The sequence below is a fragment of the Triticum aestivum genome, chromosome 4D, assembly GCF_018294505.1.
Source record: "Triticum aestivum cultivar Chinese Spring chromosome 4D, IWGSC CS RefSeq v2.1, whole genome shotgun sequence".
NCBI lineage: Eukaryota > Viridiplantae > Streptophyta > Magnoliopsida > Poales > Poaceae > Triticum > Triticum aestivum.
Window position 1 is genome coordinate 502197277 of NC_057805.1, and position 72089 is coordinate 502269365.

Genomic DNA, 72089 nt, shown 5'->3' on the forward strand with positions numbered 1-72089 from the left:
CGGGTCGGCTGTTCGGGGACAAGGGGTGCCTCGTCCGGCTGGTCTCCTGGAGGCGAGGACGGCTGGATCCGGCGGCGACTGGGCTAGGAGGAGGTGGCGCGGTGCGGCGGCGCTGGTGGCGGGGTTTCGGTCGGGGTCGTCTTCGATCTCGATCCGGATCTCCATCGGGGGCGTCGCAGTCGCCAATGACGGCGGTGGCGTGACCGGATCGGCGGCGGCATCACCGGTTTGGCGGCGGCGTGGCCCGATCTGGGCCCAAGCATGGGCTTGGTCTCCGGGTCGCGGTCGGCAGTGGTGGGTGTGACACGTCGGCAGCTTGGCGGATCTGCGGATTCCATCCTGATCTGCTACCTTCGGGAAAAACCCTAGATCGGATGATCGGATGACGGCGCGCTCTGGTGTCGTTTCCTCCTTGGGGGCGTCATTCTTGGAGGTACACACGTGATCAGGGGACCAGAGGACGGATTTTTTGGTGGAGCGGTGCGTCATCTCACTCATTGATGGCGGCGGGTCTCGGCGGCATGGCGCTGTGGTGACTCGGCGTCCGATGCACGAAGATGGACTTGCGCAGGAGGGTGGCGCGGTCTGGCTCGTGGTGGCGTCGACGGCAGCTAGACCGGGCAAGGTAGATGCAGCAGAACAGCTCTGAAGATGGATTGATGGCAGGTGGCTGCGGCGGCCTCATACCCGGCAGGCGTCCTGGTTGAATAGTGCGCCGGACTGGTGAGTGACCCATATCCGACAGGCGTCCTGGATGAGACCTCAGGTCTTAGATGTTATGTTTGGCTGCAAGGTCTGTTTGGTATTAGACCCAGACTATCGGCATCCCTTCATCAATTGGATAGGAGTAGCGACAGATGTTGCATAGACGTTGGCTAGTCTTACTGTTGTATTATTTTGTAAGGTCTTGTGTGAATAATTAATAAAGTGGCTGCATGCATCATCCAGATGCAGAGGCCGGGGTCTTCCTCCTTTTCTAAAAAAAAAATATATGCAACATTAAAGTATAGTTATTCAAAAGAACTGTGTGTATTATCATTGTTTCTCCTTCACAGCAAATAATTCATAAATCTTTTATTGCAACACTTGAGCAAGATAGCTAGTTAATTCCACATGGCTGGTGGCACGATCAGAGGCGGGACAACGCCGAGATCTAATTTTTACCAGCTTCGGCGTCAACCTCCTCCTCCGCAGCACCAGCCTCATCTCCGGCGTTCGCATCATCCTGGCATTCTTCTCCCTCTCCCGCTGATAGCGCGACAACGGGCACCCTGACGTCTCTGTAGCTGCAGACGTAGGGCGCGTCGCGGCCGTGGTACGTGCCGGTCCACTTCCCCTCGTCGACGTCGCTCGCGTCCCACAAGGAGGCGTACAGGTACATGGGCTTCTCCGGCCAGGGCTCCCCGTCGCGCCGCTCCTCCCGCCGGATCACCTCCCCGTCGACGCGCCACTCCACGGCCTCGGCGCTCCAGGCGACGGCGTAGTGGTGGAACCCGTCGGAGGTGTCAAAGGGGAGTTGGTGGACCATCTCCCTGCCGCCGCTCCCGGCGACGAACAAGTTGGTCTGCACGGCGCGCTTGTCGTTGCCGAGGAACTCGAAGTCGATCTCGTCCATGTCGCTGGAGCCCTCCAGCGACGACAGGTAGAGGTTGTAGTTGAGCCCCGCGGTGTCGCCGGCGGGGGCGCGGACCGCGGCGGCCACGGCGCAGCCCGGCAGGAAGCGGCCGCGGGACCGCCACCGCGCCCCGCCGCGGTGGTCGTAGGTGACGTGGATCTCGCCGGACGCCGGCGCGTGGCGGCAGGCGTCCGGTGTGTAGTCCACGGCTATGCGCGCCAGCAGCTCCGTGCCCTCGGGGCGCAGGTGCTCGTGCTGGTCGCACTCCGACGCCATGGGGTATAGGAGAGCGCAGGAGCGGGATCGAGGTGGTGGGGTTTTAAGAATCAGGCTCAAGTTTACATGGCTGGGTGTTTACAAAAGGAGGCCACAAATCTTCAGACAGAGAAGATAAGATGCTACAAATATCCCTCGAGCAGCAAAGTTCCATTCACCTCCTTGTGCTCCACATTCTTGAGTGCAAACGACTGGCTGCCACCAAACGCCAGGTCGCTCGGCCCAGGGCTCACCACCCAGACAGGTGAGAGCTCCACAACAACCTTCTGCACCAGCTTGTCCTCTTGAAACTTGCTCAGCAGCGGCACCAGGACGCCTCCGGCATCTCGGAAATCAACCAGCACACTGCACAACCCTCGATCCGCGAGAAGTCGAAGGATGGACTCTAGGTTCATCTGGTCGAGGACCGAGACGCTGACTCCCGATGGCTCCACGGTAACGGGACTATCGGCCAGGACTATTGCGTTAGATGCAGACTCCTCGTCGAGAAACGGGATGTGTAATTCAGAACCTTCTCCCTGCACTATGATGATGTAAAGAGGCTGCTTTGCGCCAGCCTCTTGTGATACTGGTAAGGTAGTCGCCTTGGCCATGTCGCTTGAAATTATAACTCCATCGTATTCTTTCGCTAATTGCGAGTAGTATCCTCCTGGTTGATCAGCTCCGCTCCCGATTTGATTTATGACAATTCCGTTCATCGAGAGTGTAGTTCTGGTTCAGTGTGAACAGATAAACATCAGCAGCAGCGTCACACACTGTATTCGGACAAAAAGGACTAAGGAAAATGGCATGCAATGGTACAAAATACAAATATCACTACACCAAAGTAACTAAGCAATGAGTGTGACACAAAGTTTGAACATATTGTGCAACTTATATTTCAAAATTAACCTATTCCTATATTTAAGAACTGGCGAAAATGTGTGTACTGATATTGCCAGTCTAGAATCGTAGCAAGATACTTGTAGTTGGATATTTACCTCAAAGTTGCAAAGGCTTTCCCAGTAAGCATGCGATGAATGTAAGCCTCATTTAATCTGAGGCATAATGCTTCCTCCACACCAACCCTCACATCTATGCCGGCGTTTCTGAGTTTTTCAATCCCTTTAGATGCTACAATAGGATTTGGGTCAGTCATCCCCACCACAACCTCCTTAACTTTGGCTTTGATGAGTGCTTCGGTGCAGGGAGGGGTTCTCCCGTAGTGGTTGCAGGGCTCCAAACTCACATAAGCCGTTGCATTCTCTGCTAAATCCCCTGCGTCTCTCAAAGCGAATACCTGCACACATAGCCACATATTAGCAACACCATACTTGGCTAGGAGCCTATGAAATTATCAGCACCATTGTACTTTAGCAGCCCAAGTTCTTATGCAAGCAAAAAAAACATATGTTCTGTTACCTGTACGTAATAGGGTAATAGCCGAATACTACAACGGTGCTGGTTATTATTTCTTCATAATAGCATTAGCTGAGACCATATTGTTGTGTATGACTGAAAACCACTGCATACTGTTGACATACTGGCTACAAGTGATAGTTATTTGCTAAATATTTGTTTGGTGTTAGATGTATCTATCATCTGCTGGACAGTTACAGTAGAAGTGAACAATTTATGACATAATGCAGTATTGGAACAGTACTGATTAATGTAGCGCTGGTTTTTCCTAAATGGAGTAAAATATGGTATGTGAAATTAGGGATCATATGAAGATTGTCAACTGCTAACAGGCCAGGCTACTGGTAAAGATTAGGGGAAATTCTGTTAACGATGAGTACATCAAGAAGATTTGACAGATGAGATAGTTGTTGAATTCCCAGGCTTGCAATAAACATCATCCAACAAATCCTTCGTAGTCCCAAAAGAGTGAGCATCAATTTGAGAAGAAGGGTGAGAGGGGTGACCTCGGCGTGGGGCTGGCCGGCTTTGGGGTGGAATCCCTCGCCGACGACTTGGCCTTCGCGGACGATGACGCAGCCCACCATGGGGTTGGGGCTGGTGTGCCCGGCCGCCGTCCGCGCCAGCTCGACGCACCGCCGCATGTAGTGCGCGTCCATCTCCCCCGCCTGCGCCCGGCACCGCACGCCGGCCGCGAGCCCGCGCGCGCCGCCGCCGCCAACCGCGAGGCGGGCGCGGCAGGGGGAGGCCGCGGCGGGGACGGGGCGCGGGGCGAGGCGGGGGAGCGAGAGGAGCGAGGAGGAGATCATGTCAGAAGAGAGGGGGCCAGCCAATCCAGCCAGATGTGGGGGCGCCGAGCCTGGCTTTTGGATTGCCTGTGTGCGGTGCCCCTGTAATCTGCCTCGACTGCCTGCGTGCAGCTGTCGCGGTTGGCGTGGCCGGCTTGCGAGGCAACACCGGCGAGGTCTCGCCGCCGCGCGGAGCTGCTCAGGCCGCGGCGGCCGGAGACGGGGAGGGGAGGCGGCGCCGCGCGGTCCGGGGGGAGATGAGGAGGCGGCGCGTCCTGGGAGAATGAGGAATCCCGGCGCGGCCGCGATGCCGATGGGGAGGGGCGCGGCGCAGCTTGGCAGGAGGAGTCGCGCGGCAGCGAGCTCGACGGTGAGGAAGGAGACTCTGTTCCGTTCCTCACCCGAGCGCACCCGACCGGCTGAACCGCAGCATAAGAGAAAAAATGATTCAGGGGTATTTTGACAGGTGGGCCCAAAGACGCAAAACGAGAGAAAAACAAAGAGGAAACAAGATATTTTTGCTAATAATAACGGGCAATAAAAGGTGCATTATTTTGGCGAAGAAATAAATATGCTCATGGGGTAAAGCAAAGAAAACAAGTGTTCTTTTTTTTCATTTTTTGTGTTTTGTGTGCTTCCAACATATATCTTTTAAATTTTGCTAAAAGGCAATGCATTTTTTTTTAAAAAGTCAACTGCTCTCTCAGAAGATATTTCACTTCCCCGCAAAAAAGGAGAAGACTTCTTACTTTCACCATTTGTTGTGTGTTGGGGTGTGTGTGTGTGTCACAAGCGACATGGAGACTACTCGCAAAAGAGAAAACAACTAGATCTGTGTAAGTGAATATCCGTCAAGGCTTGGTTAGCTACTTCTCGGTAGGTCATCCTCTTGTCGGTGAATAGACGACTGTTCCTCTCCTTCCAAATGTTCCAGAGCAAGTATGTCATGATCTCACTACGCTCCGCTCAGAGGCACTCGCGAGGAACCCAACGCACCACGGGTTTATGGAAGAATCAGCATTAGATGGGCTTGGCATGGTCATCTCCTTGGCAGCATTGACAATCCTCCATACCTCCTGGGAGAAGGGGCAATCTCGACATAGGTGAGCGAAAGTCTCAACGAATGCAAGAAAGATGACAGATCAGATTGTGTTGCCATCTACGGATTGACAAATTCTCCGCCGTGAGGATTCTATTGTGTTGTACCAGCTAGGCGAAGAGCTGCATTTGGGGGTGACCTGGCCCTTCCGAACCTTAGTAGAGCGAAAAGGCGTCAATCTTCCGGGCTCCTGGCCCAATGGCCAAAGCGCAGTGGTGTCTCTTCACTGACGTTGGTTCGAGCCTTGACTCGGACGTTGTGTCTTACATTCTCCTTTTGATTAAAAAACATAGGGGCTGCTCCCCTACTGGTCTTGTTTCCCATTTGCAAGATCTGAGCTTCAAATTCGACACTATATTGGTTGGTTAACTTTTACTTATCTACGATCCATCGAACCGCTATCTCCTCTCTAAACCATAGAAAGGAGATTTTTCGGGTGCACCATGCAGTCGCCCTTCCTCCGCCGGTAGGCCGTTGTCCCACTACTCTTCCACCATGAAGTTTTGGGGGTGGGGATACTAGATGGAGCTCTTTTTTCCTTGGGGGGGGGGGGGGTTGTTATTATGCGGTGGTGGTTTCGTGAGCCTCCCTACGCAAATGGTGACTATTGTGGTACATCAATAGCTTGGTGTGCCGTACTCATGTCAACTTATTTTGGGTGAACTAGTGATCTAATTTGAGGGTTACTCATGTTAGACTTCTTTAAAAAAATCCGGGAGTTAAATTTTAGGGGATGGGTTAGATCCATGTTTTTTTAACTCTTCAAATTGGAGGAGTTAAGGTTTAAGAAGACATTTAAGAAGTTCAAATTTAAGAGTTCTATTATAGATACCATGTATCCTAAGAGCATCTACAGCCGAACATAGCAAATATGACCCCTTAAACTCCCGCGGACGCACCCGATTAGTGATCGGGCGTGTCCGTTTTGAGCCCATATTTATCCGTTCGCGCAACCACACTCCTTATTTTTCTTCTCATATGCCCGGTCACTTTGCATGTGATTGGTGGAGATGAAGAGAGAAATAGAAGAATGAATAAAGAAAGAGAAAAGGTGGTCCAGGGTGGGGCCACGTCCTATCTGGCGGAATGCCCGGACGCGTCCGCGAGCCCTCATATGCTCCCCATATTTGAGATGGATATGAGGGTTCGCGGGCAGCCCAGCCGTATAGGGATGATATGAGGGGTTTGGTTGGGTCACGTTTTTCCTTCTCTGTCCTGTCCGGTCACTGACCGGGCGTGTCCGCGGGCGTATGAGGGATGGTTTGAGGCATCCGGCAAATGCCTTTTGTATGAACTAGTGATCTAAAAGAAAAAAACAATTAGAGAGCTAAGTTTAGCGGGAGTCTTTGGCTTTTTAACTTCTCAAATTCGAGGTGGTAAGAGCATCTACAGCCGGACTTAGCAAATTCGATCCCTCAAACGCCCGCGGACGTGCTCGGACGCGTTCGCGGACAGTGACCGATCACCCCTCAAAAAAGCAGTTCACATCCAGATACCTCAAATTAGAAACGTCAAATCCATATTATTACATGCAACACAACGATCTCTGGTAGGAGCTTCGTCCGGTTCCGCTCCCGCCCGCCCGGCTCCGCCCTGGCCATGTCCGGCGGCTGGCCGCGCCCCTTAGAGTATTGGTCCGGTCGGCGGCAAGGTAGGTTAGGGCATGGGACACGAGCCGGCTCACGGGGCTCAAGGCACCGCCGTCTCCCAAGCCCTACTCTCCCGGAACCCGAACGGTGCCGGTGGACGTCAGATCGACGACGAATCCCTCCGGGGACGAGCCGCCGATGTCCACCACGATGCGGTTGCGGCACCTAGACTGATGCGCCATACGGGGCGCCAGAGAATGCGACTCTGCCTCGCCGACGTCCACCGCCGCCTCCCGCGCCCGGTGCCTTGCACGGCGGGCACGCTGTGCCATGGCCTCGTGGGACGATGGTGCGTCCCCAATATCGGCGCGCCAGCAGAGGGGTTGCGCGTCCGCCAGCACGTTCGGACGCCAGAAGTACCGCACGGCCTCCGGCGAGGCAGCTACGATTGGCCTAGCGCCGGATCCATGTGCCATTTGGGCGGACGCAATGGATTCCCGACTGATGGAGTCCGAGCGTAGCCATCCACGGGTCTCCTCCCGGGCGCGGCGGAGGGCTGGGCGGCCATCTCCTTCTCGGGGGCTGAGTGGGATGAGCTCGGGGTCGACGGATCTGGAGGTGAAGGACTCGGATCCGCTGCCCGCCATGTCGGAGACGACCGGAAGGAGCCGAAGACGATCTTGGGTGGCGGAGGGGAGTGGAGGGGAGGAGAGTGAACTGGTTAGGGTTGGTCCGGCGAGCGGATAAGGAGGATTTTATGTTGGGTCGAGGGGGCCAGCATGGGCCAGGTCCGACATGGCGGGCGCTCCATATCCGCCTCATATTTGGGCAGCATATGGAGGGTGCCGGTCAGGCCGGGCGTTTGAGGGCCGTTTGTGGGTCTCGTCTGGGTCAAAAAATCGTGATAAGAGCGGACAGTGACCAGGCGGTCCGCCCGACCATATGAGGCGGGTTTGAGGCGTCCGTCTGTAGATGCTCTAAGGTTTGAGAAGACCAAAATTTAAGAGGGTCGATTAGAGATGCCTTGAGCGCTTGCATATAAATCCAGCCCACACACGAATTATCTAGCGCTAAATCCATTCACGGCCTGGTGTCGTGTGGGCACAGCCACACGCATGGCAGGGCTAAAATCCAAACCCGTCCGTCTCTCATCAGCCGGAGGAGAGGGAGGCAGCCCCGTCCGTCCCTCCACGGCTCATCTCCTCTCAGTCCACACAAAATCGGATGGTGAAGCAGCAGTAGCAGCCGGAGAAGCAGTTCCCCTCCCCTCCCCAGCAGCTAAGCACCAGCCGGCCGGACCCGCCCCTTCTCCACCCTCCTCCCCTCTCCCCGCTCCGTCATTACCAAGGTAATTGCACTGCCCAGCATGCATCTTCGTCTTAATCCACTCTATCGGTGCTTCGTCTTGCGTCCCGTGGCAGCCTGTGCCGCCATGCCTGTTGCCTAATTTCCTACTGATGCAGTATCGCAATGCACTCCTGAGCTGACAGTTTTAGATTTTAGCAAGTGCCTGTGCATCTCCCGGCCTGCTCACTCGCCTCTGTTTTGAGTTCCTAGCTTTCTTTTCGAGAAATTACACCCTGCTTTGCCGACAGAGATTCTCGCTGCTAGTACGAGATTATTTATTTATAAACTGATGTCTGCTTCGGCCTCTGCTTTTCTGAATTTTGTTGCCACGCGTAGTACAGTAGTACTGGAAGATTGCAAGCTCTGGTTTTCTGAATATTCGAGCTGCTTCAGATCGAGTTCAGAAGTTTTTCTGAATTCCGTGCCATTATTAATTTGGAAGTTGAGAGCGCAGGAAGGAAGATGGGCTCGTTGGAGGCGACGCGGGCGGAGCTGGGGCTGGCGGTGCTGTACCTGAACAAGGCGGAGGCTCGGGACAAGATCTGCAGGGCCATCCAGTACGGCTCCAAGTTCATCAGCAACGGCCAGCCCGGCACCGCGCAGAACGTCGACAAGTCCACCACCTTGGCTCGCAAGGTCTTCCGCCTCCTCAAGGTCAGCTCGCTCACGCACATACAGTACCATTATAATCTGCTCCATGTAGGCTGCAGCTGTGTTAATTTCGTTTTGGCCTTGCATCGATGGATCTGCAGTGGGTGAACGATCTGCACGCCCTCATCAGCCCGGCCGCCAAAGGGACCCCTCTCACGCTGGTCTTGCTTGGGAAGGTACTCTATACTTTATACCGCGTTAATTTCTTACCGTTTGAGTGAGGCTGTAAGAATGATGTGCTGACTGTTAATTGTTTCTGAAACTGCTGCAGTCCAAGAATGCGCTGCTGTCGACTTTCCTGTTCCTGGACCAGTTCGTGTGGCTAGGAAGATCGGGGATTTACCAGGTTTTGTTTGCCGAGATTTAAGCGTCTCACCCTCTTCCAATGGTCCACTCCATTCCATCGTGCATAGTACGTATTGATTAGCAATATGTGAACCTGGTTTTTCTTCTTCTGTTGTTGCTGGTGTAGAACAAGGAGCGCACGGACCGCATCGCCAGGATGTCCCTCTACTGCTGGATGGCCTCCTCCGTCTGTGCAAGTCTAGTCGAGGTACATATATATGCACAATTTCATCTCATGGAGACTCCTTGTAACATGCTACATGAGTATATGACTGATCGTTTGAGTGGGATTGCAGCTTGGTGAGCTCAAGAGACTATCAAAGGCGATGAGGAAGCGCGCCAAGGAGCTTAGGGGCGCCGACAAATACGAGGTACAGTATCATTTTAGATCTGCCGCCCACGGACGATGTATGTGAAATTTTAACATAATTTGGTGGTCTTGTAGGACGAGCAGTACCTGGGGAAGATGAAGCAGTCGGACGACCGGCTGCTGGCGCTGGTGAAGGCGGGCATGGACGTGGTGGTGGCCGTGGGGCTGCTGCAGCTGGCGCCCAAGAAGATCACCCCCAGGGTCACCGGGGCCTTCGGCTTCGTCACCTCCCTCATCTCCTGCTACCAGGTATGCCAAACTTCACTGACCAATAAACCTCGCCTTCGCTCTCTTCTGTTCTTCTGACGGCTCTGAATTTTATGCTCTGTTTCTCTTCAGCAACTCCCGTCCCGCGCTCCCCTGGCCAAACTCAAGGCGTGAGGAACGGACGCTACACCATGCATGCTAGTCCAGATGCTGCCTCCGCTTAACTCAAGCCGATGCTGTGCTCCAGCATGGAATCCGAGATGTTTTATTCCTGTGTACGTAGCAGTATAGAATGATGATGTCGATTGTCTGTACGTACGGTTTTTATACATATACATGTACACGGTATATGCTATGAATAGTAGTAATGGACATGGTATGTCTGGTCGATCATGTGTTGGTGCATGCTGCTTATATATGCCAACAGTGTTGCCACTTGCGAACCAAAGGTAATAAGGACAGAGAGAGAGAGTACGCAGAGGTAATTCATTCGTGGCTCCCATATCATCACGGCCCCCGCGTCGCTCCCGCAGGGGCAACTCGGGCGGCGTAACCCTAGCCCGCTGCCGGCCCTCTCCCCCACCTCTCCTCTCCCTCGTTGCCATCGGAGGTGGCCGCCGGCTCGCCGCTCGGCCGTCGGTGAAGGTGGCGGCGAGGATCTGGCCGCCCCATTCTTCCTCGGGGGGCTTTGGATCCGTGGTGGCGGTCTCGGCTGGTGAATCGACGGCGGGTCTGCGGTGACCGGTGCTCGTTGGTGCTGGCCGTTCTTCCTCGGTCGCGGGGGCGGCGAGGCGGCGGCAGGTGGCGGCTGTGGTGCGGGCGTCTCGGCGGCGCCCGATCCAGATCTGAAGGCCTCCGTTTACTTCAACCAGGGCTGCCTCTGATGGTCCTACTTTGGGTGGCCTTTATCGTCGGAGTTGTACCTATTTGGCGGCTGGAGGTGGGAGGTGGCTCCGGAGAAATCCGAGGCCAACAGTGCTGGCCATGACGGCGGCGACGCCCGAGGGCGCCGTACCCTTCTTGTAGGCGCCGTCCAGGTTGCCTCCTTCCCCTCTTCCTTCCACCCAGCTCGTATGCCGGGCGAAAGCCCGAATCCTTGCCGGATCGAGCGACAGCGGCGCTCCGGGCGTCGTCACCCTCTTGCGGGTGTCGTTCGTGGTGAGCTTGGGGTGGATGTGATGCTTTGGTTGCTTGGTGGCGGTTGGTGGCGTGGTCGGAGTTCGTCTGGTGGCGGTGCGTTGGCGCTCTGCCGCCTATGTGCTCAGCCTCGGAGTCCTTCTTCCACGGTGCTTGGTCTTCAGCAGCCCTGCCGGACTCGGCGGAGCGGTGCTTCATCCTACTCATTGATGGCGGCGTATCTCGGCGGCGTGGCGCAGTGGAGATTCGGCGTCCGATGTGTGGCGATGGACTCACGCAGGAGGACGATGTTGTCTGGTGTCGTGGTGACGTTGATGGCTGAGTGGCCAGACAAGGTAGAAGCCTCAATATTTGCTCTGAAGACGGACCTGTGAAAGATGGCGGCGACGACACACATGTGCGTCGGACCGGTTTGTACCCCAGACCCGGTATGTGGCTCGGCTGGGGCTTCCGGCTTTTGATGTTAGGCTTAGGTGAGTGGTCTGGGTAGTAGCCCAGCTAGCACCCCTTCATCATTTTGATGTTAGGCTTAGATGAGTGGTCTGGGTAGTGGCCCAGCTAGCACAGCTTCATCATTTGGATAGGAGTAGCGGCAAATGTTGCCAAGATGGCGGATTCACGCATATTGTTGTAATACTTTGTAAGGTTCCAGATGCAGAGGCCGGGGGTCATCCTCCTTTTAAAAAAAAAGAGAGAGAGTACGTACGTAGTATTAAACAGAAGAACCTTTCTGTGCGCGCCGCGCACCGGGGATATATGGTTCGTGATGCACTTTGGATGTACCCTTCAGCACGGCACGCCGCCAAAGGGAACTTTTGGGGTAGGAGCACTATATATGCTTGACGTACAGTCGCCGGCGGCCGGCCGGGCTAAAGGCGACGCACGGCCAACCGCTGATGCACTTGGCCGCCAAACTGAGTGAGTGAGTGGCTAATCATGGCGATCCCCTGAGTCGGACGGGCGCACGCGTGCAGCCGGGATTTTCTTTGGTTCCCCATTGCGCGTGCTCCACTATCGCACTAATCTAGTCGTAACGCTCTCATCATTCGTGTCATCCGCATATTATCACAGCATCACGAACACGCACGCGCGGGATCATATCGAAGCGTGGTCGCGATCACGGCAACAAACGCAATCATCCAGCTCTGTTTCGAAAAGGGAAGGTCGGGAACCAAATGAGAGCGCGGGAAAGTAGTAGCAGTCTAGCAGACTACTACCAGCACCAGCACTCAAGTTTGTTTGTGTTAGGGCATTTCTAACAGATCTGTAACCGGTTAGAGGACTAAAAAATCGGTTTTACTCCTCTAACCGGCACCTAGCCGATCGCCAATTGGCGTTAGTGGAGTAAAAATTATACTCGGCCGCAGCAAATCTCCCTATATTTACTTCATCGCTCGGCGGCTGAGTAAAAGCCGCGTCTCTCCTCCGCTGCCTCTCCCGCTCTACTCCCACGCCACATCGGCACCACCGCCGGATTTGGCGCTTTCGGCCGCCGGCGATTGTGCCCTGCCATGGATTGGCCGGGAACCTGACCGCATAGCCCCGACAACGCCTCCATGCTGCATGCAGGTATCGGCTCCGCCTCTAGCCACTCGAATCTCTCCCGTGGATGGTTGGCCGGCAAAGACAAGCCCGGGCTCGGCGCTGGCCCAACGGCTCGCCAGCTCACTGTTGCCGTCATAAACTGTGACGACTGCCCACGGCAGTGGCTCGACGAGTTTCTACCACGCCGGAACATCCTGGATGGATGTTCTTCTAGTGTAAAAAAGATGGGGTATATATGTGCTTCTTTTGCTTCGGTTATTTACCGGACTCGGCGCAATTTTGGTAGCTCATTTTTTGCTCAAATTTGTGTGTAGGATAGATGCAAGTTTTGATATTGGAAAGAAGATTACATCGATCTATTGATAGCATGAAAATTGATAGATGCTCGTACACTCGTTGCTAGAATAGAGCATATAGATGAGATTAGATGTGAAGCAACGTCTACTTATTTAGAATCGAAGAAGAAAGAAGTGTGCAAGCTCGAGAAACTACGGATCAACAATTAAGACATAGAGACGATATTAATCCAACTAGTGGGAGCAGTTATGGAAGTTGAATATCTTTTAAAATGTCTAATTCTGGTTATTATTTTCTTTGATCTTGCTCTCATAACAAAGAATTGGTTAATTATGTACTCCAATGTATCAAAATGTCATTGAATGAAATAAAGAAGCAAAGAAATGTGTTTCGGTGCTGAAAATCAAATGCAAATGAATTTATTTTACTCCGTTATATATAGGGGATCGCCTATGTCCGGCCAAAACTTAGTGGAGTAAATTTACTCCACTGCATACTCCACTATTTATTGGGGATCGGTTAGAACTTAGCAGCACGGTCTAACCAACTATCTAGCCCTCAAATTCGTGGTTACCCTTCTCATTTCATGGTGGAATGTGGTTCACAGGCTTCCTCCCTCACCTCTATTCGGATACGATTACAACCCGGCCTTTTGGCCGTTTCTTCCATGCCAAGTTGGTCGATACGGCTAGCAGTTGTTGCATCAGTGCCACTCCTATTGGACCAAGACTTGAGGAATGGTAGGATGGCCGCAATGACGAACACATCTGCTCAAAATACTAACATGAACTTGTAAAAGAGAGCCAGTGGCATGGAGATGTGGCTATACCGCATGGAATGGTTTGACACATTGTTTCAGTCGAGAAACATGGAAAACCGAATGGATACGATTGGATACTTGTAAATCCAGATGATAAGCAAGGTCAGCAATTTTCTTTGTAATAACATAAGGACCAAAGAACATGATGAGAGCTCGTGATTAGAACGGTGCACCGTTGATGACTGTACATAAGGCTGCAACTTTAAAAAGACTGAATCACCCACAACAAAAGAATGTTCATTTCTTTTTTTGTCAGCTTGAGATTTTATGCGTCGTTGAGATCTCACAAGATGCTGACGCACTTAATCCATAACAAGTGCTCTCGGTTGCAACAAGTCGTCAATATTAGTAGGTACAATAGTATCAGAAGTTGTGACACCATAATAGCGAGGAACATAACTACACTTCAAATGGAGATTTCCCAATAGCTAAATGCCAATTTGTATTATACCAAAACTCACAAAGTGATAACCACTTAGACCAGTGGTGGGGACGGGTACTAATGAAACAAAGCAGATAACATTCAACTTGCCGGTTAATCGTTCTGTTTGGGCATCTGTTTCAGAATGATTAGTTGTACTCATCTTAAGTTCAGTGTCTAACCACTGTTTGCTACAATGTGCTAGTGAAAAGAGGGTCTCTGTCTGAAACTATGTTCCTGCCTGCCTAGGCATACAATGGAGTTTATACACATTGTCAGTGAAGATTTCAACAACTTTCTGGGCATTGGAGGGATATTGTAAGGGAATAAAAAGGCAATATTTAGTGAAGTTGTCAATGACCACAAGAATGCAGTTATTTCTACCAGATACAGGCAGGTCACTAATAAAATTCATACTAATGATTTCTCAAGAACCTTGAGGAACATGCATAGGTCAAAGCAAACATGGGTAATTGACTATTTCAGGTTTGGACTTCTGACATATCAGACAACGGCTGGTCATGTGCCTAAGAAACTTTCTCATGCCAACCCAAAAAAGAGCATGAATTCTTTTGTATGTAACGGGAAAGCCAACGTGACCACCAAAGGGACTGTCATGAAAAAACTTTGAAAATTGACAAGGGCAAAGCAGGAGAATTACCAATCCATGGGCTTGCCTTATACTAAAGGAAATGTGCCCTAGAGGCAATAATAAAATTGTTATTTTATATTTCCTTATATCATGATAAATGTTTATTATTCATGCTAGAATTGTATTAACCGGAAACTTGATACATGTGTGGATACATAGACAAAACACCGTGTCCCTAGTAAGCCTATACTAGATTAGCTTGTTAATCAAAGATGGTTAAGTTTCCTAACCATAGACATGTGTTGTCATTTAATGAACGGGGTCACATCATTAGGAGAATGATGTGATGGACAAGACCCATCCATTAGCGTAGCATATTGATCGTTCAATTTTATTGCTACTGCTTTCTTCATATCAAATACATATTCCTTCGACTATGAGATTATGCAACTCCCGGATACCGGAGGAATACCTTGTGTGCTATCAAATGTCACAACATAACTGGGTGATTATAAAGGTGATCTACAGGTATCTCCGAAGGTATTTGTTGGGTTGGCATAGATCGAGATTAGGATTTGTCACTCCGAATATCAGAGAGGTATCTCTGGGCCCTCTCGGTAATACACATCATAAGAAGCCTTCCAAGCAATGTGACTAATGAGTCAGTTACGGGATGATGTATTATGGAACGAGTAAAGAGACTTGCCGATAATGATATTGAACTAGGTATGAAGATACCAACGATCGAATCTTGGGCAAGTAACATACCGATGACAAAGGGAATAACGTATGTTGTCATTACGGTACGACCGATAAAGATCTTCGTAGAATATGTGGGAACCAACATGAGCATCCAGGTTCCGCTGTTGGTTATTGACCGGAGAGATGTCTCGGTCATGTCTACATACTTCTCGAACCCGTAGGGTCCGCATGCTTAACGTTCGATGACGATTTTGTATTATATGAGTTATGTGATTTGGTGACCGAATGTTGTTTGGAGTCCCGGATGAGATCACGGACACGACGAGGAGTCTCGAAATGGTCGAGAGGTAAAGATTGATATATAGGACGATAGTATTCGGACACCGGAAGTTTTCCGGAGGTACCGGGTACGTACGGGTAACCGAAAAGGGGTTCTGGGCACCCCCGGCAAAGATATGGGCCTAATGGGCCAAGAGGGGAAACGGAGCAGCCAGCATGGGCTGCTGCGCCCCCCATATAGGCCGAACCTGGAGGGGAAGGAAAGAGGGGAAGAGAGAAAAGAAGGGGAGGGATTCGGGTTCCTCCCCCTCCGGAAATTATGGTAAGGGGTGGGGCGAATAGGACTAGGGCCCCAAGTAGGATTCCTCCTACTTGGGCGCCCCCTTGGCTGCTCCCTCTCCCTCCCACCTATATATATGAGGGGGGAGGCGCCTAGAACACACAACAACATCTGTTAGCCGTGTGCAGCGCCTCCCTCCACAGATTATACCTCCGGTCATATCTTCGTAGTGCTTAGGCGAAGCCCTGCGCGGATCACTTCACCGTCACCGTCACCTCGCCGTCGTGGTAACGAAACTCTCCCTCGACACTTTGCTGGATCAAGAGTTCGAGGGACGTCATCGATCTGAACGTGTGTAGAACTCGGAGGTGCCATACGTTCGGTGCTTGATCGGTCGGAACGAGAAGAAGTTCGACTACATCAACCGCGTTGTCAAATGCTTCCGCTTTCGGTCTACGAGGGTACGTGGACACACTCTCCCCTCTCGTTCCTATGCATCTCCTAGATATATTCCAAAACGTGCTCCCGTGAAGTTTCAGGACTTTTGGAGTTGTGCAGAATAGGTCTCTAATATTTGCTCCTTTTCCATCCCAGAATTCCAGCTGCCGGCATTCTCCCTCTTCATGTAAACCTTGTAAAATAAGAGAGAATAAGCATAAGTATTGTGACATAATGTGTAATAACAGCCTCTAATGCAATAAATATCGATATAAAAGCATGATGAAAAATGGACGTATCAACTCCCCAAGCTTAGACCTCGCTTGTCCTCAAGCGGAAGCGGATATCGAAAAATATGTCCACATGTTTAGAGATAGAGGTGTCGATAAAATAAAATACAGACATGAGGGCATCATGACCATTCTTATAACAACAATATATATATATATATATATTGTCATATGATTTCTTATGCTCAAGTAACAATCTATTCACAATGTCAAGTATGAATCAGAAACTTCATTGAGAACCAACAAACTATAATCTCAGTCATTGAAGCAATTGCAATTTATCATAACATCGGAAAGAGTCAATATAAGAGCTTTTCAGCAAGTCCACATACTCAACTATCATTTAGTCTTTCACAATTGCTAACACTCATGCAATACTTATGGTTATGGAGTTTTAATCGGACACAAAGAAAGATAGGGGCTTATAGTGTTGCCTCCCAACCTTTTACCTCAAGGGTAATGTCAACAATAATAGTTTATGATAACTTACATCCAATTAGGTATATATATCAGGATCTTTCCAACACAATGTGCTTGCCAAAGGATAAAATGTAAAAAGGAAAGGTGAAGATCACCATGACTCTTGTATAATGTATAAGGCAAGAATAAAAGATAGGCCCTTCGCAGAGGGAAGCAGAGGTTGTCATGTGCTTTTAAGGTTGGATGCACAAAATCTTAATACAAAAGAACGTCACTTTATATTGCCACTTGTGATATGGACCTTTATTATGCAGTCCGTCGCTTTTATTGCTTCCATATCACAAGATTGTATAAAGCTTATTTTCTCCACACTAATAAATCATACATATTTAGAGAGCAAGTTTTATTGCATGCAACAATGACAACTTACTTGAAGGATCTTACTCAATCCATAGGTAGATATGGTGGACTCTCATGGCAAAACTGGGTTTAAGGATATTTAGGAAGCACAAGTAGTATCTCTACTTGGTGCAAAGAATTTCGCTAGCATGAGGGAGAAAGGCAAGCTCAACATCTTGGGTGATCCATGACATTATATTTTATTTCGGATATAAGAAAACATAACCCATTACGTTGTCTTCCGTGTCCAACATCAACTTTTTAGCATGCCATATTTTAATGAGTGCTCACAATCATAAAAGACGTCCAAGATAGTGTATTTATATGTGAAAACCTCTCTTTCTTTATTACTTCCTCTTAATTGCAAGGATGACCAAAACTATGTTTGTCAACTCTCAACAACTTTTATTCATCCTACTCTTTATATGTGAAGTCATTACTCTCCATAAGATCAATATGATCTCTTTATTCTTTTTATTCTTTCTTTTATTCCCTCAAGATCATGGTAAGATAATCAAGCCCTTGACTCAACACTAATCTTTATTATATATAGCTTACGGACTCGATTACATAGAAGGATCATAAAGCAAAACTCAAAACTAGATCATACTAAAACTTTATTCTACTAGATCAAGATATTACCAAAAGGATCGAACTAAGAAAAACGGTAAAGATAGGAGTGTGATGGTGATACGATACCGGGGCACTTCCCCCAAGCTTGGCAGTTGCCAAGGGGAGTGCCCATAACCATGTGTCTATGTCTCTTTCTTTGGAGGTGGTGATGTGATATTCTTGGCGATAATGCCCCTCAGGATACGATTCTCCTCCTCGAGCTTATTGACTTGCTGCTTGAGGTCCATTATTTCCTTACGGAGCTTACCCATGACGGCTAGAGCTCCTTTCACCCAAGGATGTTGCATAGCTGCGGGAGAACACGTAACACTCTTTTTCATATTTTCATAAGAAAGAAATCTAACATTGGAAGGGATGACCGAGTTTGGAATAGCTGAGCTTTGTAGTTCCCCCGTCGTGAATCCGGCTCGGAAACGAGAAGTAACTTCTTGATCCTCCTCCATGGCATCTATCCTTTTGAAGTCGGCCTCCATCTCTTCCTCAGTTGATGGCCCAAAGTGGTCAGCATCGCTGTTTGCTCTTGGCCCCGGTATCGGATGAGACACCCGATTCTCCCCGACTGACTCTTGAGAAGACATCTTGCTCTAATCTGCGGCAGAAACAACTCGAAGCAAAAATAGAGGATATTTGCGTGGTACGGTGGTCAAAACCTTCGGGAGATTATATAATGAATTTTTACCGACTGAAGGAAGTATCGTGCAAGAAAACGGAGTCCGGAGAGCACACGAGGTGCCCACGAGGCAGGGGGCGCGCCCAGAGGGGTAGGGCGCGCCCTCCACCCTCGTGGACGCCTCGTGTCCTTCCCGGACTATTTCTTATTTTCCTATTTTCTTAAATATTCCAAAACGGAGAAAAATTGCTGTTAGAACTGTTTTGGAGTCGGTTTACTTACCGTAAGACATACCTATTCCTTTTCGGAGTCTGGACCGTTCTGGAAAGTGTCCCTTATATATTCCTCTGGGGTTACGGTTTCAATAACATTAGTTTCAACATTTATTGGATTACCTGAGATATAATGTTTGATTCTTTGACCGTTCACCACCCTTGGACTTGTGCCTTCGAAGTTGTTGATTTTTATGGCACCGGATCGGTAGACCTCCTCGATAACATAAGGCACTTCCCATTTAGAGAGAAGTTTTCCTGCAAAAAACCTTAAACGGGAGTTGAATAGCAACACATAATCACCTACATTAAACTCACACTTTTGTATCCTTTTGTCATGCCATCTTTTAACCTTTTCTTTAAACAGTTTGGCATTCTCATAGGCCTGGGTTCTCCATTCATCAAGTGAGCTAATATAAAATAGCCTCTTCTCACCGGCAAGTTTGAAATCATAATTGAGCTCTTTAATGGCCCAATATGCCTTATGTTCTAGTTCGAGAGGTAAGTGACATGCTTTTCCATAAACCATTTTATAAGGAGAGATACCCATAGGATTTTTATATGCAGTTCTATAGGCCCATAAAGCATCATCAAGTTTCTTGGACTAATTCTTTCTAGATCTATTAACAGTCTTTTGCAAAATCAATTTAAGCTCTCTATTACTCAGTTCTACTTGACCACTAGACTGTAGGTGGTATGTGATGGGGAACGTAGTAATTTCAAAAAAATTCCTACGCACACACATGATCATGGTGATGCATAGCAACGAGAGGGGAGAGTGTTGTCCATGTACCCTCGTAGACCGAAAGCGGAAGCATTAGCACAACGCGGTTGATGTAGTCATACGCCTTCACAATCCGATCGATCAAGTACCGAATGCACGGCACCTCCGAGTTCAGCACACGTTCAGCTCGAAGACGTCCCTCGAACTCCGATCCAGCTGAGTGTTGAGGGAGAGTTTCGTCAGCACGACGGCGCGGTGACGATGATGATGTTCTACCGACGCAGGGCTTCGCCTAAGCACCGCTACGATATTATCGAGGTGGACTATGGTGGAGGGGGGCACCGCACACGGCTAAAAGATCAATGATCAATTGTTGTGTCTCCAAGGGGTGCCCCCCTCCCCGTATATAAAGGAGTGGAGGAGGGGGAGGGCCGGCCCTCTCTATGGCGCGCCCTAGGAGGAGTCCTACTCCCATCGGGAGTAGGATTCCCCCCTTCCAAGTAGTAGGAGTAGGAGTCAAGGAAAGGGGAGAGAGAAGAGAAGGAAGGAGGGGGCGCAGCCCCTCCCCCTAGTCCAATTCGGACTAGGCCTTGGGGGGCGCCCAGCCTCTCCTCTCTCTTTCCCTTAAAGCCCAATAAGGCCCATATACTCCCCGGCGAATTCCCGTAACTCTCCGGTACTCCGAAAAATACCCGAATCACTCGGAACCTTTCCGATGTCCGAATATAGTCGTCCAATATATTGATCTTTACGTCCCGACCATTTCGAGACTCCTCGTCATATCTCCGATCTCATCCGGGACTCCGAACTACCTTTGGTACATCAAAACACATAAACTCATAATATAATCGTCATCGAACTTTAAGCGTGCGGACCCTACGGGTTCGAGAACTATGTAGACATGACCGAGACACGTCTCCGGTCAATAACCAATAGCGGAACCTGGATGCTCATATTGGCTCCCACATATTCTACGAAGATCTTTATCGGTCAAACCGCATAACAACATACGTTGTTCCCTTTGTCATCGGTATGTTACTTGCCCGAGATTCGATCGTCGGTATCTCAATACCTAGTTCAATCTCGTTACCGGCAAATCTCTTTACTCGTTCCGTAATACATCATCCCGTAACTAAGTCATTAGTTACAATGCTTGCAAGGCTTATAGTGATGTGCATTACCGAGTGGGCCCAGAGATACCTCTCCGACAATCGGAGTGACAAATCCTAATCTCGAAATACGCCAACCCAACAAGTACGTTCGGAGACACCTGTAGAGCACCTTTATAATCACCCAGTTACGTTGTGACGTTTGGTAGCACACAAAGTGTTCCTCCGGTAAACGGGAGTTGCATAATCTCATAGTCATAGGAACATGTATAAGTCATGAAGAAAGCAATAGCAGAATACTAAACGATCAAGTGCTAAGCTAACGGAATGGGTCAAGTCAATCACATCATTCTCCTAATGATGTGATCCCGTTAATCAAATGACAACTCATGTCTATGGCTAGGAAACATAACCATCTTTGATCAATGAGCTAGTCAAGTAGAGGCATACTAGTGACACTCTGTTTTTCTATGTATTCACACAAGTATTATGTTTCCAGTTAATACAATTCTAGCATGAATAATAAAAATTTATCATGAAATAAGGAAATAAATAATAACTTTATTATTGCCTCTAGGGCATATTTCCTTCAGTCTCCCACTTGCACTAGATTCAATAATCTAGATCACATCGCCATGTGATTTAACATCAATAGTTCACATCACCATGTGATTAAGACCCATAGTTCACATCGTCATGTGACCAACACCCAAAAGGTTTACTAGAGTCCATAATCTAGTTCACATCGCTATGTGATTAACACCCAAAGAGTACTAAGGTGTGATCATGTTTTGCTTGTGAAAGAAGTTTAGTCAACGGGTCTGCCATATTCAGATCCGTATGTATTTTGCAAATTTCTATGTCTACAATGCTCTGCACGGAGCTACTTTAGCTAATTGCTCCCACTTTCAATATGTATCTAGATGAAGACTTAGAGTCATCTGGATCAGTGCCAAAACTTGTATCGACATAACCCTTTACGACGAACCTTTTGTCACCTCCATAATCGAGAAACATATCCTTATTCCACTAAGGATAATTTTGACCGCTGTCCAGTGATCTACTCCTAGATCACTATTGTACTCCCTTGCCAAAATCAGTGTAGGGTATACAATAGATCTGGTACATAGCATGGCATACTTTATAGAACCTAAGGCCGAGGCATAGAGAATGACTTTCATTCTCTTTCTATCTTCTGCCATGGTCGGGCTTTGAGTCTTACTCAATTTCACACATTGTAACACATGCAAGAACTCTTTCTTTGACTGTTCCATTTGAACTACTTCAAAATCTTGTCAAGGTATGTACTCATTGAAAAAACTTATCAAGCGTTTTGATCTATCTTTATAGATCTTGATGCTCAATATGTAAGCAGCTTCACGGAGGTCTTTCTTTGAAAAACTCCTTTCAAACACTCCTTTATGCTTTGCAGAATAATTCTACATTATTTCCGATCAACAATATGTCATTCACATATACTTATCAGAAATGTTGTAGTGCTCCCACTCACTTTCTTGTAAATACAGGCTTCACCGCAAGTCTGTATAAAACTATATGCTTTGATCAACTCATCAAAGTGTATATTCCAACTCCCAGATGCTTGCACCAGTCCATAGATGGATCGCTGGAGCTTGCACATTTTGTTAACACCTTTAGGATCGACAAAACCTTCTGGTTGCATCATATACAACTCTTCTTTAATAAATCTATTAAGGAATGCAGTTTTGTTTATCCATTTGCCAAATTTCATAAAATGCGGCAATTGCTAACATGATTCGGACAGACTTAAGCATAGATACGAGTGAGAAACTCTCATCGTAGTCAACACCTTGAACTTGTCGAAAACCTTTTGCGACAATTCTAGCTTTGTAGATAGTAACACTACTACCAACATCCGTCTTCCTCTTGAAGATCCATTTAATCTCAATGGCTTGCCGATCATTGGGCGAGTCAATCAAAGTCCATACTTTGTTCTCATACATGGATCCCATCTCAGATTTCATGGCCTCAAACCATTTTGCAGAATCTGGGCTCATCATCGCTTCCTCATAGTTCGTAGGTTCGTCATGGTCAAGTAACATGACCTCCAGAATAGGATTACCGTACCACTCTGGTGCGGATCTCACTCTGGTTTACCTACGAGGTTCGATAGTAACTTGATCTGAAGTTACATGATCATCATCATTAGCTTCCTCACTAATTGGTGTAGTAGTCACGGGAACAGATTTCTGTGATGAACTACTTTCCAATAAGGGAGCAGGTATAGTTACCTCATCAAGTTCTACTTTCCTCCCACTCACTTCTTTCGAGAGAAACTCCTTCTCTAGAAAGGATCCATTCTTAGCAACGAATGTCTTGCCTTCGGATCTGTGATAGAAGGTGTACCCAACTGTCTTCTTTGGGTATCCTATGAAGACACATTTCTCCGATTTGGGTTTGTGCTTATCAGGATGAAACTTTTTCACATAAGCATCGCAACCCCAAACTTTAAGAAACGACAACTTTGGTTTCTTGCCAAACCACAGTTCATACGGTGTCATCTCAACGGATTTAGATTGTGCCCTTTTTAACGTGAATGCAGCTGTCACTAATGCATAACCCAACTATAGTGGTAAATCGGTAAGAAACATCATAGATTGCACTATATCCAATAAAGCACGGTTATGACGTTCGGACACATCATTATGCTGTGGTGTTCCAGGTGGCACGAATTTTTGAAACTATTCCACATTGTTTTAATTGAAGACCAAAATCGTAACTCAAATATTCGTCTCCGCGATCAGATCGTAGAAACTTTATTTTTTTGTCACGATGATTTTCCACTTCACTCTGAAATTGTTTGAACTTTTCAAATGTTTCAGACTTATGTTTCATCAAGTAGATATACCCATATCTGCTCAAATCATCTGTGAAGGTCAAAAAATAACGATACGCGCCGCGAGCCTCAACACTCATCGGATCGCATACATCAGTATGTATTATTTCCAATAAGTCAGTTGCTCGCTCCATTGTTCCGGAGAACGGAGTGTTAGTCATCTTGCCCATAAGGCATGGTTCGCAAGCATCAAGTGATTCATAATCAAGTGATTCCAAAAGCCCATCAGCATGGAGTTTCTTCACGCGCTTTACACCAATATGACCTAAACGGCAGTGCCACAAATAAGTTGCACTATCATAATTAACTTTGCATCTTTTGGTTTCAATATTATGAATATGTGTATCACTACGATCGAGATCCAACGAACTATTTTCATTGGGTGTGTAACCATATAAGGTTTTATTCATGTAAATAGAACAACAATTATTCTCTAACTTAAATGAATAACCGTATTGCAATAAACATGATCAAATCATATTCATGCTCAACGCAAACACCAAATAACACTTATTTAGGTTTAACACTAATCCCGAAAGTATAGGGAGTGTGCGATGATGATCATATCAATCTTGGAACCACTTCCAATACACATCGTCACTTCACCCTTAACTAGTCTCTGTTCATTCTGCAACTCCCGTTTCGAGTTACTACTCTTAGCAACTGAACCAGTATCAAATACCGAGGGGTTGCTATAAACACTAGTAAAGTACACATCAATAACATGTATATCAAATATAGCTTTGTTCACTTTGCCATCCTTCTTATCCACCAAATATTTGGGGCAGTACCGCTTCCAGTGATCAGTCCCTTTGCAGTAGAAGCACTCAATTTCAGGCTTAGGTATAGACTTGGGCTTTTTCACTTGAGCAGCAACTTGCTTGCCGTTCTTCTTGAAGTTCCCCTTTCTTCCCTTTGTCCCTTTACTTGAAATTAGTGGTCTTGTTAACCATCAACACTTGATGCTCTTTCTTGATTTCTACCTTCGTCGATTTCAGCATCGCGAAGAGCTCGGGAATTACTTTCGGCATCCCTTGCATACTATAGTTCATCACGAAGTTCTACTAACTTGGTGATGGTGACTAGAGAATTCTGTCAATTACTATCTTATCTAGAAGATTAACTCCCACTTGATTCAAGCAATTGTAGTACCCAGACAATCTGAGCACATGCTCACTGGTTGAGCTATTCTCCTCCATCTTGTAGGCAAAGTACTGTCAGAGGTCTCATACCTCTCGACACGGGCATGAGTATGAAATACCAATTTCAACTCTTGCAACATCTTATATGCTCCGTGGCGTTCAAAACATTTTTGATGTCCCGGTTCTAAGCCGTAAAGCATGGTGCACTTAACTATCAAGTAGTCATCATATTGAGCTTTTGTCAAAACGTTCATAACGTCTGCATCTCCTCCTGCAGTAGGTCTGTCGCCTAGCGGTGCATCAAGGACATAATTCTTCTGTGCGGCAATAAGGATAATCCTCAGATCACGGATCCAATCCGCATCATTGCTACTAACATCTTTCAACTTAGTTTTCTCTAGGAACATATGAAAAATAAAATAGGGGAGCTAAACGCGAGCTATTGATCTACAACATAGATATGCTAATACTATCAGGACCAAGTTCATGATAAATTTAAGTTCAATTAATCATATTACTTAAGAACTCCCACTTAGATAGACATCCCTCTAATCTTCTAAGTGATCACGTGATCCATATCAACTAAACCATGCCCGATCATCACGTGAGATGGAGCAGTTTCAATGGTGAACATCACTATGTTGATCATATCTACTATATGATTCACGCTCGACCTTTCGGTCTCAGTGTTCTGAGGCCATATCTGTTATATGCTAGGCTCGTCAAGTTTAACTTGAGTATTCCGCGTGTGCAACTGTTTTGCACCTGTTGTATTTGAACGTAGAGCCTATCACACCCGATCATCACGTGGTGTCTCAACACGAAGAACTTTCGCAACGGTGCATACTCAGGGAGAACACTTATACCTTGATAATTTAGTGAGAGATCATCTTATAATGCTACCGTCAATCAAAGCAAGATAAGATGCATAAAAGATAAACATCACATGCAATCAATATAAGTGATATGATATGGCCATCATCATCTTGTGCTTGTGATCTCCATCTCCTAAGCACCGTCATGATCACCATCGTCACCGGCGGGACACCTTGATCTCCATCGTAGCATCGTTGTTGTCTTGCCAACTTATGCTTCTACGACTATCGCTACCGCTTAGTGATAAAGTAAAGCATTACAGGGCGATTGCATTGCATACAGTAAACCATATGGCTCCTGCCAGTTGCCGATAACTCGGTTACAAAACATGATCATCTCATACAATAAAATATAGCATCATGCCTTGACCATATCATATCACAACATGCCCTGCAAAAACAAGTTAGACGTCCTCTACTTTGTTGTTGCAAGTTTTACGTGGCTGCTACGGGCTGAGCAAGAACCGTTCTTACCTACGCATCAAAACCACAACGATAGTTCGTCAAGTTAGTGCTGTTTTAACCTTCTCAAGGACCGGGCGTAGCCACACTCGGTTCAACTAAAGTTGGAGAAACTGACACCCGCCAGCCACCTGTGTGCAAAGCACGTCGGTAGAACCAGTCTCGCATAAGCGTACGCGTAATGTCGGTCCGGGCCGCTTCATCCAACAATACCGTCGAACCAAAGTGTGACATGCTGGTAAGCAGTATGACTTGTATCGCCCACAACTCACTTGTGTTCTACTCGTGCAAATAACATCAACGCATAAAACCAGGCTCGGATGCCACTGATGGGGAACGTAGTAATTTCAAAAAAATTCCTACGCACACACAGGATCATGGTGATGCATAGCAACGAGAGGGGAGAGTGTTTTCCACGTACTCTCGTAGACCGAAAGCGGAAGCGTTAGCACAACGCGGTTGATGTAGTCGTACGTCTTCACGATCCGACCGATCAAGTACCGAACGCACGGCACCTCCGAGTTCAGCACATGTTCAGCTCGATGACGTCCCTCGAACACCGATCCAGCCGAGTGTTGAGGGAGAGTTTCTTCAGCACGACGGCGTGGTGACGATGATGATGTTCTACGGACGCAGGGCTTCGCCTAAGCACCGCTACGATATTATCGAGGTGGACTATGGTGGAGGGGGGCACCGCACACGGCTAAAAGATCAATGATCAATTGTTGTGTCTCCAAGGGGTGCCCCCTCCCCGTATATAAAGGAGTGGAGGAGGGGGAGGGCCGGCCCTCTCTATGGCGCGCCCTAGGAGGATTCCTACTCCCACCAGGAGTAGGATTCCCCCCTTCCAAGTAGTAGGAGTAGGAGTCAAGGAAAGGGGAGAGAGAAGAGAAGGAAGGAGGGGGCGCAGCCCCTCCCCCTAGTCCAATTCGGACTAGGCCTTGGGGGCGCCCAGCCTCTCCTCTCTCTTTCCCTTAAAGCCCAATAAGGCCCATATACTCCCCGGCGAATTCCCGTAACTCTCCGGTACTCCGAAAAATACCCGAATCACTCGGAACCTTTCCGATGTCCGAATATAGTCGTCCAATATATCGATCTTTACGTCTCGACCATTTCGAGACTCCTCGTCATGTCTCCGATCTCATCCGGGACTCCGAACTACTTTCGGTACATCAAAACGCATAAACTCATAATATAATCGTCATCGAACTTTAAGCGTGCGGACCCTACGGGTTCGAGAACTATGTAGACGACCAAGTCACATCTCCGGTCAATAACCAATAGCGGAACCTGGATGCTCATATTGGCTCCCACATATTCTACGAAGATCTTTATCGGTCAAACCGCATAACAACATACGTTGTTCGCTTTGTCATCGGTATGTTACTTGCCCGATATTCGATCGTCGGTATCTCAATACCTAGTTCAATCTCGTTACCGGCAAGTCTCTTTACTTGTTCCGTAATACATCATCCCGTAACTAAGTCATTAGTTACAATGCTTGCAAGGCTTATAGTGATGTGCATTACCGAGGGGGCCTAGAGATACCTCTCCGACAATCGGAGTGACAAATCCTAATCTCGAAATACGCCAACCCAAAAAGTACCTTCGGAGACACCTGTAGAGCACCTTTATAATCACCCAGTTACGTTGTGACGTTTGGTAGCACACAAAGTGTTCCTCCGGTAAATGGGAGTTGCATAATCTCATAGTCATAGGAACATGTATAAGTCATGAAGAAAGCAATAGCATAATACTAAACGATCAAGTGCTAAGTTAACGGAATGGGTCAAGTCAATCACATCATTCTCCTAATGATGTGATCCCGTTAATCAAATGACAACTCATGTCTATGGCTAGGAAACATAACCATCTTTGATCAACGAGCTAGTCAAGTAGAGGCATACTAGTGGCACTCTGTTTGTCTATGTATTCACACAAGTATTATGTTTCCGGTTAATACAACTCTAGAATGAATAATAAACATTTATCATGAAATAAGGAAATAAATAATAAGTTTATTATTGCCTCTAGGGCATATTTCCTTCAGTATGTAGATGCAATTCTATGATTAACGTCATACTTAGCAAGCATTTTACGAAAAGCACCATGAATAAAATGTGAACCACCATCAGTCATTAAGTATCCAGGGACTCCAAACCTCGGAAAAATAACTTCGTTAAGCATCTTAATAGAGGTGTTATGATCAGCACTACTAGTTGGAATAGCTTCTACCCACATAGTAACGTAATCAACAGCAACTAAAATATGTGTATAGCCATTAGAGGAAGGAAACGGTCCCATATAGTCAAAGCCCCAAACATCAAATGGTTCAATGGCAAGTAAATAGTTCATAGGCATTTCTTGACGTCTACTAATATTTCCAATTCTTTGACATTCATCGCAAGACAAGACAAACTTACGGGCATCCTTGAAGAGAGTAGGCCAATAAAACCGGATTGCAATACCTTATGTGTAGTTCTATCTCCAGCGTGGTGTCCTCGATATGCCTCGGAGTGACACTTGCGTAGTCTGTTCCTGTTCATGCTCAGGTACACAACGTCTAATAACACCATCCACTCCTTCTTTATAAAGGTGTGGGTCATCCCAGAAGTAATGTCTTAAATCATATAAAAACTTTTTCTTTTGCTGGTATGTGAAACTAGGTGGTATAAATTTAGCAACAATGTAATTAGCATAATCAGCATACCATGGAGCAGTACGAGAAGCATTTATGACATCTAATTGTTCATTAGGGAAGCTATCATCAATAGGTAGTGGGTCATCAAGAACATTCTCTAACCTAGACAAGTTGTCTGCAACGGGGTTCTCAGCTCCCTTTCTATCAATAATATGCAAATCAAATTCTTTTAGTAGGAGAACCCATCTAATAAGTCTAGGTTTAGCATCTTTATTTTCCATGAGATATTTAATAGCAGCATGATTAGTGTGAATAGTTACTTTAGAATCAACAATATAAGGCCTGAACTTATCACAAGCAAATACAACTGCTAAAAATTCTTTTTCAGTAGTAGCATAATTTCTCAGGGCACTGTCTAGAGTTTTACTAGCATATTGGATAACATTTAATTTCTTATCAACTCTTTGTCCAAGAACAGCACCTACAGCATAATCACTAGCATCACACATAATTTCAAAGGGTAAATTCCAATCAGGTGGCTGAACAATAGGTGCAGAAATCAAGGCTTTCTTAAGTATTTCAAATGCTTCTACACAATCATCATCAAAGACAAAAGGAACATCTTTTTGTAAGACATTACTCAGAGGCCTAGAAATTTTAGAGAAGTCCTTAATGAACCTCCTATAAAACCGGCATGACCGAGGAAACTTCTTATACCTTTAATGTCCTTAGGACACGACATCTTTTCAATAGCGTCAACTTGAGCTTTATCAAGTTCAATACCTCTTTCAGAAATTTTATGCCCCAAGACAATACCTTCATTAACCATAAAGTGGCACTTCTCCCAATTCAAAACAAGATTAGTTTCTTCACATCTCTGCAAAACTCGCTCAAGGTTGCTTAAGCAATCATCAAAAGAAGTTCCATACACGGAGAAATCATCCATGAAAACCTCAACAATCTTTTCACAGAAGTCAGAGAATATAGCCATCATACATCTTTGAAAGGTAGCAGGTGCATTACATAAACCAAAAGGCATACATCTATAAGCAAAGGTACCGAAAGGGCAAGTAAAAGTTGTCTTTTCTTGATCCTCTTTTGACACAGGTATTTGAGAAAAACCAGAATAACCATCTAGAAAGCAAAAAATGTGTATGTTTGGATAATCTTTCTAGATTTGATCAATAAAAGGTAAAGGGTAATGATCATTTTTAGTAGCTTTATTTAATTTGCGGAAATCAATTACCATTCTATAACCTGTAATAATTCTTTGTGGGATCAATTCATCTTTATCATTAGGAACAACAGTAATACCTCCCTTCTTAGGGACACAATGGACAGGACTTACCCACTCACTATCAGCAACAGGATAAATTATACCTGCCTCCAGAAGCTTTAGTATTTCTTTTCTTACAACTTCTTTCATCTTAGGATTTAACCGTCGTTGGTGATCAACTACCGGTTTAGCGTCTTTCTCCAATTTTATTTTGTGCTGGCATAGAGTGGGACTAATGCCCTCAAGATCATCAAGAGTATATCCAATAGCAGCACGATGCTTCTTCAGAGTTTTCAATAATTTCTTTTCTTCATGCTCTGAAAGGTTAGCACTACTAATAACAGGATATATCTTTTTCTCATCAAGATAAGCATATTTAAGAGTATCAGGTAATGGTTTAAGCTCAAACACGGGATCACCCTTGTGTGGAGGAGGATCCCCTAGGATTTCAACAGGCAGGTTGTGTTTCAAAATAGGTCCCTGTTTAAAGAATACTTCATCTATTTCCCTTCTTTCATTCATAAACATATCATTTTCATGGTCGAGCAAATATTGTTCTAAAGGATCATTAGGAGGCACGGCAATAGAAGCAAGACCAATAATTTCATCTTTACTAGGCAATTCCTTATCATGGGGTTGTCTACGAAATTTAGCAAAATTAAACTCATGAGACATATCTCCCAAACCAATAGTAATAACATCCTTTTTGCAGTCTATCCTAGCATTAACAGTATTCAAGAAGGGTCTACCAAATATAATGGGACAAAAGTTATCTTCTGGGGAACCAAGAACAAGAAAATCAGCAGGATATTTAGCTTTCCCACACAAGACTTCAACATCTCTAACAATCCCAACTGGTGAAATAGTGTCTCTATTTGCAAGCTTAATTGTAACATCAATTTCCTCTATCTCAGCAGGTGCAATATCATGCATAATTTCTTTGTATAAGGAATGAGGTATTGCGCTTGCACTAGCACCCATACCACATAAGCCATGATAGCAATGATCTCCTATTTTAACAGAAATAACAGGCATGCCTACAACAGTTCTATGTTTATTTTTAGTGTCAGGTCTAGCAATTCTAGCAGCTTCATCACAGAAGTAAATAACATGCCCATCGATATTATCGGCCAAGAGATCTTTAACCATAGCAATACTAGGGTCAACTTTAATTTGCTCAGGGGGTGTAGATGTTCTAGTATTACTCTTACGAACCACAGTTGAAGCTTTAGCATGATCCTTTATTCTAACAGGGAAAGGTGGTTTCTCAATATAAGCAGTAGGAACATTAGGATCAACATTATAAGTGATAGCCTTTTCTTCAACTTTAATAGGTGCAACTAATTTTACTTCAATGGGAGGATTATATTTAAACCACTTCTCCTTAGGGAGATCAACATGAGTAGCAAAGGATTCATAAAGAAGCTACTATCTTAGAGTCAAGTCCATATTTAGTGCTAAATTCACGGAAAACATCGGTGTCCATAAAAGATTTAACACAATCAAACTTAGGTGTTATACCTGACTCCTTACCTTCGTCAAGATCCCAATCTTCAGAGTTGCGTTTAATTCTTTCCAATAAATCCCATTTTAATTCAACAGTCTTCATCATAAAAGAGCCAGTACAAGAAGTATCGAGCATGGAGCGATTGTTGAGAGAAAGTCGAGCATAAATTTTTTGAATAATAATTTCTCTTGAGAGCTCATGATTGGGGCATGAATATAACATTGACTTAAGCCTCCCCCAAGCTTGAGCGATGCTTTCTCCTTCGCGAGGCCAAAAATTATATATATAATTCCGATCATGATGAACAAGATGCATAGGATAAAACTTCTGATGAAATTCCAATTTCAATCGGTTGTAGTTCCATGATCCCATATCATCACATAGCCTAAACCATGTAAATGCTTTTACCTTCAAAGATAAAGGGAAGACCTTCTTCTTGATAACATCCTCGGGCATACCTGCAAGCTTAAATAATCCACAAACTTCATCCACATAGATTAGGTGCAAATCGGGATGTAATGTTCCATCTCCTGTGAAAGGATTAGCTAGCAATTTCTCTATCATACCCGAAGGAATTTCAAAGTAAACATTTTCAATAGGTTCAGTAGGTTGAGGAGCAACTCTTTGCTCTACTGGGGGTGAAGATACCCCGAACAATCCCCTCAAAGGATTGTGTTCCATAGTAACAAGTGATAGTAAATTTCAGCACACTATATACATTTTCCTTACCAAATTCCACCTACCAAAGGCGCTTCACTCCCCGGCAACGGCGCCAGAAAAGAGTCTTGATGACCCAAAAGTGTAGGGGATCTATCGTAGTCCTTTAGATAAGTAAGAGTGTCGAACCCAACGAGGAGAAGAAGGAAATGATAGGCAGTTTTCAATAAGGTATTCTCTACAAGCACTGAAATTATCGGTAACACATAGTTTTGTGATAAGGTAATTTGTAACGAGCAACGAGTAATAAAAGTAAATAAGGTGCAGCAAGATGGCCCAATCCTTTTTGTAGCAAAGACAAGCCTGGACAAACTCTTATATGAAGGAAAACGCTCCCGAGGACACATGGGAATTATCGTCAAGCTAGTTTTCATCATGCTCATATGATTCGCGTTCGTTATTTTGATAATTTGATATGTGGGTGGACCGGTGCTTGGGTACTGCCCTTCCTTGGACAAGCATCCCACTTATGATTAACCCCTATTGCAAGCATCCACAACTACAAAAGAAGTATTAAGGTAAACCTAACCATAGCATGAAACATATGGATCCAAGTCAGCCCCTTACGAAGCAACGCATAAACTAGGGTTTAAGCTTCTGTCACTCTAGCAACCCATCATCTACTTATTACTTCCCAATGCCTTCCTCTAGGCCCAAACAATGGTGAAGTGTCATGTAGTCGACGTTCACATAACACCACTAGAGGAAAGACAACATACATCTCATCAAAATATCAAACGAATACCAAATTTACATGACTACTTATAGTAAGACTTCTCCCATGTCCTCAGGAACAAACGTAACTACTCACAAATCATATTCATGTTCATAATCAGAGGGGTATTAATATGCATAAAGGATCTGAACATATGATCTTCCACCAAAATAACCAACTACCATCAACTACAAGGAGTATCAACACTACTAGCAACCACAGGTACCAATCTGAGACTTTGGGACAAAGATTGGATACAAGAGATGAACTAGGGTTTGAGAGGAGATGGTGCTGGTGAAGATGTTGATGGAGATTGAACCCCTCCCGCTGAGAGGATCGATGGTGATGACGATGGCGATGATTTCGCCCTCCCGGAGGGATGTTTCCCCGGCAGAACAGCTCCGCCGGAGCCCTAGATTGGTTCCGCCACGTGGCGGTGGTGTTTCTTCCTGAAAGCTTGCTTATGATTTTTTCTCGGACGAAAGACTTCATATAGCAGAAGATGGGCATCGGAGGCCTGCCAGGGGGCCCACGAGACAGGGGGGCGTGCCCAGGGGGTAGGGCGCGCCCCCCACCCTCGTGGCCAGGGTGTGCGCCCCCTCTGGTTGATTCTTTCACCAGTATTTTTTATATATTCCAAAACATGCTCCCGTGAAGTTTCAGGACTTTTGGAGTTGTGCAGAATAGGTCTCTAATATTTGCTCCTTTTCCAGCCCAGAATTCCAGCTGCCGGCATTCTCCCTCTTCATGTAAACCTTGTAAAATAAGAGAGAATAGGCATAAGTATTGTGACATAATGTGTAATAACAACCCCTAATGCAATAAATATCGATATAAAAGCATGATGCAAAATGGACGTATCAGTCACTGCAAGCGGAACTGCCCCAAGTATTTGGCGGATAAGAAGGATGGCAAAGTGAACAAAGGTATCTTTGATATACATGTTATTGATGTGTACCTTACTAATACTCGTAGTAGCGCCTGGGTATTTGATACTGGTTTGGTTGCTCATATTTGTAACTCGAAATATGGGCTAAGGATTAAACGAAGATTGGCTAAGGACGAGGTGATGATGCGCGTCGAGAATGGTTCCAAGGTCGATATGATCGCCGTCGGCACGCTACCTCTACATCTACCTTCGGGGTTAGTTTTAGACCTGAATAATTGTTATTTGGTGCCAGCGTTGAGCATGAACATTATATCTGGATCTTCTTTAATGCGAGACAGTTATTCATTTAAATCAAAGAATAATGGGTGTTCTATTTATATGAGTAATATCTTTTATGGTCATGCACCCTTGAAGAGTGGTCTATTTTTGTTGAATCTTGATTGTGGTGATACACATATTCATAATATTGATGCCAAAAGATGCAAAGTTGATAATGATAGTGCAACATATTTGTGGCACTGCCGTTTAGGTCATATTGGTGTAAAGCGCATGAAGAAACTCCATGCGGATGGACTTTTGGAATCATTTGATGCTTGCGAACCATGCCTCATGGGCAAGATGACTAAAACTCCGTTCTCCGGAACAATGGAGCGAGCCACTGACTTATAAGAAATAATACATATCAATGTATGCGGTCCAATGAGTATTGAGGCTCGCGGCGGGTATCGTTATTTTCTGACCTTCACAGATGATTTGAGCAGATATGGGTATATGTACTTGATGAAACACAAGTCTGAAACATTTGAAAAGTTCAAAGAATTTCAGAGTGAAGTGGAGAATCATCGTAACAAGAAAATAAAGTTTCTACAATCTGATCGCGGAGGCGAATATTTAAGTTACGAGTTTGGCCTTCATTTAAAACAATGTGGAATAGTTTCACAGCTCACGCCACCTGGAACACCACAATGTAATGGTGTGTCCGAACGTCGTAACCGTATTTTCTTAGATATGGTGCGATCTATGATGTCTCTTACCGATTTACCACTATCGTTTTGGGGTTATGCATTAGAGACAGTCGTATTCACGTTAAATAGGGCACCGTCTAAATCCGTTGAGACGACACCGTATGAACTGTGGTTTGGCAAGAAACCTAAGCTGTCATTTCTTAAAGTTTGGGGTTGCGATGCTTATGTGAAAAAGCTTCAGCCTGATAAGCTCGAACCCAAATTGGAGAAGTGCGTCTTCATTGGATACCCAAAAGAAACTGTTGGGTACACCTTCTATCACAGATCCGAAGGCAAGATCTTTGTTGCTAAGAATGGATTCTTTCTAGAGAAGGAGTTTCTCTCGAATGAAGTGAGTGAGAGGAAAGTAGAACTTGATGAGGTAATTGTACCTTCTCTCGAAATGGAAAGTAGCTCATCACAGAAAATTGTTCCCGTGATGCCTACACCAACTAGAGAGGAAGCTAATGATAACGATCATGAAACTTCAGATCAAGTTACTACCGAACCTCGTAGGTCGAACAGAGCAAGTTCTGCACCAGAGTGGTACGGTAATCCTGTTTTGGAAGTCATGTTACTAGACCATGACGAACCTACGAACTATGAAGAAGCGATGATGAGCCCAGATTCCGATAAATGGCTTGAGGCCATGAAATCTGAGATAGGATCCATGTATGAGAACAAAGTATGGACTTTGCTTGACTTTCCTGATGATCGGCAAGCCATAGAGAATAAATGGATCTTCAAGAAGCAGACTGACACTGATGGTAATGTTACTGTCTACAAAGCTCGACTTGTTGCGAAAGGTTTTTGACAAGTTCAAGGAGTTGACTACGATGAGACTTTCTCACCCGTAGCGATACTTAAGTTTGTCCGAATCATGTTAGCAATTGTCGCATTTTATGATTATGTAATCTGACAAATGGACATCAAAACTGCATTCCTTAATGGATTTATTAAAAAAGAGTTGTATATGATGCAACCAGAAGGTTTTGTCAATCCTAAAGGTGCTAACAAAGTGTGCAAGCTCCAGCCATCCATTTATGGACTGGTGCAAGCATCTCGGAGTTGGAATATACGCTTTGATGAGGTGATCAAAGCATATGGTTTTATACAGACTTTTGGAGAAGCATGTATTTACAAGAAAGTGAGTGGGAACTCGGTAGCATTTCTAATATTATATGTGGATGACATATTGTTGATTGGAAATGATATAGAATTTCTGGATAGCATAAACGAATACTTGAATAAGAGTTTTTCAATGAAAGACCGCGGTGAAGCTGCTTATATATTGGGCATCTAGATCTATAGAGATAGATCAAGACGCTTAATTGGACATTCACAAAGCACATACCTTGATAAAGTTTTTAAAGAAGTTCAAAATGGATCAGTCAAAGAAAGGGTTCTTGCCTGTGTTACAAGGTGTGAAATTGTATCAGACTGAATGCCCAACCACTGCAGAAGATAGAGAGAAAATGAAAGTCATTCCCTATGCCTCAGCCATAGGTTCTATCATGTATGCTATGCTCAGACCTGATGTGTGCCTTGCTATAAGTCTAGCAGGGAGGTACCAAAGTAATCTAGGAGTGGATCACTGGACAGCGGTCAAGAACATCCTGAAATACCTGAAAAGGACTAAGGATATGTTTCTCGTTTATGGAGGTGACAAAGAGCTCGTTGTAAATGGTTACGTCAATGCTAGCTTTGACACTGATCCGGATGACTCTAAGTCACAAACCGGATACATATTTGTATTGAATGGTGGAGCTGTCAGTTGCTGTAGTTCCAAGCAAAGCGTCGGCTGGATCTACGTGTGAAGCGGGGTACATAGCTGCTTCAGAAGCAGCAAATGAAGGAGTCTGGATGAAAGAGTTCATATCCGATCTAGGTGTAATACCTAGTACATCGGGTCCAATGAAAATCTTTTGTGACAATACTGGAGCAATTGTCTTAGCGAAGGAATCCAGATTTCACAAAAGAACCAAACACATCAAGAGACACTTCAACTCCATCCGTGATCAAGTCAAGGAGGGAGACATAGAGATTTGCAAAATACATACGGATCTGAATGTGGCAGACCTGTTGACTAAGCCTCTTCCACGAGCAAAACATGATCAGCACCAAGACTCCATGGGTGTTAGAATCATTACGATGTAATCTAGATTATTGACTCTAGTGCAAGTGGGAGACTGAAGGAAGTGTGCCCTAGAGGCAATAATAAAGTTGTTATTTTATATTTCCTTATATCATGATAAATGTTTATTATTCATGCTAGAATTGTATTAACCGGAAACTTGATACATGTGTGGATACATAGGCAAAACACCGTGTCCTTACTAAGCCTCTACTAGACTAGCTCGTTAATCAAAGATGGTTAAGTTTCCTAACCATAGACATGTGTTATCATTTAATGAACGGGGTCGCATCATTAGGAGAATGATGTGCTGGACAAGACCCATCCGTTAGCGTAGCATATTGATCGTTCAGTTTTATTGCTACTGCTTTCTTCATGTCAAATACATATTCCTTCGACTATGAGATTATGCAACTCCCGGATACCGGAGGAATACCTTGTGTGCTATCAAATGTCACAACATAACTGGGTGATTATAAAGGTGCTCTACAGGTATCTCCGAAGGTATTTGTTGGGTTGGCATAGATCGAGATTAGGATTTGTCACTCCGAATATCGGAGAGGTATCTCTGGGGCCTCTCGGTAATACACATCATAAGAAGCCTTCCAAGCAATGTGACTAATGAGTTAGTTACGGGATGATGTATTACGGAACGAGTAAAGAGACTTGCTGGTAACGATATTGAACTAGGTATGAAGATACCAACGATCGAATCTTGGGCAAGTAACATACCGATGACAAAGGGAATAACGTATGTTGTCATTACGGTACGACCGATAAAGGTCTTCGTAGAATATGTGGGAACCAACATGAGCATCGAGGTTCCGCTGTTGGTTATTGACCGGAGAGATGTCTCGGTCATGTCTACATACTTCTCGAACCCGTAGGGTCCGCACGCTTAACGTTCGATGACGATTTTGTATTCTATGAGTTATGTGATTTGGTGACCGAATGTTGTTTGGAGTCCCGGATGAGATCACGGACATGACGAGGAGTCTCGAAATGGTCGAGAGGTGAAGATTGATATATAGGACGATAGTATTCGGACACCGGAAGTGTTCCGTGGGTACCGGGTACGTACGGGTAACCGAAAAGGGGTTCCGGGCACCCCCGGCAAAGACATGGGCCTAATGGGCCAAGAGGGGAAACGGAGTAGCCAGCATGGGCTGCTGCGCCCCCCATATAGGGCGAACCTGGAGGGGAAGGAAAGAGGGGAAGAGAGAAAAGAAGGGGAGGGATACGGCCTCCCCCTTCCTTCCCTCCTCCCTCGTCCTTCCTCCCCCCTCCGAAAATTATGGTAAGGGGTGGGGCGAATAGGACTAGGGCCCCAAGTAGGATTCCTCCTACTTGGGCGCCCCCTTGGCTGCTCCCTCTCCCTCCCACCTATATATATGAGGGGGGAGGCGCCTAGAACACACAACAACATCTGTTAGCCGTGTGCAGCGCCTCCCTCCACAGATTATAGCTCCGGTCATATCTTCGTAGTGCTTAGGCGAAGCCCTGCGCGGATCACTTCACCGTCACCGTCACCACGCCGTCGTGCTAACGAAACTCTCCCTCGACACTTTGCTGGATCAAGAGTTCGAGGGACGTCATCGAGCTGAACGTGTGCAGAACTCGGAGGTGTCGTACGTTCGGTGCTTGATCGGTCGGAACGAGAAGAAGTTCGACTACATCAACCGCGTTGTCAAACACTTCCGCTTTCGGTCTACGAGGGTACGTGGACACACTCTCCCCTCTCGTTGCTATGCATCTCCTAGATAGATCTTGCGTGAGCGTAGGCAATTTTTTGAAATTGCATGCTACGTTTCCCAACATATACTCCTCCGTCCCAAAATAACTGTCATGGCTTTAGTCCATGTCACTTATTTTGGGATGGAGGGAGCTTGATAATGCCATTCTGCAAGGAATAATTAGGATGTGAAGAAACTGGATTAAAACCAACTTGTTGTAGCAACTCTTGTGCTTTAGGATTAAGCTCATAAATGTGAAGTATATCCTAAAACCAAGGAAGAGTAGCACCAGGAACCAAGGGAATAACATGATCATATGATCTTCTAGGTGGTAATCCTGTAGGTTCACTGAAACAGAAGGGAAAATATCCAATAACCGTTGTATTTCAAGATGAACATGCAATTCTTCAGTTGTGAGAAGTGATGATGCAAATACAGTAGTGACAACACATTCACGGTGACCAATGCCTTGCAGTGTAATTAACTTGTTTCTACTATAAAAGAATAACCACTTGTCTTCCTAATGTATGTGCATAGGACTATGAATAGCTAACTAGTCCAAACCCAGTAGAGCATCATAAGCTGATAACTGAAGGAACTAAAGTTAGACTGAAATTCATGCCCATCACACTGCCAAGAGCAATCAGACAGCTAGAACTGACTAGGTAACATGGTTCCACCAGCCACCTTAACCATCACAGGAGCCACTCCTTGTACCACGATGAAAACAGATAAAAAGGAGTTACCAATGAAAGTGTGGGTGCTGCCAGAATCAACTAAACAAGTCAAAGGTTTGTCCTGAACATAGATAACGATTGAAATGTAGACTTAAATTTGGATATACTCACAGTGGTAGCTGAAACAGATATAGCATTCATTTCAGAAGCAACCCCACTAGCTCAAGAATAAGAAGAAACTACCTTCGAACTGACTGATCATTTTCTACGCAAAATGTAGTTGAATAGTGGAGTTGCATTGATGGTCCCGTGACTAAGGGTCTCAGGTACGTAGGGGTCCCCGAACTAAGGGTCTTGAGACGATGGTAACAAGGACACAAGTTTTTATCCATGTCTGGACTCTTTGGAGAGATAAAACCCTACGTCATGCTTGTGCTTTATTGCTTTTGGGTGGAGTACTGATGGCTTCATATTTACGCATATTTAGAGCTCATTGTTTTGCACTCAGTATATCAAGTCATATCATGTTCCATTGAGCCAATTATATGTACATATGCATGAATTCTAGTTTTTATCCTTTTCATCGCGAGCATTGCATAATCTTTATTCTTAGTTGGGTTTTATTATTTTTCCTTGTCTTTGTGTGTCTTGTAGGTGATGAGGACTTCCCAAGTACTTAGCACGATGAAGGAGTACAAAGTGGAAACCCAGGAACCAGCCTTAGCCATTTCGAGGTGGAAAAAGTCATTTTTTTCAAAGTGCTCCAAATCGATATCTAAAACTAGAAATGGATCGGCGTCGTTCATACGAATCCAACGAGCTCAAAAACGTCAAATTCCGAGTTCGTATGAAGAAATGATGACCGTTTTACCAGAGAGGGGTAGAATGAAAGATGGCGTTTCAAACGACCGCTGCTGGTCGTTTGGGCGCCCGTATGATGTCTAGACAGCACCGAAAGTTGCCACTCATGACAGGATTCTTCATGGATTTCGTCCTCGTTTGTTCTCATGACTTCCTTTGTCTTCAAGGGATGATTTGGGGAAGGATTGAGCTCATCTAGAGCCCTTGGATCAAAGGAGAGAAGCCACATCAAGGGAGGAGGCTATGGGAGAGCTCCTATATATTCACCTTCAACCCTAGCTGCCTCCACACACACTTCTCATCTCAGAAAATTCATCTCCACGTCCAGCCGCCGCCACATCGTGTCCCTATTCTTCCTGTTACCATCTTGCTTAGATCATCAGCTTGGGACCCCCTACTCGAGATCCGCCATTTTTAGCACTGACACTATGGTGGCAGTGTCATGATCTGTAGTGGCAATGACCTCGGGTACTGGTGGTGCTACGGGGACTTTGGTGGTCAGTCAGTCTTGTGGCTCCGGCGGGCAATGTGCCAGGCAACGCCAAGGTGAAAACCCTACTTTTGGCTGTTGCGTATGGCAGGCGATGGCAACACCCTCAGATGCCACTTTCTTGATATCGAGGCGTGGTGCTCTCTCGTCCTCCTGAACAACTCCGAGGAAGGGGGAAGTAGGGGGATATCATATCTCCTCAGGGTCGAACGGTGGTGGTGCTTCCACGTCATGCTCCCCCTTTGGGGCGTCATGCTTCAAGTTGTCATCAGTTGGAGGAATAAGTGGATGCGTGATGTTGCTGGAGCTCATCGCGGTTGCGACATGTGGAAGACGAGGTTATGGTGTCAGGACTTTTGTGGCAACGACAGCGGGGGCGAGGATGGTCTAAGTCGCGGCAAAGGTTGTTGTAGTCGGCTCGTCGGTGTGTTATGGGGTTGTCTCGGGTTGTTTCTCGTTCTGAAGTCCGAACTGTGGTGACAGAGTCTGGTTAGTGTTGATGATAGGCGGCAAGTGCTTTGTTCAGTGTCTTCCGCGGTGCCAACCTTTCATAGTCCTCATGCATAGCTCGTCGTTAAAATCGAAGATGTGTAGCGCCCACACGTGCCGTTGATTGGTTTTGCACAGCTTGTGTGGTGTGGGTTGGTAGGCAGTCATTTACTGTGAAGTTTGAGTCGCTTTTGCCTGAAAAAGATGATGGTAAATGTGGAGCCTTGATGAGTTTTTCTCTGCAATGATTTTTTGTGATGTATCTTGTGTGTGACTGTTCGACTGGTTGTGGCGGATTCTGCCTGAGTTTCCATCATCTTACTGGCAAATCTTCTTCTCGGTTAACAATGGATTGAGCCCCTTTTTCAATTAAAAAACAATGGATTGAGCCATCAGGCCTCCGGTTCCGAAAAAATCAAATGCTTTGGGTTCAATGGGGGCGTGTTTGGTTACATTGCCAATTCAGCCTGGCCAAGCGAGCCTGGCTCTATTGAGCCGGTTTGAGGGGATGCAGGCCAAAAAAAACCAGATGCACAGAGTTTGGTTGCCTGCATGCCCCTAGTTGCATGAGACAACCATTTTCGACCCAGCGTTTGGTTGCCCGCATTGCATTAGGCGCACATATGACATGGTGTTTGGTTGCAACCTGCATAAGATGTTGTCACCACTTCTAACTAGTGGTGAGCTTACCACACACAATCTGAACATGTAGCGCCATTGACTTAAACAAATGACAGTTCATCCTAACTACTATCAAATGACAGTTCAAATTATTAAGAGCCATTGGCTAAATAGGTATAGTTCATCGGTGCTACCAGATCTTCCTCTTCCTCTCCTCTTCTTCTACTTCTGCTTCTGCTTCTGCTGCTGCTTCTGCTACTTCTTGTTCTTCTTCCATCTTCTTCAAATCCTGCACTGACCTTTGTTAAGCCACATCGCCTCTGCCCACTCCAACCTTTTGTTCTTCCAAGCGTCATTGTCAAATGCCTCCACACCATGGCCGGAGCTAACAACATCGTCAGGCTCGACATCTTCCTCCTCAGGCACGTGTTCATCAAAGCCCCACTGGAGGATCCAGTTATGCAGAATGCAACAAGCAAGAACTAGCTTAACCTGAGTGGAGTATGGGTGGAATGGCTTCTGATCCAGGATCTTAAACCTATTCTTCAGAGCTCCAAATGCCCTCTCAACAGTTACTCTAAGGCTGGAGTGTCTGAGATTAAACAGCTCCTGTGCAGTCCTAGGATAGTTCCTACCAGAGAACTCGTTGAGATGGTACCTTGTTTTCCTGAAGGGTGGAAGAATACCCGGCCGACATGCATAGCCAGCATCTCCAAGGTAGAACTTGCCGTCGGGGATGTTGATCCCATCAGGTCGACTCATGCTGTCAGTGAGAATGTTAGCATCATGCGTTGACCCCTCCTAGCCAGCCAGCACATATGTGAACTTCAGATCGAAGTCAACAGCAGCAAGCACATTCTGGCTTGTGTAGTGCTTCCTCCCCCTGTATGCTGCAGACTGTGACCTAGGAACTCTGGCAGTGACATGAGTACCATCTATTGCCCCAATGCAATCCTAAAAATGGCATCACAAGCCTGTGTTAGTGCTCAACTTGAACAATACAAGCATATCAAGCCATGAAAAGTGTATATTGTCAATGCTCACCTTGAAGTATGGATACCATCTTGGGCTTCCGCGAATCTTGGGTGGAGTCTGGCCAGATGGTCTCCTGATCATCTCTCCTCTAAGCTCCCCAACATCATAAAGCACCTGCTTGAAGTACCTAGAGATGGTCTCCATTGATCTCCTGAACGTGTTGTGAATGACCCTGAACCTCTGGTTATGGCCAACAACATGGAGGAACATGGCAACTTGCTCTTCGACACCGGTGTTGATGCTATCTTGTAACAGCCCCCTGCTCCTGAAGATCTCGACAAGCCTGGCAAATGATGCTCTTTTCATTCTAAGCATCCACAGAGTCTCGACGTCATTGCAGTTGTAGATGTAGTTCAGATTTTGGATCCTCTCCTGTTCCCGGGGAAACAATGGACCATAGCGGATCAAAGGTCTCCCAGCACGACACACAGCTCTCTGGTGCATGAACATGACCCATGCCTGAATCACACTAATCAGTGCTGCTGCCTGGATTGTCAGCCTCATCCGTGCGTCCATAACCTAGTCGACATCGACGGTTCGTTTAGTGGGAAATCGATCCTACACCTAGCTTAACGGCCTAACCAATGAGCTAACAAAGGGGGGAGGGGGTGCTGCTTACCGGCATCGGAGACGAGGACGGCGTAGGGGAACCATGGCACAGACTAGGTCGACCAGACGATGGCCAACAGCAAGGGCAGCACCAGATCCGCTGCAAATGCCGCCGCCTCTTCCGCCGCCGCCGCCTATAGCACAGATCTGAAATCGCAGCCGCCGCCGGTGGTGAGGCAGTAGGGAAGAAAGGTGGGCAGTGGCTATGGGTGAGCGAGTGAAAGGGGGGTGAGGCTAATTTGGCGCCGGGACGGCGCGCCAGATTTCCATCTCCCGCCATCCCCCCCTCGCCCTCACCTCGCTCCCGCCCGTGCGACCTCGCGCCGCACTCAGCCTGGCTCGCGAGAAACTGCCGATCCGAGCGTTTCCAGCGAGTCAGGCTCTAGGCTGCTTTAAGGAGCGTGCGATACAGGCCCAACAGAAAAATCAGGCAACCAAACAGGCCTCTCCCCTCCTGCGCGGGCCTGATTGGACTCCATGCGGGCAACGAAACACGCCCTGGGCAACGGCACGCACGACAGAACATGTTACGGAGCTCATGTGAAAGCAGGCCAAGATCGGTCGTACCACGTTTCCATGTGGATTTTTTATGGATAGTACAGGCTTCGGAGCCATACAACAGCACAAGTGTACAGAGAACCGCCCAATGTCCGTGTCATCTTCTCCCCGAAGTGTTGTTTGGTTGGCAAAGATACGTACAGCAAAATCGAACTCACAAATGGACAACCGAGTGACAACGAAAGTACAAACAAAGTAGTGTGTGGCACACAGAACAAATACTCTAGATAGCCGGGTCCTCTTTTTTTGCGAATATTTTTTCCTTTCCTGAATTACCAAAATAGCACTGTAAAGTGTAGACGAATTACTTGCAGGAATATATACCATCTTTATTTATTTAACTTAATAACTTGCTGCACTGTAAAGTGTACGAGGTTATTAGAAGCTCCTGAACTGCCCAACATACCCAGCATCAGGCCATCACAAAACATATAGTATTACAACGAATATATTCACCTAACATCGCGATTTCTATACAGCAAAACGAGACAACTTAATTACTTTTCACTGGTTCTTGCTGCCGAAGATGCTCCGGAGCTTGCCGCGCTCCTGCAGCCGCTCCAGCAGGTCCCGGGCGCCGGCGACCTCCATGTCCGACAGCTTCTTCAGGTACCCGATGGCGCCGTGCGAGACCATCAGCTTCTTGCACCGCTTCGCCGGCGACAGCGTCGCCAGGCACGCGATGGCGTACTTCTTCGCCGTGTTCGCCGGGCTCGGCTCCAGCAGCTGCACCAGGCTCGGCACGCTCCTCTCGTCCCTCCGCACCTCCCGCGCGTTGCCCGGGTGCCCCGCCGCCAGGCTCGCCACCGCCTGCGCCGCCGCCTCGCGCGCGCCGGCCGACTTGGCGTCCAGCATCCGCACCAGCAGCGGGATGCAGCCGTGCTCGCCCACCAGCCGCTTCATGTCCCTGCTGCCGCTGGCGGAGATCCTGCATATGGCCGTTGCTGCAGCCTGCTGCGCGCCGGGTGACCCGGCTCTGAGCGCGTGCGCCAGCCGCGGGAGCACGCCAAGGGACACGATGGTGTCGGGCGAGATGGCGTCCACCATGTTCCCGAGCGCGCGCACCGCGGACTCCTGCGGCGACGGCGCGTCCAGGTAGAGGAGCAGGCTGCGCAGCCCGCCGTCGTGCGCGACGGCGCGCCGGAAGCTGTCGCCGCCCGATGTGAGGTTCTGCAGGCAGTCGGCGGCGTGCTCCTTGGAGCCCAGCACGGTGCCGTAGTCCAGCAGGTTGACCATGACGCGGACAATGCCTTCGTCGGCCAGCGCTTGCCGCGCCTCGGGCGCCGCGGAGAGGTTCTTGAGCGCGCCGGCCGCCGCGGACTGGGACACGGAGTCCCCCGTCTGGCAGATCTCGAGGAGCGGGCGCACGCCGCCGTGGCCGGCGATGGCGCGCGCGACGTCGGGGGACGCGGAGAGGCGCTGCAGCGTGAGCACGGCCTTCTCGCGGCCGACGAGGCTGCTGCCGGACTCGGCCAGCCGGATGAGCGGCGGCAGCGCGCCCTCCGACACGAGCAGCCCCTCGCAGGCGCCACCTCCCGACTCCGCGAGCCGGCATATCACCATGGCGGCCTTCTCCCGCGCCTTGGGCGCCGGCGCCGTGAGCAGCTGCACCAGCGCGGACAAGTTGGCGCGGCCGAGCACCGACACCACGCTCTTCTCGTCCCGGTTGAGCGCGTCGAGGAGCCCGTCCACCGCCCGGGTCTTGGCCTCGGCGTGCCCGATCTGCAGCCGCGCGAGCAGCTCCCGCACGTCCGCCTGCGCCGTCGCCGGGGCGGCGACGGCGGACGCGTCGGAGTCGGAGAGCACGCCGGTCCGGACGAGCAGCGCGCAGTCGCGGAGGTTGACGTCGAGCCGGGCGCCGAGCGCGTCGATGGCGCTCTGCGTCTGCAGCTTCCCGTCCCTGGGCGGGCCGCGGCACCGCGCGGCGAGCTCGGCCGCGTCGGCGAGCGTGGCGGCCACGGAGTGCAGCAGCTCGCGGCAGAGCGCGTTCCGGGCGAAGCAGGGGTGGCTGGACAGGTCGGACAGGCGCGCGGGGAACGCGCCCAGCTTGGCCGCGATCGCCTTCCACCGGCCGGGGAACCCCTCCGCGGCCGTCGCCGCGCCGACCGCCGCCGGCACCATGCCCCTCACGCGCGCCAGCAGCTCCTCCGCCGTCTCATCCCCGGGAGCAGCCGCCGCCGGGTCGCCCCGCACACTCATGGCCGGTCACTGGCTAGCTGAGCTGACCTGACTGGCTCGGCGAGGTACTACTGGTGGTAAAGGCGGGAGGGAACAAGCGCATGAGCAGGCAGGGAGCAGGGGTGGCAGAGTGGCAGGGGAAGGGGAAGAGTAATCGTCTACGACTACGATCTCCCTCTCTGGCCACTGTTTCTTTAAGCGAAAACTAGTAGCGGCGTCGCTTTCGTTTAGCCATTGGCGTTGGCATTGCGGCAGCGGCTATCGTGGGGAGATACGGGCGGCCATGAGCGGCACGCCAAGACAAGATACGAAGATCCAAAACCAAACCATTTCTACTCGTACTCGATCGAGATCTCAGTTGGGCGATGTATGGGTTGGCAGAAAGGGGGGCGTGTCGGGTCGGAGTTCACGCTTGTTTGACGGACGCTGTTGTTTTGTGTTCTTGATGGTGGTGGTTAGTGGGAAGTGGTTGACAGTGCCGGGGTCGTGGACTCGAGGGAATGAGACGAATGACGGGCACGAAAGGCAAGGCGGAGGTGTGAGCAAAATGAAACAAACGGCGACACTTTTATTTTATGCTGTGGTGGTAGGAGGAAATGTGGTGCATGTTACTGGTGGTGGTGGTGGCGCATGTTGCCGAAGCAGGCGGGCACAGTCTCAGCAGACACCACTTGCAAAAAACTGCTCACCTACAGATTACCCAGGCAACTGTTCAAAAGAAGAAAAAAAAGGCAATACACATCATTCAGATAGTATATTTGTACGACTGCTTCCCACTTTTGCGCTTGAAATAAAAGCTGAACAACTCCAACGCTGACCCATTTTGTCCGCCCGTCCACACATTTTCACTCCCGTGCCCCCTCCGGCCCCGACCAGTAAACCCTAGCGCCGCCCAGCTCGCCCCTCCTCACTCCCCGACAGCCGTCGGAATAGGCATGTGGAAGTGGGTGTCTGGCAAGAAGGCAAAGCCCGACCACGAGGCGGGGTCGTCCTCCACGTCGTCGGGCAGCGCCGCCATGTACTCCACCTCACCGCCCGCATTCTTCATCTCTCCTCCGGCGGCCCCTCTTCGGCCGTACGTGAAGGTGGATATATGCCGATGCTATTATGAGACCGACACCCCGCTGTCGTGGTCCGATGCGCACCTCCCCAATGGGTGGCATCTGAGCCTGGATCGGGTGTCGGTCCCGGCCGTCGCAGCGACCAGCCACCCCGCTTTCTGGAGATCAACTGTCGGCGCGCTCGCATCCCGAGCCACCTCCTCGTCGCTCTGGGACACTTGGTTTTAGGACGAGCACGACATGGGCCGGCAAACATTATTTGTCATTCGTGCACGTAGCCTACCCCGTTAGCCACGTGCGTGCATACCAAGCCCACCCAGAGCGTGCGGGCCGCGCCCTTCCCCTCTCCGTTCCCGCCACCACCTTGACCGCCAAAGAGGACTATGAGAGGGAGTTCAAGCACACCCAGGAGAAAGAGTGGGAGGGCTTGGAGGAGATGACGACGCTGTTGGGCGGCGGCGATTGCTACGTCCCCGATCTCGACGTGAAGCAGGAGGTGAAGGAGGAGTTGATGGAGGACCGCACATCGACCCCGGAGTGGAACCCGACCTTGTAAGGGCAGTTGTGGTTGTGGACGACCACGGTGGCATGCAACCCGCCCTCACCACGACCGGCAGCGCAGCTGGCCTCGTGGGCGCCATGGTCACCACCCTCGCCACCACCACAACCTGCCCTGAAATGGCAGCCCCCCAGGAGACGCTCGCCCCAACTTGGGGCCCGCCAACCCACCTCTAGTAGCCACCGCCCTACATCGACCTCACCATGGATGACGAGGACGGTGTCGCCTACAGACGGCGGCGACATCGTAGGCGGCTACAGCAACGACGGGCAGGTCTACTTTTCCCCTTTTTTCTTATTAAACTTTAAATTAAGTTTTAATGCACGGCCATGAATTTCGTGGACTTTCTAAGTTTATTGTAATATATGTCATTTTTTAATTATTTTGCAATGTCTTTTCTTTTTTTTATAAAGTCCAAACCGTACATACGTTTTGAGATGCGCGGTCGATTGGTCACACCTACGGGCACACAGCTAAAACCGGACGACCGTCCGTTTTGCCGACGCAAGCGGACAAAACGTTTGCTCCCATGCGCTGGAGTTGTTCTTAGGACATCTCCAACGGTAACCCACAAATTTTCTCCCACATCCGTCCGCAAACAGAGGGGACCAATCCACGGACACGGATGCGGGAGACCTCCATCCAACTGCCCGCATACATTTCAAACACCTTTTCGACAAAACAGATGAAATCCATGCTAACACGGCCGGATTTCATACAAATTGAACGAAAACGTTTACATATTAGACATATTTTAACTAAAAAAGATAAAACTATATGCATGTACGGTCGCGCGGAGCTCCATTCCCACGACACGGATGCACTACACTAGTCTACGGCCGGCCACGGCAGATCCCTTTGTCTTCCCCATGTCCGGCAGTCCTCTCACCGAACTGTCGGGAGCCCCGGAGGTATATTCCCCCTATCTTCTTTATGTCCGGTTTCGCCGCTCATTAGAGTGGCAAAGAGGATGCTTCATCCAGAGTGGAAGGGGGGCGCCTCCGCTTCCGTGGAGCCCAGGCGGGGGTCGACGATGGTCTGCGCTAAAGAACTGGGCAAGTCACCGGCTGGGCAAGCTGGCGACGCGCCGACGGTGGCCTTCCTGGGACCCAAGTGACGGTGGCCTCCCTAGTTCTACTTTCCCACGATGTTAGCTGTGGACACGGACACGCTGGTCACCAACTCGTCGATCTCCATGCGGCCGACTTCTTTCTCTACCGGCACGGTGTAGTTACGCACGCGTTGATGGCGGATGGCGCGATCCCAGGCACGTGAGACGCGGTACGACGTGGCGTCGTCCATGGCAGTGACGATGCCCGTGCTACCGTGCTCCCTGCCGTGCCGGCCTAGAGCAACTCGCCACTCCTCCGCGAGCAGCTTTGGAGCGGCGAGTTGCTGAACCACGCATCAGCTTGGGGTGGCAAGTTGCTTCGTTGGGCTAAGCAGGCCATCCGGCCAGCTTTTATACCGGAGAAGTGCTCTTCCTACTCGTCGGATGCCATCGAAAGAGTGGAGAAAATGGTGGAAGAAGAAGATAGGGAGCATCAGAGTGGTGTGATTCTTGCCCGACGTCTGGCCTCCTTTAAATAGAGGACGAACGGGAGGAGCTTTTCGGTGTTGTGTTTAATGTCAGCTCGCTCGTGAACGAACGTGTGATCGGAGTAGGTTTCTCAGTTTCCACGCGGATTTAATGGAGGTGTTTGAACGCGGCGAGGAGGCGTGTTAGGTCGGTGTGCAGTGGGTGCCGCCCTTGGCCGGCACGCCGCTTCAGTAGCGGAGACAGTGAGAGGTCGTGTCCGCCCGAGCCGTCTTCAATCTGGAGCGGCGTGCTCTACAGCGACATGATTGCGGGCAGCTGACGCCGGGTGTGAAAAAAAACACGCACATGCAAGGAAGAAGAGGGTTTGATGGGCCCGAATGGTCAGAAGCGGGCTTGGCAGCAGTCCGGACTCCCGCAAAGATTCACACGTTTATCTTCGGTTTACGGAAGAAAACACGTGAGGACCGTCCTGCCGAACGACAGTGTCTCGTGTTGGATGTCTTCAGATGTCCGGACGTACGCGGCCTGTTTGAGGTTGGTGCTGGAGATGCCATTAAGTAACTTGGCAGTAAGCATTAAGCTTTCCACTGGGAGAGCATGCATGCGAATTTACAAGGAAAGAAAGAAAGTGAATGTCTCATCTTTGCAAGAGGAGGAGAAAGGCTTTGCGGCTTGGCACGCGGACTCTGGTGGCACTGCTGCTGCATGCAACTTTGGTGTATTCTAATGAAAAGATGGCCTACGTTCGTTCTTTACACGAAAAGGGAACGAACGAAGGGGCTGCAATATTTTTGACCCGACGATGGCGCGTCGTCGTCCTTTTTACAAGGCGACGGAGTAGGCAGGCAGGCAGGGCGGGCGGTGCAAAAGCGTCTGGCTTGGCCCAGGGCAGCCTTAAAACTCATGACCCCATCATTGACCGCCACGCCACATCTCTCGCTGATCAAGTCTACTACAACCCCGGTGCGGTGACCCCGCGGGCACATGCGCCGCCCGGCGCCTTCGTTGCCACCTGCTGAGAGCCTTTCGCGCCGGCACATGCATGCTGATGCAGCTGGTGCGATCGATCCGTGCCATGCCGTCAGCCAGAGCAGACACGAAGCACGGGGCAGTCGTCGGGGCACTCTTCCTTCCGCTGGTCGTCGGTTGGGTCAGGGCCGGGCTGGGGCCACTCGAGTGCGCGTGGGCGCGCAAAGGCGAGCCCGCGCCATCGGGCCCGGGCGATTTTTGGATCCTTGCGCGAGAAACGACCGGTCGGACGGACGGGAAGCCCAAGGCTTCTGCTGCCTGTCCCTCTGGATTTTTTTCCAATACCGAGACGCCCGTGCCGTGCCTGCCCCAACCCAACGTCGACAGTGTCTGCCTGAATTCCTGACTGAACGCGAGGATACGACGCCTGCCTCGCGTGGAATGACACCTTTGCCCCTGCTGTCGCAGCAAAAGGCGCGCTGGCTTGTGGTCAATGAAGAACGACTCCTGTCCGTGTCGGTCAGCTTGATCCAAGCGCAAACGTCCATTGCAAAGTAAATAACTCGTCGACACTTATCTTATCTTGAGGTGCACTGTAGTTACTCGACAGACTCTTCTCCATGTCCAACGAAACGAAATGGATTGAAGCAAGCCAAGGCCATGGAAACACGGCTGCAAAAGCAAATGGCTTGGCGTGAAAGACGAACAAACAAAACAATCCAGCCCAAGCGAAAACGACGTACGCACGCACGGGACGGGACGGTGTGTAGCAAACTAGGAGTACGTACTAAAAAAAAAACCCGGAAAGAACCTGCATGAGCGTACTACGTGCACATGCAGATGCAGGTCGACCCGCCATTTGCCTCGATGATAGGCTAGGCCGTTGAATGTGCTTGGACCATGCATGCATGCATGCTTGGACGTCCAACGCCCACCGGGCATGCCAGCGCCAGCACGCCAGCAATGGCCATTAAAGTTAAGCACCCCTGCGTCGATGCAACGAGCTCAATGGCACCGGCTGGCTGGCTGGCTGATTAAGGCTGCGTGTCTGCTACGTATGCTAGTGTAGATGGATGGTCCAAATGAATTAATCAAGAGGCTTCTTAACAAACATGCAATGTGACTATGTTAGCCACCCAACCCATGAACATATCCACCGAGATCAGACATCCCAACTTGATCATCACGTAGCTTACTATCATGAATGCGGCTATGCAAACACATGCATGCAGTAACCATCTTCGTTTGTGCCACATGTGTGTAATGTGGCACGTCAGCCAAAATGTGCCATTCGATTCGATCTTCAAAACATCAAATGATCTTCCGATGGTATTTCGTAGAGATGGTTGAATTTCTACTTTGTGTTTCTTCAGGAAATTATCTGAGAGGTGAGCATGAATAGTGTCACTATGTCAAGAAATTGCATGTGCACATGATTATGATTGAGGACCTCCAAAGAAATTCTGGCTCAATAATTCAACACCATCTCAAAAATCGCATTACATACGTCACCATTTGTTCTATCACACTACCAACTCATTTGTGGTACTCACATTGGGATGGAGGTCGTGGGCGAGCTCAAGCTCAGTGGTGCGGAGGCGGTGGAGCACGTCGGACATAACTGTAGCCAGCGAGCTGGAGCGCAAGGTGTTCAGACCAGGTCGAAGCTAAAGTGCGAGGTTGAGGTGGGAACAACAGGGTTCACAAACTAGGGGTGGCAGGGCAAGCCGAGAAGTCGACAAGGCCGATCTGCACGATGGTGGGAGTGCTTTGACCTTTGAGCATGGCAGGTCAGGGCGCTGTAGGCACAGAGGGATGCAGGGGTGGGCAGCGGCAGCGTTGTAGGCGGAAAGGGAGAGGCAACAACCAGCGAGGTAGGCGGCGAGGAAATTCCTTAGGACATGTTTGGTTGCCATCTTAGTTTTTGCTTCCATTGCATACACTTTCTAGCTGGGCCTGACTAAGAGAAAACACGCAAAAAACCAACTGTTGCACCTAGTTTGGTTGCCTGCATACCCTCTGCCTGCATTAGAAGATAGGTTAGCGAACGGTGTTTGGCGTCCTGCTTCGTTTGAATTCACACATGTACACGATGTTTGGTAGCACACATGCATTGAGGTGTGCTAACCTTGTACCCTACATGGTGAACTTACCCGTTACTCCTAACACACAATCACAACGACCACACCAACACTACAACACAGATTTTGAAAAAGTGAAATGCATTGTAGGTCCCTAAACTATTTTAGAGGTGTCATGTAGGTCCCCAAACTATGAAAATCGGGATCCAGGTTCTCGAAATGCAGTAAGTGTGTCATTCAGGTCAAAAAATTATACGACCCCGCCTGACCGGCCAGCTGGCGCCGTTGACCCGTGATGCGTCGGACAGGGGGCCTCGCAAGGTAACAACTGGTGATGGAAATATACAAATAAATTCGAATAAATTCCAGAGAATGATAAATGTTCGTAAATATGAAAAATTGTTCACAATTTTAAGAAATGTTTGCGAATGATAAGTTTGAAAATGTGCTCGTGAACCACAAATTAACGAACATTTGTTAGATTTGTGGAAACCAAATTTCAAATTCATAGTACGCGAACATTTCTTTCATATTTGTGCATTTTTGGGGTTCTGGAACATATTTTCAAATTTATCGATCATGAAAAATATTGGTGGTTTGCGAACATATTTTATTTTCTTTAATAAATTATCATCGGCAAACATTTTTTCAAGGTCCCGAATATTTTTTTCCAATTCATCGTTCACAAACATTTTTTTAAGGTCATGAATATTTTCCAAATTCATCATTAACGAGTTTTTTTCATTATCATCGTTTGCGAACATTTTTCTAAAGTCGCAAGCATATTTTACATATTCGCAAACAATATTTGTGGTCCACGGACATATTTTCAGATTTCTCGTTCTTGAATACCTTTTAAAAGTTGTGAACATTTATTCCATATTCGTGAATATTTTTTGTTATTCGCGAACATATTTTTTAATTTAACGTTCTTTAACATATTTTACTTTCTTTTAAATTTACCTTTCGCAAACAATTTTTAACGTCGCAAACATTTTCTCCAGTTTTGGGCACAGCAACAAACATATTTAAGATGACTTCAAATGAAAAAGTGCTCTTGTAACATCCCAAAATTCTAAATTTTGGAATGTCATATTAAATAGATAGTTATAAATGATTGTTTGATTGATTGTGTGAAGTTGAGTGAAATTTGAAACTTTTGAAAGTTAAATGAGAGGGAATAAAAGGACTTTCCCAAACTTTCATTTTTGCATTTATCTCCGTGAATTCAAATTCTTTTCAAATACAAAACCCTAGAGAGAAGATTACATGACTTCTGTCATTTAAATAAATGAAAAGGGTGTTTGAAAATATTTGAATTCCATTTGGAAAATATTTCCAACCCAGAAACTTTATGCAACTCAATGATTTTCACGAGCGAAGATAAAATGACTTCTTCAAAACATATGAAATATGAGTTGGGAGTTTCAAAGAATCAAATTTAAAGTCCTTTTGAAATTATTTTCAATTTGGAGTTATTTGGGTTTTATTCAAATTATTTTTCTCCAAAATAAAAATATATGGAAATTAGGGTAAAATGATTCCCTACAATAGAAAATTGGAGAGGAATAAATTTGAAAGCATTTTGGTATTTTTAAAATGATTTTTATGAGGTTTTATTGCAACAGTAGCACTCTTTGCTTTATTTGAATTTTTGTAGATTTTATTTGGTGCTGCAAAAATGTTCATGCTGTAGAAAATCTTTTTCTAAATTTTTTGATATATTATATGCCTATAGTATTTTTTATATTTTATTTGGCTTGATTTTATTTTCCTTAAAATTGTTTAAAAAAAAAGAATCTTCGCCGACTGGGCCGAGGCCCAGCCAGCCGACCAGCCCGTAGCCGCGCCGCCTTCCACCTCCGTCGCCGACCGGGACTCCTTCCCGGAGTCCGCAGCGCCGCCGCCTCCCCTGCCCCTCCTCCAAGGCCACCTCCTCCCCTCCCCTATAAAGCCACCGCCCCGGCCCCGCCTCTCCCTCTACTCGCGCCGCCGCCGCAGATCCCGCCGCCGCCGCTGCAAAGCCGCCGCCGCCTGCTCACCTCACGCCTCGCCGCCGCCTCCGCCGCCCCACGTAGCCATCGCCTGTGCCGCTAGCGCAGCCACCGTCGCCGCCCGCCTCGCCATTGACCGCCGCCGGCTAAACCTCGTTTAACCGGTAAAGAACCGCCCGGTCCGGTTTATTGCTTTAGTTCGGTTTTTATTTCGGTTCTTTTCAGTTAGTTAGGTTTAGATCGGTTTTTCTTTTTAGTTAGATTTATTTAATGGATGTTCATTAGTTAGGGTTCTGTAGTGAACGAGTTCGTTCGATTAGCGTTCGGTAGCGAACGTTCGCTATTTAGTTTTTTTCTTTTATTTTAATTTTCGGCCAGGGACCTATCTGTGAATTTGTTTCTTACAGTTTAGTCCCTGATCTTCAAACGATCACAACTTTTTACTCGTTTGTCCAAACCCAACGAAACCAACGCTCACTTCTTTGTTATGATCCCCTCTATCCAGTAAAACAACTTGAACATGTTTTTGAAAGTTTTAAAATTTGATTTCAACCAGTTTTGTATTTGAACTTCGTTTGATCGTAACTTGAGTTTTATACGTCCGATTTAATTGATTCTTTTTGCAAAATAAAGCTCTTGACCTAAAATTCCTAATAAGGCCAAATTAAAATAATTTTGGTACTATTAGAAATTGTTTTATGTTGCAAGAGTTATTTGCTTGGTTTTGATGTTTTCCGAATTGTTTCTTCGTTCTTTCCGATCTTTTGAGTGATTGCTTATGTGTGGTTACTATTGCTTGCTTACGACAGATTGACCGGAGTGTGACGAGTAGAACTATCAAGAGTTTTCAGTGCGAATCATCTTCATCAACAGTACATGCAAGTTCACACTTTGATCATATCCCTTTCATACCCAGTTTTTATGCATTAGTTTCACCCTCAAACATTGCATGAGTAGGATTGATAACATGTGGGTATTGGGAAGTAGTTGATGAGGTAGGAACCTATTGCCCTGCATTCAAACCTTGGGAGTTACTATTACGTTATGCTTAGATTGCCATGCTATGCTCGTAGACGTGGATTGGGTTTGAGTGTATTCCATGACAGATTGTGAGATTGTTTACTTAATGGTTCAACTTAAGGTGGCAACTTTAAAACACATCTGGGTGGATTGAGGCACCTGGGGAACCCAGTGTTGTCTGTATTTTTGGAAATCCCGGGGTACCGTGTGATTCTCCTATGGACTGCCACTCAGGCTCAAAGGGATCATAAGATTATTCATGCTAGAAACTTCCGTGTGCAGCCACATGCCATTATGGGCTCTGGCATAGTTGAGTAAGTTGTGGGAAACCTTTCCATGATGGGCCAGCAGATGTAGGGGATTGTAGGTGTACAGGCCTATCTATCGGTTAAGGGGACCTCTTCGGAAAGACTGTGTCTCGGTCATCCGTTTCTCAAACATTATGTAGTGCGAGAAATCCAACGGAGGAGATCGAGTCTTGTGGGGAAAAATGCGCAAACCTCTGCAGAGTGTACAAACTAATCATGGTTAGCCGTGTCCCCGGTTATGGACATCTTGAGTATCTGGTTTTTGGATTATCATGTTGATCTCATCACTCTAAATTAATTTTGTTGGGTTATTAATTACCTTTTAATTGGGATTGAGATGGGGTTTACCATTCTCAATGTTTTCAACCAACTTTGTAGTTAAATAAAATATATTCCTTTGCAGTAGGAAAAAATTGGCTTTTCGCAAAAACATGTTAACCATAGAGCTTTCCACCAGCCAAATATGCATGTAGTGATAGCTTTTATTCATCATTATCCTATGGTGTGAATTTGCCAGTACATTCAATGTACTGACCCTTTGAGGCTGCAACGTCTCATGTCGCAGGAATCTTACGACGTGTAAGTGATACGTTAGGGTTACGATTTCTACACTCAATTTTAACGTTGGTGTTGATGGGAATCCACAACCTTGTTACTTCCGCTATTTGGATTGAGGTAATAGTATTTATATTATTTTATACATGTGATTTACCTCTGTTATAAATCCTCGAGTACTGTGTGTGTCAGCATACTGATCCAGGGATGACACTTAAGCACAGAGACTTGACCGTCTGAGGTCGGGTCGCTACAAGATGGTATCAGAGCACATGTTGACTGTAGGGTGTGACCCCTAGAAACTAGCAAGCCCATATGAAAGATTTTCCTCTATAACGTTCTTTTCAAAAAGATCTTTTACCTCTCTTCTCTTCTGAGTTTATTCAAATATTCCCTTTTAGTGAGACCATACCCCTTTTCCCTTTGGACCACTCGAAGATCCGAGGGATGAGACCACTTCAAGAAGTACAAGATATCGGACAACTAAGACCATTCAGAATGAAGAGGATTTTACCATACATTATGATAATGGAAACTACAACGGTTCAAGACTTCGAAGACTAGGAGAATTTGAAGGCTCTGAAGAATCCCCAGATTTGTATGACCTAGGAAGACTACCCCTTATGGAACTTGACAGACTATGGAAGCTGTCACTACCCGAGATCAAGGTGTATCGGAGAAAGACCGGAGCATGGAGGATTAGAACTCAAAGTTTTTGTCAAGAAACCCTAAGGCAGGAGATATCAACCATGGAATGATAGCTCATGGAAATGGCAAAGAGCAGAAGCACGACTATCCATGATTTTAACGCCTGCTTATGCTATTGCCGCCGTGCTAAGTTAAGCATGCATTTCTTTGGAAAGATTGGATGGTAGAAGGCTGATGGAGCACCTATCAGCAAAGGATGCAGTTTTAATCTTAGCTGGTGTATCGCCAGGATCTGGAGTATTACATCAGGAGTTTTAAGATGGACCTGCAGGAAGCCGTATTTGACGTGAAAGCATTTTGTGAAGAACTTAGGACCCAGAAGCTGAAAGTAGCCAAGCTGGAGGAGCAAAACCTTAGTGTTGACATGAATATCTTTGAAGTTTGAGCCATCGCCATCCAATCTCATCTCGAAGGCCGAAGTTGTGCTCGAATTACTAAGATTTTGTATTCAGAGTACCTTTCATCCGATTACGCCTCAAGGACTACCTCATATGAGAAAACTTCCTACATGAATTGTCTTCGTCTCGTCGAAACGGTTGATTTTGATATAAAAATCGTCTCAATCGGAGTTCGTATGTAAAAGTTAGAGGCAAAACGGTGTGCTGCAGAAATCTGCCCCGGAAGTTCCGGGCAACTTCTGGGGAGGTTCGGGGCTAAGGAGAAAGTTTGCACGCGGTGCACCAAAAAAACTGGAATTCAACATTATTTACAGATTTCTAGGCCCGAATTCAACATCAAGACGACCTCGAATGAAAAAGTATTTGAAAGAAAATTTTTCCCCGTTTCAAGATCTACAACTTTTCTTTTTGGACCATCGCGATCCGATGCCTTATGCGGCCTACAGGTTGAGTGCAAGAGGGCTACTTGATATAGTTTTAGCGCGGATGTTCGGGGCCGGACCAGAAGTTTCGGCCCTCGTAGTCCGAGTTAGATTAACTTTTGATGTTTTTGACGGGATTTGAGTCATTTCTTGTACGGAAAGTTCAATCGCCTCATATATATGTAAGAGGTGACGGTCGATTGAACAACAACACACAATCGACAAATCAATCTACATCTTTTTATCTTTTACCTTCTCCCTTGTTCTTTCTGTTCTTCCTCGTTCTTCATTCGTTCTTCTTGTTGCAGGGCGGCGAACCTCGAGGTCCTAGGGTCGACCAGGTCGACCTAGAGCAGCCCATAGCCGCCGCTCGCCCAGACGGGGTCCCTCCCGGGCGTGTGGGGTTTTGGGTCCTCAAAAGCACCCGCCAGATTGCTTGCGTACCGCGCTTCTGGACAGGACTCCTTCAATGTGAGCGTGCATCACCCCGGCGTCGAGGGTACACGGTGACGTGTTCGTGTGCGAACACACTTTTTGGTGACTCCGCTAGGGACGAAGCTTTGCAAGGTCTCCAGCCCATTCTTACTACGAAGAGATCGTCGTCTAGGGTTTGCAATCTACAAAGGTAATATGAATACCCAATTCACTTATGTAGATGCAAATAATGCATATGTTGTTACTAGATCGTTTAATGAGCATAATGTGTCAGCTAGCCCTAGTTTTACCAATCGTGCATCTACTTATGTGCAACAACCGATTCAGAATAATCTGCTTCAACTTCATATAATTTTAGTAACATGTAACATATGTATCTCAGCTCCCATGCATCGGCAACCCCACAAATCTATATGTCGATGAACAACATGATGAGTTCGGTTAATCAAGTTGAGACACCACATGTAGGAACTTCCAATAGTATGCAACAAAGTGTTTCAACTTTTTATTCATCGGCAAATAACTTGCAGTATGTTAATCCAAACATGCCGGTGGATATAGGGGAATTGGCGATGATACTACTAGTTATTCGGCCAATTACCCTCAAACATCATATGCTACACCTCCTGCTACTAATTTTTTGGCACCATACACAACTCTTGATATCCATAATTCGGCTCCACACCTTCACGGTTATGGCCGAATAAGTGAAACTTCTGCAAGAGCACAAATGCCTTCACCTACTACCGTGTCATATCATGTTCCCCTACACACACTACACCACGCACCAGAATTCCCTACCGGCGTTTGTTGGGAAAAAGTCACTATTGCCGCCCACAGTCGGCCATGAAAATTTCTAACAGACTGTGGGTCATAAAATCTATGTACAGTGACCTGTTGTCGGTCGGGAATGCTACAACATATACCGTCCAATAGTCGGTCGAGAATTCTGTTATGGCCAACAGACCATCGGTCAGTAAATAACCCCGACCGACAGTCCGATGCTACATGGGCCTCGCGTGCAAATAGCCAATTTTTAGCGCCAATAACCAGCCCAACCCGCGAAGTTTTCTCGCTCAAAATCACAAGCACGCTGCCGTCCCATGCTTCTTTCGTTCCCCACGCACGAAACCATGAAACAAACGATCCACGTAAACTAGATGTTTTAGATTTCATTTTGTACAACTGATGTCTCATACTTGCATCTTTTACCTGTCCTTTTGTGAACCTGCTGGATGGTGTCTCAGTGGTTATGTTTAGAACATAGTGAAGTATATGTATGTGACAACTAGTTAATGGAATACAAAAATGTTTGGTGGACCTGATGTATGGTGGCTTGGTGATTATACTTATAACACATGAACTATATGTATGTGACAATCAGTACCATATGTTAACTAACACTACTAGGGAAAAGCCTATACACAGAATCTTACCAGTAGCGCGCTTTAAAATAAGGCACTGCTGCTAAGTAGCAGTAGCGCGCGCGCACAAAAATCGCTGCTGAAACAAATGTATCAGTAGCGCGCCCGCTCAAAGACACGTTGCTGCTATAATTGCCACGACGCCGCCGCGAGGCTAGTTCTAGCAGCAGCGTGTTAACATAAAGAGCGCTACTGCTACGTATCATAGCAGTAGCGCATTTACACAATAACCGCTATTGCTAAGTTTACTACAAAAATTTAGTCCCACCTCGCTCCGTGAAGAGAGTTTGTACCACCTTAAATATGTTACTTCTACAACTTTCACAAGCACTTGGTCTTCATTGAACTCTATGTGTAGGATCGGTGTCTGCAATAGGAATCCTCACCGGTTCTTAAACCAACCGGTGAGGGTTCCTATTGACAAATCAGATTGTACACAAAAAGACCATTGATGATCAATGTATTTTTTATGTCTATTTTTACAGACACATAGCAGTAGCACGTTCTTTGTGAAAGGCGCTACTGATAGGTCGTTTAGCAGTAGCGCCTTTTGCTATAGCGCGCTACTGCTAAGCCATTCCATCTCCCACCCCCACTCTCCTCTATCCGATCCAGATCACACTCACACTCACTCAATCTCCCCCTCAACCCCCCGCGCCGTTCCTCCCACGTCGCCCCTCCACCGATCTGCACTGCCGTCAGCTCCTCCTCCTCGCTGGACTCGGTACCGGCCTCCTCCTCCGTCCTCCCTCCACTCGCTGCTGGCCGGCCCCTCCTCGTTCCGCCTTCCTCCTCCGTCCTCCCTCCACTCGCCGCCGGCCGGCCCCTCCTCACTCCGCCTTCCTCCTCCGTCCTACTGTCTTCTCCCTCCTCGAGTCGCCCCTCCTTCTCCCTCCTCCCTGCTACATTTTGATTTAGTAGGCTAGTTCATATGCAACATTTTGATTTAGTTGATATGATTTAGTTGATTTAGTAGGCTAGTTGATTTAGTTGATTTAGAACATTTTGATTTAGTTGATTTAGTAGGCTAGTTGATTTAGTAGGCTAGTTGATTTAGTTGATTTAGAACATTTTGGTTTAGTTGATTTAGTATGCTAGTGGATTTAGTATGCTAGTTGATTTAGTATGCACCATTTTATTGTTATTTTTTCTGTACATGGACAGGTAGATGCTTTTGTTTTTTTGTAATAAGTTATTTTTTGGCAAAATGTAGGTGCCAATTTAGTTAAATTTGCCACTTGTTTTTTTATCAATTATCTTAGGCAATAGGGGCCAGATTAGATGAAATGTCTTGGTAGGTGGTACCCTTATTTGGTAGATATTTGTGAAAAGTTTTTTCGGCAATAGGTGCCACCGAAATGCTTTGGTAGGTGGTAACTTGTCATCTAATATGTTACTAGATCTTAGGATTATAATTGTCCATAAAATTGCTTCTCGCGGAAGAACCAAAAATATCATATGCTACTGTTTTTCTTTCCTAAGTGAATCGTTAATCCTTTGCTCATATTGTTTTAGGAAAATGGCGCCACCACCACCACCACTATGTCGACTGTGGAAGTCAAGGTGCGCCAGCAGCCTTGCAACTGGCCAGCTGTTCGGCATCTACTTCCAGCCGAGTTTTCGTCATGCGGCGGTAAGAAATTAGATGAAATGTAACAACTATTTTATTTTTAGTGTTGGCATTACTACATTTTGTCATTTTGCTTTTTTTTACACAGATCGTCCCATGCAATGTGAGGTTGAAATTCAACAAGCTGACAGGAGACACTGTGGCATTTGAGGCTCCTGGGGGGCCGTACACTATGGAGGTCGAGAAAGGACGCAATACGTCGTAGGTTGGAGGAGATGGATGGGCCCGTTTCCTCGCCCGCATGCGTCTTACTGGTGGTGAGTTGATCAGCTTCTCCTTCAGAGCAGAAAGACCCAAGCTGGCTGTCATTTATCTCAACCTGGTGGAAGATGATGAAGATGACGAAGATGATGAAGAGGACGAAGATGATGAAGATAATGAGGACCCACTCGATGAATATGATGAGAACCCACTTCATGAAGCCATCGTAGCTCAAAGAATGAGGCTGAGCGAGGAGGAGGTGTGCAACCTATGGGACATAACTCTGCCATGTGATGACTTTGTCGGGGTGCCATTCGTGACCCGCCTGACAAGTACCATGGTCGATCGGCATGAAATGGTATGTTATACGTACTGACTGTAGTAATTTGATGATATATATATATATATATATATATATATATATATATATATATATATATATATATGCTTTATTGTTATACTTACAAGTGCAAATTATCCGATGATATGCTTAGTGAATCCGATGATATGCTTAGTGTAGAGTCCAATGATATGCTTTGTGGAATCTAGTCGATGATATGCTTTAGTGTAGAGTCTGATCACATGCTTATTAGTGTAGAATCCAAGGAACTATTAATAGTGTAGATAATCCATATATACGTATTAGTAGAATTCATGATTAATTAGTACAAATGCGTAGTACTGTGTCTTTTGATAGTGTAGAAATCTAGACTTAATAGAAATATATTTGCAAGACTATGTGCGAAGCTATTTATTAATTGATACGTTTTTCTTATTCAGAAATTGCCAAAGAACCTATCTGTGAGTTGTGGTATCGAGCCTGATGAAGAAGGCTCAGCTGGACTACGCCTTACCGCAAGGGGCTCCGTCACCACCTGTACTTACCGCATGGACACAGACGGTCACACACACTTAAACTCGGTTGGGTGGAAGAGATTCCTCGTTGGCAAGAATCTTCGTGTTGGACAGGCCATCCTAATTACTATCAGGAACACCCACCGCCCAGGCTTGAGGATGATGATCGTCGTCGATATCATCTAGAACTACATATGTGTGTGTGGCTATATCATCTAGAACTACATATGATGATAGTCGTCGATATCATGTAGAACTACATATGATGATCGTCGTCGATATCATCTAGAACTACATATGATGATCGCGTCGATATCACCTAGTACTGCTTGAGGATGCATGTTGAGTATATATGAAATTATTATCTAGTACTCCCTCGGTTCCAAATTACTCGTCGTGGTTTTAGTTCAAATTTGAACTAAAACCACGACGAGTAATTTGGAACCGAGGGAGTACTACCTAGTACCTATAATGCTTTATGAAATAGATATCTAGTAGTACCTAGTATCTGCAAATTGCAGTTTATTGAACCTGAAATGGGGTAGGAAGCCGGGAGGAAATGATGAAAGATATAGCAGTAGCGCGGGGCCAGGAAATTGCTACAGCTAATTAATAATAGCGCGTTCCGAAAACGCGCTGCTGATATAGTCAATAGTAGTAGCGCGGGTACAGACCGCGCTACTACTAACAGTTAGCTGTAGCGCCTTATTGGTAGCGTGGCTGCCCGCGCTGCTGATAGCCTCAAAACCCGCGCTACTACTAGGGTTTTCCCTAGTAGTGTAAAGCAGTGGTTGGCTAAACGAAATGTTGATGAACTGTTGGTCGGCAAAGAAAAATGCAAAAAATCCTGTCTAATTGTTGGTCGGCAAAACAAACTCGTCTGATAGTCAGTTGGGAAAGGCTAACGCCAGGCCCAACATAATGTTAGTCGGGAAAGAATACCCGGTCAAATAGTTGGTCGGGAAAGGCCCATGCTTGCCCCAATGGACCGTTGGTCGGGAAAGGCCCATAATAGGCCCAACAGACAGTCGGTCAGGAAAGATTCTCCATAGCCGTCAAATAGTCGGTCGGGAAAGCTATGCCCGTAGGGAAAGAGTTTTCTCGTCTGGACTTCCCCCAACAGACATTGTCGCCCTGCAATAGTCTTTCCCGTCCAACTGTCTGGTGGTGAAACTTGTATTCCCGACCAATCTGTCTGCCAGGGATGTAGTGCTGTGTTGTAGTGACAATTACAGAATTTTGGCAACGTCTCATTGCCGAAAGAGTCTAAAAGCATCGGGGGCAACCATATCCAGAATGGGTAATTGAGAATAAGCTTACATTCTCTTGGTATTTGTGCAACTCTATTTGACAAGAACTAATAGAAGGCAGGAAGCCTCATGATTTTGTTGCTGTAAAAGCTAGAGTTGTACAAATGATGCATTCGTCTAGTGTTGTGCCATCCAGTGTACCCCCCTAAACAATTGCAAAGTTTTGGCACCTCACTGCCGGAAGAGTCTCAAAGTATTGGGGGACAATCTCATGAGGAGTGGATGAAAATTGAGATGAAAAAGTTTAAAGCTCGCTAAGCTGAGATGTGAGCTAAAATTAGACAAGAGCGAGAAGCCTTGCAAATTCAAAATTATAAAAGTATTAATTAAGGTAACAAAGAAAATTTGGTTATTGGAAAAGCCGAATCAAATAGTATGCGTAACGAATCTATTGAAGAAAAAGAGGACACCAAGGCATTGATGAGTCATTCAAAAGCGGAGCAAAGTATTATTCAAGTGATACAACCATCATGCTCTCCTAGCATGTATGAAGAGGTATGTCTAGCAAGTGATTTACCTATTTTCAGATTTGGTCATAACTTTATTATTGATGCATCTATTAGGAAAAATCTTATAAGTAATTTTGAAAGACCAATGATGAAGGGTAATTTACCTGTTAGCAATAAAATTGTTACAAAGCATATCGGTCAATATATTGTACCTTTCAAAGAGACCGATAGTGACTTATTATTGCAGCCAAAACTTTTCCCATTGCTTTATTTAAAGTTCATATCTAATTGGGTAGCTGTGTTTGCTTCATACTTGGCTTACACATGGTCTCAATTGAGACATGTATGTTCTAACTACTTTGATTTTAGAAATTTAAAGCCATGGTTATACTTTGTTGAGAAAATCGATGATGGTATAATTTCCTTTTCAAAGACATTGAAGATAGAGTACAAAACGTAATGCATAGCCGAATGGGGTAATGCAAAATCTGAACCATTCGTTTGCTTAACTCCAAAGCCGTTCTCATAGCATGATGGGCTAGAGAATAAAAAGTATACCTTCAATTCAAACATGTGTGATCGTATCTGTTGTTGAAAAGTAATTATATAAGAATTCGTGATCACCATGTCAAGCATGGATCCAAGGACGAATGTATTGTAAGTTGCATGATTCGTCCAAGCATATTTTTGAGTATTGTAACATGTTTCGTGAAATAGTTAAATCGACAATTGAAAAAGGATGATTGAAATTTGTTGAAACACCAAGAGATGACCAGTCTATTCTAATTGATCCTGATGGCAAAAAGTTTTTGCATCGGCTACTTCAAGCCGATCCATTTAAAGAGAAGGTAAAATCTATAGGTGACGGGATTAAGCTTTCAAGTAAAGAAGTTGTTGAAGAGCACAATGAACATAAACTTAAAGGCGATAATTCCATCGGAGCTACAATAAAGATGCCAAGGACTGGGGGCATCAAGCAAATCCAATGATCGATGAAAGCAAACAGAAAGAAAGCAAAGGCCAAAATAAGCGCAAGTGTGAGAGATCAAAAATCACCTTCGCTGAACCATTGGATAAATATCGAAAGAAGAGTGAAGAGAAGAATGCTTATCGGTCAAATCATGCAAAGAAACCTAGATCACCCCTAATGTGCAAATATGAGGATCATTATTGGCAAAGTGAGAATTTCAATGCAATATATTCATATCCTTATTTTGGGCTGCCAATGCCAATGCCGTGGATGCCTCCCTATGCTCATGTAGATCCATATCCATCATGGGACAGGTATGATACAAGGGAACATTCTCCATCTTATTTTAGACCATTTCACCAATATTATGCAGCTCCGTGAAGATCAACATTTGAAAAATCACATGTCAAAGATCGTTTCAATCATAAGGAATCGGTCCGGAGCTCAAGGAAGAAGAAAGAGGTGGCCAAGCAAGTTTACCATGTTAAAAAAGATGGTCGTGAGAGTGCTACTTCAGATTTGATCTACATGAACAAGTTCCATACTGTCGACAGGAACATCTTTAAAGTTTGAGCCATCGCCATCCGATCTCACCTCGAAGGCCGAAGTTGTGCTCGAATTACTAAGACTTTGAACTCATAGCCTTTCGGCCGATTAAGCCTCAACGACTGCCTCATATGAAAAAACTTTCTACATGAATTGTCTTCGTCTCATTGAAACGGTTGATTTTGATATAAAAATTGTCTCAATCGAAGTTTGTACGTAAAAGTTAGAGGCAAAATGGTGTGCTGCATAAATCTGCCCCGGATGTTCTGGGCTAAACAGAAAGTTTGCACGCGGTGCGCCCTGAAAACTGAGACGACCTCGAATAAAAAAGTATTTAAAGAAGTTTTTTTTGTTTCAAGATCTACAACTTTGCTTTTTGGAGCATCATGATCCGATGTGATATGCGGCCTACATGTTGAGTGCAAGAGGGCTACTTGATATAGTTTTAGCCCGGAATTCTGGGCCAGACCAGAAGTTCCGGTCCTCGTAGTCCGAGTTGGATTAACTTTTAATGTTTCAGACGAGATTTGAGTCCTTTTCTTGTACGGAAAGTCCAGCAGCCTCATATATATATATATATATATATATATATATATATATATATAGAATATTTACTGTGAGGCAATGCCCCACAGCCCTTTATTGAAAATAACAACTGTACAAATAGAGGAAATTACATGGACTAGATTACAAGACTAGCACTACCTACCTACCTACCTACCTACCTGGAGTTAAGTTAGGGAATTAATCCAAGCAGACAGCTTGGCCCTGGTTTCTACCCTTAGCCTATGAGCTAGAAGGGAAAGATCATGTACAAACTTACATTTCCAAGCAGCAAAAGTTGCATTCTCTCCTCTGAAAGTTCTTCCATTCCCGAGGATCCAGATATTCCAGGCTGCAGTGAGCATAACTTCGAAGAAGAAAGGATGCTTAAACCTGAATCTTGCATGCTGAATACATTGCTGAATATCAGGTCCCCTGGTCCAGTCAATGGAGAGATAACTCCAAACTCTGCGGCTAAATTTGCAGTTGAAAAACAAGTGCAACCTATCCTCATAGACATATTTATTACAAATAACACAGAGGTTGTCATCCAAAGGATATCTCCAATGCCTGCGTATAACCAATTCCTTGGTGTTGAGTCTATCAAAGAATAGCAACCAACCAAAAACTTCTATCTTCATGGTGCACCTGCTATCCCACAGCCATTTGCATGGCAAAATTGTGGGCAAATGGGAGTGCATTAGCGTGTAAGAACTCTTAGCAGTGTAACAACCAGATTTTCCAGGCCAGATCCAAACATCTGGTAAGGTGATGTCTCTATTTAAATCCAGGATCCAAGCTTCCAGAACTTGCAACTCCAATGCAGCCTCATGTGACAATGGCAAGAAAAACATCGAGTAGATATCCTGAGAAATGAGGAATTCCTGCACAGAGACCTTATCATTGTTAACAAAGGAAAAAAGCCTGGGTAATCTCCAACACAAAGGTCTGGAAGAGCCACCAATGAGCCAAGCATCAGACCAAAAAAGGGCAGAGTCTCCCATATTTATGTGCACTGAGGCAATGGCAGTATATGCATCAGAAAGCTTGAGAATGTCTCTCCAGCAAAAGGAACCAACTGGAGTTGTTGCATGTGGGAGACCAACAACATAATAGCTATTCCAGATCAGGGTCACCCAGGGGATGTCAGCCTTATTAAAAAATTTGTGGAGATGCTTGAGAAGTAGGCCCTTGTTTTGAATGTGCAAGTTGATCACCCCAAGTCCTCCTTTGTCCTTTGGCCTACAAACCAGATCCCAAGCAGCCAGGGATTGCTTTGGGGCATCACTGCTTCCTCTCCACGGGCACTGCCTAAATATTCTGTCCAGCTGCTTAATAATGCTAGGAGGTAGTTGCAGACTGCAGAGGAAGTAGATTGGCATAGATGTCAAAATAGAAGTTAACAGCTGCAGCCGGGAGCCTTGATTTAACATGCAGGAACTAGCAGACAATCTCCTTTCCAAAGTATCAACTAAGGGCATGAAATCCACAATCCTTGGCCTGGTAGTTCCAAGTGGCAATCCCAGATAGGTGAATGGAAGATGTCCAATTTTACAGCCCAGCAGAGCAGCTAACCTGGTGGCCTCCTCCTCCTCAATGTTTAAAGGAATCATGGAGGACTTTGCAAAATTAACCTTAAGCCCAGTGGATTGCTGAAATGTCAGCAATATATTTTTAAGGGCAACCAATTCCTCCTCTCTGGCAGACAAAAAGATGATAGCATCATCTCCATATTGTATTATAGGAAAGTCCTCATCATGGGAGGGGATTGGGAGGGTTAAGGTTCCATGGGAGAACATTTGATTAACCACTGACTGCAAAAGGTCTGCAGCTATGACAAAGAGTAGGGGTGAGAGAGGATCACCCTGTCTGACCCCACATTTGCACTTAAACTGTTTACCAGGAATGCCATTGAGCAAAACAGAAGAGGACCCCGATGAAAGGATATCTCTAACCCAGCCAATCCATTTAGCATCAAAACCCTTATGTTTGAGAATTTGCAAAATAACCTCATGTTCCACAGTATCAAAGGCCTTGGCAAAGTCCAGCTTCAGAATTATGATAGGTCTCTTTGACTGTTTGCATTGATGTATATATTCAAAAGCCCAAGCTAGACAGTCCTGAATTGATCTGCTCTTCAGAAACTCATATTGATTCTTATGGATACAATTCAAAATCACTTTTTGCAACCTGTTAGCCAACAACTTGGTGAGAAACTTCAAACAAGTATTAGTCAAAGAAATAGGCCGGAAATCGTCTGGTCCCTCAGGAGAGAGCAACTTGGGTATGAGAGTGATGAGAGAGCCATTGATATTTCCAAAGACAATTTCCCTTCATAAAAGTCTTGAATGAGACGCAGGAAATCCTTCTCAATTATAGGCCAACAATGTTTAACAAACATTCCACTGAAGCCATCTGGGCCTGGTGCCCGATCAGGTGGCATCTCCTGCATGACCTTCTTAATTTCAGCATCAGAGAAGGGCCGAGACAAATCTTCCAGACCAGGGATAGGCTTGATGAGGTTTGTCAAATCATAGCCCATTGAGATACCCTGGGCCTGGCCCATTCTGTTTTTAAAAGAGGCCCAAAAAATTCCCGCCATTTGATCATGATCAGATACCGGTGCAGACATCCCCGGGGTTTTCAAGCTGGCTATGGAGTTCTTTCGCATGCGTTCAAAAGCCATGGCATGGAAGAATTTGGAGTTCTCCTCACCCACCTTTATGTATCTAATCGTGCACCGCTGCTTCCAATAGATATAATGCATTTTCAATAGACGCTCATAGCACAACTTGACAATTCTCCTGAAATTAAACTCTGTCCGCACAAGAGGTCTGACCTCCTCCAACTGATCAAAAAAGAGAATAACCTTGCTGCAGTCAAGAGTTAATTTCTTGAGGTAAGAGAGATTCCTACTCCAAGCCCTCAAGTCATACCCGACCCGTTTAAATTTTCTAGTTAAAATGGCCGAAGCAGAGAAATCAGCAAAGACCGGAGCCTCCCAAGATCTACGAACACATTCCATAAAACCTGGCATATCCACCTAGAAGTTTTCAAATCGGAAGATTTTAGATTTAGGAATCTTTGTGTCAATGGAAACCACACATGGCACATGATCCGAGGTAGTTTTAGCCAGTGGAAAGACCACGGTTTTAGGGTAATGAGATATCCAATCCGAGGTTGTGAAAAACCAATCGAGCTGTTTAAGGAGCGGTATTTGCTGCATGTTGGACCAGGTGAAACTCCTTCCCTTGATCGGCAATTCCAAGAGACCAAGGTGTCCGATCACCTCATTAAAAAGGAAGATGTCATTTATATCGCCTCCTGGTTGATTTCTGTTATCCAAAGAACGACTAAAATTGAAATCACCAATGAGCAGCCAATTTTCCTCAGGAGGGATGGTTAGGTGGTACAACCAGCTAACAAAATCATCTCTAGGTTGGCCCTCGCATGGTCCATAGACTAAAACCAAAGTCCACTTCTCCGAATTATGAACAGACTTCAAGGAAACAACCACACTGAAACGCCGAATTTCCACCAGCTGACCCTCAAACGCCGAATTGTTGTTGTTGTTGTTGTTGTTGTTGTTGTTGTTGTTGTTGTTGTTGTTGTTGTTGTTGTTGTTGTTGTTGTTGTTGTTGTTGTTGTTGTTGTTGTTGTTGTTGTTGTTGTTGTTGTTGTTGTTGTTGTTGTTGTTGTTGTTGTTGTTGCTGCTGGTGTTGTTGTTGCTGTTGCTGGTGTTGTTGCTGCTGTTGCTGCTGCTGTTGTTGTTGTTGCTGCTGTTGCTGCTGTTGTTGTTGTTGTTGTTGTTGTTGTTGTTGTTGTTGTTGTTGTTGTTGTTGTTGTTGTTGTTGTTGTTGTTGTTGTTGTTGTTGTTGTTGTTGTTGTTGTTGTTGTTGTTGTTGTTGTTGTTGTTGTTGTTGTTGTTGTTGTTGTTGTTGTTGTTGTTGTTGTTGTTGTTCTTCTTCTTCTTCTTCTTCTTCTTCTTCTTCTTCTTCTTCTTCTTCTTCTTCTTCTTCTTCTTCTTCTTCTTCTTCTTCTTCTTCTTCTTCTTCTTCTTCTTCTTCTTCTTCTTCTTCTTCTTCTTCTTCTTCTTCTTCTTCTTCTTCTTCTTCTTCTTCTTCTTCTTCTTCTTCTTCTTCTTCTTCTTCTAATTCTTCTTCTTCGTTCGTTCTTCTTCTTGCAGGGCGGCGAACCTCGAGGCCCTAGGGGTGATTAGGTTGACCTAGGGCAGCCCATAGCCGCCGCTTACCCTGATGGGGTCCCTCCCATGCGTGTGGGGTTTCGGGTCCTCAAAAGCACCCGCCGGATTGCTTGCCTACCGGGCTTCCGGATAGGTCTCCTTCGACGTGAGCTGCGGTGCATCACCCCCGGCGTCGAGGGTACATGGTGACGTGTTCGTGTGCGAACACATTCATTACTGATTACACTTCCGTTTACAGAACATGTGTATGTTCATGTGAAGTTGATACCTGGTTTAACTTTTAGGTTCCGGCTAGCATATTTCAACAATTTTTTTGCAAGAAAATAAATGTATGGGCATCTCCAACACCGACCCTCAAAACTGCCACAACTGTCCGGACCACGCTGTCTGGACCACAGAAGTAATCCAACGCCGACCTGTATCGGTCCACGGGGCAGTTCAGACGCGTTTGTCCTGCAAATCGGAGAAAAGGTGGGGGAGGGTTGCGGGAGTCCGGAACGACCCCAAGCCCGTTTATGACTGCCCTGGCCCACCAAAAACCCCTCCCCCTTTCCGCACGCACATCCCGCCCAGTGCTAGCTGCCCACATTCATGCCGCTGTAGAGCGCGCCGCTCCGCATTGAAGGCGGCACAGGGCGGACGTGACCTCTCACTGCCTCCGCCATTGAAGCGGCTCGGCGGCCGAGGGCACCGCCCGCTGCATGCCCGGCTGAACACGCCTCCTCGCCGCATTCGTATTTTCCATGAAACCCGTGTGGAAGCTGAGAAACCTACTCTGGCCACACGTCCGTTCATGAGGGGGCCGACATTAAATGCAATGCCGACCGAGCTCCTATCATCTACCCTCTATTTAAACGAGGCCAGATGTCGGGCAAGAATCACACTCCTCCGGCGCTCCCCGCATCTCCTTCACCACTATTCTGATGGCTTCCAAAGAGCCGTTCTCCAGCATACAAGCCGGCCGGATACGAGTGAGGCAGCTCGCTGCTCCACCTCTCGCGTCTGACCCGACGGAGCAAGTTGCCGCCTCAAGCCGACGCGTGGTTCGGCAACTCGCCACTCCAGGCCCACTTGATGAGGAGTGGTGAGTTGGTCCACACCGGCACGGTAGGGAGCACAACGGCATAGGTTTCATCACTACCGTCGACAATGCCACGTCGTATCACGCCTCCCGTGTATGCGACCGCACCGCTCGTGTCTGCGACCGCGCGTCCCGTGCCTGCGACTGCGCCATGCAGGCAGATACGGAAGCCAGGTGCGCAGAGAGAGATGAGTCAGTGGTCGGCGCCTCCGTGTCCGCCGCCATCATCAAGGAGAAGTAGAACACGGGAGTCCGCCGCCGCTCGGGTCCGATGATGGACACCGCCGAGGGGACGCCGGCGTACATAGTCGGAGTCTTGCCCGGTTGTTCTCTTTACTACTAGGAAATACCTTATAGGTAGAACCTTAATAGTAGCGAGGGGTATCTGGCCACCGCTACTGCTACTTAGCAGTAGCGTTGGGCGCAAACCAGCGCTACAGGTAATGATATAGCAGTAGCACTGTCTGGCCATCCAACGCTGTTGCTAAGTGGTCTCCACCATATCCATCGGGGCTACCCGTAGTAGTAGCGCGTCCTAGGAAACACCCGCTACTACTAAACTTATAGAAGTAGCACGGGCCAAACGCACAACGCTACCACTATGGTTGTACTGTGCCAGCAGGTGGGCCCAACTTAGTAGCAGGGTGGGCCGCTAGGCCAGCACTACTGCTACGTCCTCTAGCAG

General features: G+C 46.6%; 3 protein-coding genes across 3 annotated transcripts; 1 reads left to right on the forward strand and 2 right to left on the reverse strand.

Annotated features, from left to right (window-relative positions):
* Positions 1 to 1007: 1007 nt before the first annotated feature.
* On the reverse strand, positions 1008 to 4514 carry LOC123099050 (riboflavin biosynthesis protein PYRD, chloroplastic). The gene is made up of 4 exons (XM_044521170.1): positions 3796 to 4514; positions 2872 to 3170; positions 2050 to 2602; positions 1008 to 1879 (listed from the first exon to the last, which is right to left on the reverse strand). Exons 1-4 carry the CDS (start codon positions 4096 to 4098, stop codon positions 1154 to 1156), a joined length of 1881 nt encoding a protein of 626 aa, XP_044377105.1. The 5' UTR covers positions 4099 to 4514; the 3' UTR covers positions 1008 to 1153.
* A 3336-nt stretch (positions 4515 to 7850) lies between these two features.
* On the forward strand, positions 7851 to 10078 carry LOC123099052 (peroxisomal membrane protein 11-1). The gene is made up of 8 exons (XM_044521171.1): positions 7851 to 8113; positions 8567 to 8766; positions 8865 to 8939; positions 9035 to 9109; positions 9236 to 9316; positions 9405 to 9479; positions 9554 to 9727; positions 9818 to 10078. The coding sequence occupies exons 2-8, from the start codon at positions 8575 to 8577 to the stop codon at positions 9857 to 9859; spliced, it is 714 nt and encodes a 237-aa protein (XP_044377106.1). The 5' UTR covers positions 7851 to 8113; positions 8567 to 8574; the 3' UTR covers positions 9860 to 10078.
* Positions 10079 to 44271: 34193 nt separating this feature from the next.
* On the reverse strand, positions 44272 to 46782 carry LOC123099053 (ARM REPEAT PROTEIN INTERACTING WITH ABF2). Its single transcript, XM_044521172.1, has one exon. It carries the CDS (start codon positions 46160 to 46162, stop codon positions 44468 to 44470), a length of 1695 nt encoding a protein of 564 aa, XP_044377107.1. The 5' UTR covers positions 46163 to 46782; the 3' UTR covers positions 44272 to 44467.
* Positions 46783 to 72089: the final 25307 nt, after the last annotated feature.

Coding starts and splice junctions, on each gene's coding strand:
- LOC123099052 (XM_044521171.1), top strand. CDS start 8,575: ATGGGCTCGTTGGAGGCGACGCGGGCGGAGCTGGGGCTGGCGGTGCTG. Junction 9,317..9,404: donor TCTGTGCAAGTCTAGTCGAG/GTACATATATAT, acceptor GTGGGATTGCAG/CTTGGTGAGCTCAAGAGACT. Junction 9,728..9,817: donor CCCTCATCTCCTGCTACCAG/GTATGCCAAACT, acceptor GTTTCTCTTCAG/CAACTCCCGTCCCGCGCTCC.
- LOC123099053 (XM_044521172.1), bottom strand. CDS start 46,162: ATGAGTGTGCGGGGCGACCCGGCGGCGGCTGCTCCCGGGGATGAGACG.
- LOC123099050 (XM_044521170.1), bottom strand. CDS start 4,098: ATGATCTCCTCCTCGCTCCTCTCGCTCCCCCGCCTCGCCCCGCGCCCC. Junction 3,171..3,795: donor CCGGCCAGCCCCACGCCGAG/GTCACCCCTCTC, acceptor CTATGTGTGCAG/GTATTCGCTTTGAGAGACGC. Junction 1,880..2,049: donor AGAATGTGGAGCACAAGGAG/GTGAATGGAACT, acceptor ATGGCGTCGGAG/TGCGACCAGCACGAGCACCT.